General features: G+C 35.9%; 1 protein-coding gene and 1 non-coding gene across 3 annotated transcripts; one reads left to right on the forward strand and one right to left on the reverse strand.

Annotated features, from left to right (window-relative positions):
• Positions 1 to 3,169: 3,169 nt before the first annotated feature.
• On the forward strand, positions 3,170 to 60,576 carry PTAR1 (protein prenyltransferase alpha subunit repeat containing 1). 2 transcript variants are annotated; one of them, XM_036920204.2, is made up of 8 exons: positions 3,170 to 3,577; positions 11,083 to 11,252; positions 19,124 to 19,190; positions 21,800 to 21,856; positions 32,151 to 32,255; positions 34,064 to 34,277; positions 48,294 to 48,598; positions 51,206 to 60,576. In XM_036920204.2, exons 1-8 carry the CDS (start codon positions 3,492 to 3,494, stop codon positions 51,549 to 51,551), a joined length of 1,350 nt encoding a protein of 449 aa, XP_036776099.2. In that variant the 5' UTR covers positions 3,170 to 3,491; the 3' UTR covers positions 51,552 to 60,576. The 2 variants fall into 2 exon arrangements, with proteins under 2 accessions (XP_036776099.2, XP_036776100.2); XM_036920205.2 differs by lacking the exon at positions 21,800 to 21,856 and having other exon boundaries at positions 3,188 to 3,577.
• LOC118929788 (U6 spliceosomal RNA) lies at positions 50,684 to 50,788 on the reverse strand. The gene has a single exon (XR_005031739.2). It is a non-coding gene; the product is annotated as a U6 spliceosomal RNA (small nuclear RNA).
• Positions 60,577 to 66,426: the final 5,850 nt, after the last annotated feature.

Here is a 66,426-nt window from a genome sequence, read left to right on the forward strand (position 1 = left end):
CAAAAATAATAATAATTGAAAAGTTTGAGATATTGAGAATTACCAAAATGTAACAGAGATACACAAAGTGAGGAAATACTGTTAGAAAAATGGTATTAATAGACTTGCTCAATGCAGGGTTGCCAAACCTTCAATTTGTAAAAAATGCCGTATCTGCAAAGTGCAATAAAGTAATGTGCAATAAAATGAAGTATCCCTGTATAAAATTAGATGGCATTTACATTCATGATTTTATGTCTTAAAAAAAACTAGTTCTTGATTATATATGAAGTTTTGTATCTGGGAAAATAAACCCACACATCAAGGGAAAGTGTATGCCAAAACTCTTTTGAGTTTAATGTACATATCATTTTTAATTCATTTATTAATTTCTATACCTTTTCTTGAAATGGTGTTTAATAAAAGCTTTAAAGATGACATTACTCCGGTTGGTTTTTCTTAAGAATTCATAAAAAGACATTGATATTGTAGCTTCTTGACTAATATTATATTTCCTTTCTCCTATTTCATTGTCAGTAAGTTCTTGGATTTTAAATTTAGGATAGTGATAAGGTTGAGGTTTGGCATAATATAGTATACAGTTAGTCACAATGGCAATATTTTAATGGAGTGTTTAAAACTGAGCATTTAGATTTTTTTTTCAGTAAAAGAGTTTCAATATATGTGCTATAAAAGCACAACATGTTATTAAGGACAATTAACAATGTCTTATAAAAGGCTGCAACAGTATAAAGACTATCATTTTAATAAAAACCAATTCCAACCCCTAAAAAACCTTATAAAGCAAAATATATAATCATTCAAAAATTCCAACAATATGGACATTTATGAAGTGTGGAGCTGTAGGTGGCCCCCTGCACTTTGCTGTGCTTAGTCTGTTTCCAGAGCCAAATTGGGAAAGCAAGGGGTGGGGAGTGCTGGGGCCCAATAGGTGGTGGTGGCACTGCTGGTGGTTTGCAAGATCCCCCACCCTTGCTGTGGTGCCATGGAAATTCAAATCTCTATCTTCAACTTGAACAGTTTTGAGCTCTGGATTTGGTGACCTCCAGACACCAAAGACTCTACAGATCCCAAACTGACTGAACATCTGTCTTCACAGTGGCTGGTTCTCCCACGACTCTGCTCCCATGAATGGCTCCACTTGGGAGCCAAAACCCAGTGGCCATCACTCCTTTTCTTCACATTCGGCCAGTCATTGGGCTCTGTTCAAATCTACCTGCCAGCCCCCTCTCAATTTTGCTCTCTCCTCCCATCCCAACTCTGCCTCACCTAGGTTCAGGGCACTGCCTCTCATGGGCAGGACCCAAGCAGTTTTACCATACATAGCATTTAGATTTTTTAATGGAGGAAATAAGCTTGTTAGTTTTGTAACTATAGCACACACTAAGAACACATTTAGTACTATTTACACCTATCTTGAATAATGAATGTTAGTATGGGAGAATGGACTTCAAATCCAAATAAATGGAGTAAATAAACATTACCATGATATAAATAGAATAAGAAAGAGTAAAGATGGAAAGAGATTATTAGGTCATTTCCAACTCTTCACAAAAGTAGTTTTTAGGCCTGTCAATAAAACCACCTTTGTATCTTCCTTCTAGCCAGGGCCCTCAAAACATACATTGGCTTTTTCATTGTAGAAAGTTTAGAACATCCAAAAGTATATAAAAAATGTATATTTATAAGTCTTAATTATCTCCAATTCTATCATATTGAGGTAATAATTGTGTAATATCAGTTTATATCCTTGCAGTCTATATATGTGTTGACATATGTGTTTACATACACATATGATTATATTCATGTTCTGGCAGTCATTGGTACTTGTTTTTGTCATTAGATATCATCTTTTAGAATATCAATTTTACTTCAGGATTTGGAAACAAAGTTTGATTGTTTTCTTGTTAAACATCTTACAGGGGAACACAAAAACCACACTACTTTTTAAGGTACAATTTGAAAAACAAAACAAAATGTATTTGAGTGTACTGCTTCAAGCTCTGCCCCCAGAAGTCAGCATTTATTTCCCAAAATTATTAGGAAAGGATAAAAGGCTCTGATTAAGTGAAGAGGAAGAAGACATCAGTTGTAACTCAAACCATTTGAAAACTAGTTATCACATTCCTAGAGTAACTAGGATATTTGAAGTTGTCCTTAGAATCTAAACACCCACTCACTCACTTCACTGCCTCATTCAAGAATTCGTTCAAAAAGTTAAGGTTTGTTTAACTTTACAAATTCAAACCTGTCCCATATTGCTTTTGTATTTTTTGAAACTTCTCATTTCTTTTAAAACCAGGCGGCCAGTCCCCATACTTCATTTCCAGCCTGTATAAACATACCCACAGAAAGTAGCGACCACTGGATATTGTTAATTTATATTTCTCATTCAATCTTTATAGTTTTGCTGCCAAGAGATAGTTTTTACTTTCACAAACAACTCTACTTCGAATGCTACACATTATGCTCACATTAAACAGACTAAGACAAAGGCAGCCAGATTTTTCTGTCACAGAAGCATGAAGGAAAACCTGACACACGAAAATTTGAAAATTTACAGTACTTCAAAATCCAAAAGGAGTTTTCATTACAAAAATTATTTGTAGTAAGGTCAATAGCTATTAAGAGCAAACTCTGTCAGGGTTTTGGTCTTTTAAGTTCAAAACTGGCACACAAGGTTCAAAGGACACATGACATGCAAAATTAAATGCATTCAAAGTAGAAAACCGAAGACATATTTTTGTACTTCTATGCCCTACATCCAGTGGCAAATAACTTTTCCTTTACTTTCTTTTTTCTTCTCTAATGCATTAGTTAATTTTCTTATATTTATTTTTTTAATTGGCTGCTCTGAGGCCGAAATTGGCGTATAGGTACAAAAGGAGGTCACCAACTCGGTCCAATTGAGACTCGCTCCGCCACCACTGCCTCTGGACCGCCTCATCTCCCCAGCTGAGAAAATAAAGCGAACAAACTTTTAAAACGCTAATGAACTAACTGTTCAAGAGAATATGCACTCAGTTAAACTTTCTTCCAGAAGCTCCCAGGGACCTGGCTGGTTCCCGGAACAGCAGAGAATGGGTGGCGGGGGTTGGGGTAGGAGGGACTCTGCGGTCTCTGGCTCTGGAGGAGTGACTAGGATTCCTCCCTCCTCGGCCCAGAGCGGACTAGAAATTAAAATAGTGTAAAACAGAGACCTGAGGTAATTTTGCAAATGAATCTGCAGCATCTTCTGGGTCACTTAGAAACTGGGTTACGGAAGGGATTGAGGAGCCAACCAGGACGCGGCAGCTGCGCCAAGCGCCACTCCCTCGCCGCCGGCTGACTGACCCGGAAGTGCTCGGCAGCAGCGGTGCGGGGGCGCAAGGACGAGGGAGGGGGCGGGGGCGCGGCCAACCGGCGCATACGCGCGCGCTCCCCGCAGGACTGCCGCCGGCTGCTGGGCGCTCTCCCGGGGGCGCGCCGGAGCCGCTGCGGCCGCCGCCAATATGGCGGAGACAAGCGAAGAGGTGGCGGTGCTGGTGCAGCGGGTGGTGAAGGACATCACCAACGCCTTCAGGAGGAACCCGCACATGTGAGTCGCGCGGCGGAGGCGACGCCGCCTGCGCCGGCCCCGTGGGTGGTGGTGGGCGGGCCCAGCCTCAGCTGACCTCTGGCCCCGGGCGGGGTGGGGGTGCTGGTCAGCGAGCTCCTCTCTAGGGGCACAAAGCGGGGTCGGCCCTGGGTTGTGGTCGGCCGACGCCGGGCCAGTTATCCGCTACCGGAGCGCGCTCGCGGACGAGTCCCCAGAATTGACCTCGGGAAACAAAACGGAGCGACTGTTTCCCTCTCCCTTCCGCCCCATCCCCAGGAGTTCACAAAACTCGAAAGACTTCACCCGTTGTCTATATCCCGCATCCGTTAAGGTATGTGCTCGGTAAGCACAACTCTTGAGGTTCTTCCCGCTTGCTGGGTTAGAGGGTTGTGGATCATCATATTTTCAGTGAGCAAAAAAACCCCTCAGTTTACTAGCCAAAGGTAGTAGGAGGCTGCAGTTGACTTCCGCCTCATTTGTCCCGAAATTGTAGAAGCACTACGGTGAAACATTGTGTTCTGAAAGTGAACAGAACATTCTCCAGAGTGTAGCTTCTGTGGGCAAAGGATGGATCTGGTGTAAAGCACATGACAACTCGACACTCTTTTAGCATTAGCTGATTCATAGTTACATGGAGCATATTAACTCCTTTTTTTTTTTTTTTTAAATCCAAACCACTGCTGCCCTCTTTAAGTAGGACACCACAGGACTGACGCACGTATCTCCCTCACTGTTTTACTTGGAGTACTCCGGGAAGATACCAGGAGAAACTGTATTCTTTCTGACACTTCTCCTTTTATGTAACGAGTGAAAAGTAAGCTATTAAGGGAGACAGATCGCTACAACATTATACAAAAGAGTAAAGAAGAAGCAAGAGTGTAGTAACTCTTCTCCCTCCTTCCCCCAGAAGAAAGAAACATGAAACCTAGTTTTACAATATTTTCACTTTAATTGTTTATGGAGTTTGTTTTTCATATCTTATTCTTTAAACTGGGACACATGAATTGATCTTTTTAAACATTCTAACCCCGTAAGCTTTTCTGCCTAAAAGAGGTGCCAAACCTGTATCTGAATGTTCTTTTCCTTCAAGGTGATGCTTACAAAAGAAGTAAGCCTTCAGATGTCTTGCTCCCTTATCTGGCACACAGTTGGAGACCTGCAACAACGCCTCTTTAAAAAACAAAACACTGTTGGCCTCAAAACACACCTGCCACCTCTGACAAGCGTCCACTTCCTTTTCCCTTGTGACTGCTGCCTTTTTCAGAATGAAAGTGTTTGGAATGATTTCCTGGCAGTAACCATAGTGGGTAGTAGGCCTTCTAAAGAACGCTTTGATGCCTTGTCCTATATCAGTCTTTCAATCCCTTTCTTGACAATGAGCGCATTAGTAGTACAAATAAGATATTATCAAAAAAAAAAAAGTTGGACAAATGAAAGGCCTGTTACCTTATCATTGATATTTTTCTTGAAGAAATTATAGCAGAGGTTAGAAGTCTGATAAATACAGTAATCGTCTTAATTTCTCACCTTTGACATGGACTAGAAAAGCAGTATTTTATATCCTGAAGAATCTGAGATGGAGTGTTCCTTGGCTTGGCACATTGACACAATGCAATTTGGAACACATCCCAATTCTTCTGGATCATATTTATTGAAAGTCATTAAGGACTTTCATGCCCCCATCATATTTTTGTGGTGAAATCTCATGCTATCAATGCATAATTATAAACATTTGGGTCATTCAAGACTTAAAAGCTTGAAATAAGTTGGGCATTTGAAGTAATGACATAACGTAGTTCAGAAAAAATACATAGCTTAACTCATTGTTTAATATTAAATCTTTAGCTGTATTTTAGTACATATTCCCTACAGTAACAATGTCTTCAGTAGTATTACAACACATCATTACAAGTGTCTTATAATTTGGACTCACCAGAATTGTCCATACGTCTTCCCCCAATTCATCCCTTTTACATCTAAAATAAATAGGTTATGTTTATAGTTAAAAGGAGAAAAAGCATACTTTTATTTTGAAAGTTAGTGCTTAATTATACTTTTCAGTATTATAAAAAAGTTTTCATTCTTTTTTTTCTCCAAACAAGATAAGTTTTAATTTTATTAACGAACATCTGTCCCACTAAACTGACTGTAGAAATATCTAGCCAGGAGGAATGGAAGATGAAGTGGTCACAATGGGGGTTTTGTTACTGGAGGGTGTGGATAGGTTACCTTCTCTCAGCCTCAGTTTTCTCTTGATCTAGTGAGATTGATAAGAACACAGAAAAATCACCTCACATAGTGTCTGGCATTTAGTTGTAAATATTAGACTTAACCTGAATCCATGTGTTCCTTGGAAAATGTATTGGCCAACTGAATAATAAATAAGCACTTTATAAACTGAAAAATAATCACACAAATGTCTGTGTGGTTGACTCTTAGAGAATACTATTGGAAAGATAACTGAAGTTTTGATCCAGGGACTGGCATTAACTTAATGTATAGACCCTGTTTGTTTAATGTTGAGGACAACTATTTACAGTGTAATTAAGGTCAAAGGTCTCTATCCAGCAAGTTACTATTTTTTATTACTTATCTAAATATCCGTGAAATTCTCACTGTTTCTGAGGTACTGTAGGTATCATCTTCACAGTATGGAATAGAAATATAAAACACAGTATTTATAGCCCAGGCACTCAGAGAAATAAACTATGATGATGGAAATGTTCTGCATCTGTCTTGTCTGGTGTGATAGTCACTAGCCATGTAAAGCTATTGAGTGCTTAAAATGTGGTTATTGTGAATGAGGAACTGAATTTTAAATTTTATTTAATTTTCATTGATTTAAACATATGGCTACATGGGCCTAGTGACAACTGTATTGCAGAGTGCAGGTCTAGATGGAGACATAAGACCTACCTGCATGAACAGTAAATTAACCTTGCAAAGCAGTTTATAATAAAGGCTTGGACTGTGAGTCTAGTAGAAGGGAGGCTGTGTGTGTCTGGGCCAGAGCTCTTAGGGAAAGTGGGTTTTGAGCTGAACTTTGAAGGCTAGATAGGATTTACAGTCTCAAGGAACCAAAAACTTCCACAGGAAACAGTAAATTAACCCAAAGTAGCAAAATGTGATTGAAAAGTTACAGTAGGGCCAGATTTTGGAAGACCTTGACTATCTGGCTTAATTTCGTTCATTGCATGCATGCATTCAGCAAAAGGGAAACTGATTGATTAATACATCTGTAAATAATATGTGGGATTACTCTATTTGATGATGTTTCTGAAAAGTGCAGACAAGAGAAGCTATTTAAACAAGAGGAACAAAGTCAATATCAGTGTTACATGAACCTTGAACTTCTTCTTGAAGCCAGTGGCTCCCCATTGTGAAGTGAAGCACTCAAGAGAGATGTACCGTGTTGTGTATGATCTTTCAAGTAAATGTGTTGGTTCATTTCATGTTGCTCATCCTTTCGAACAGCCATTGAAGGTAACCTAAAAAGTGAGCACTATGGTATCTCTTTGAGAAGATTAGAAATTGATCACCATCCCCAAACTTTTTCTTTAAAAATCCTGTGACTTTGGTAATGCAGGTATTCACTTGAGTATCTTTGTTAAATACCAGGAATCTAAACTGCCAGAAAAAAAATATAAAAGAATGTAATTTGGTGACAATGAAAGAGTCAAATTTCTAAGACTGTTTCATAAAGAAGTAACTGGAAATACATTTGACATTCATAACGTTCATTGAAACCTGTTAAAACAATTACAAGGAAACTGTTTCGTGTGAATTGTTAAATTTTAAAAAATGGGTTATGAAAGAGTATGTCCAATATGATCCCATTTTTGTAAAATACTTAGAAAAAAAGGATGCATACCCAAACACAGTAGTGGTAGAGGGATGACAAATGACTTTTAGTTTTTTTTATGTCTGAGTTTTCTCACTTTCTTGAGTATGAAATTAGAATTTAAACAACCAGTGATCTGGAAGGAATTAATCTAAATCCTTCTTGCTGTCATTGATGTCTTTATCTTCACTTGAGCATTAAGGGGTTTTGGCTAAGCATTAGAAGGTCCAGATTTTTAACTTAGTCACTAGCAGTGTGACCTTGGGTAGTCATCTTAACCTTAGTTTCCTTGTCTGATAAAATGAGAGACTGGAGGAATGAGGTCCCTTCCAATCTTAAAATGATTCTGCAAAACTATTCAAAATTGTCTGAAAAAAGTGGACTGTGACCTAAAGGACTAGGCATAGGAAAGTCAAACATCCTGTTATTTGGAAGCTTACTGACCTACTATCTTTGTAAAGTACATGTTACATTTTTAAGAAGCACAAAGCACTGTATCTTAAGGTCAAGTAACTCAACAAAGGCTTAACTTTCTTGGCCTCAGCCTCCCATTAACTGTTCATCAAGGAATTTTTCAGGTTGACCTTGGACTCTTAGTTGAATTAACAATAATAAACTTCATGTTTGCCTGGCACTTTATAGCTTACCACATTATTTATTTACATTGTATTATTTGCTCTTCATAACAGGCAGGAAATGAATTATTATTCCTGTATTTCAGGTGAGCATGCATATCGTAGTGACTTGCCAGAATTCACATTTTTTGACTGTCAGTGGCAGAATAAAGACTAATTTGAGTACTGAACCTCAGAAGATTGAATAATTTTGCCTTTACATCCTACTACCTCTTTTTTAATGTTTTTATTTTTTTCCTGTTGTTTACATTCACTGAAATTACCGTTTTCATTCTCCTTACATGAGAATAGCTATTAGGTTTCTCAGTCAAAATATGAAAGCTCATGAGACCTAGTAGCATGCTTCCCTCTTTAGAGGTACAATGCATATACACACATACACACACACACACATACATACTTAGAGATATAATGCAATTCCACCATTTCACAGATGAGGAAAGTGAGTTTTATAGAGGCCAAGTGACATTTTATTTACTTACAAATGCACACACACACATGCGTGCGTGCGTGCGCGTCTTTCCTTGACTGAGGTAGGGCCCAAAGGAAATCGAAGTAATGTTCTTCTGGAGAATAAGAACTGATATTCTTTGAAAATTGATAATCTTTGGAAAATCTGTCCATTTGAATATTGTCACTGAAGTGCAGTGGTAATCAGCCATTCACTATCAGCTTTTGAGCACCTGTTATATCAAGGCATTCTTATTTTTTTAAGTTATTTCCTGGAAGAATGGTCCCAAATAAAGCAGTATGTTTATTTGCCCATATGGCTCTGTCCTTTTATTTAGGAACCAAATAGTAGGTGGGCCTTTTATTTTTAATATAAATAGTGAGCAGCGCAGATATTCACATTGTGAATTTACATAAAAAATTCCCCCCAAATAAACTATACTCAAAAGTTAGGATTCTTTTATTTTTGTTGCACTGACATTCATACTGATATTTGCAGTTCTTTGAAATGTGTATATTAGATCTCAGGGAACAGACTTGCTTGAAGTAATTATACTGAGTTTATTTTTTTACTGTAATTCTAGTTTATTTTTTAAGTGTTCTACTTTATATAATAAAACCTGAACACCAAAAAATATCAGAGATTGAGACATATATTAGTCAGGTATAATATAGATGCGGCTAGTTGTCCTAATAGTGAATTAGACAGATTTCAAGTTAATACCACCAACTACAAAGGCAAAATCATATTTTGAGGTACTGGATGTTGACCTCAAATGCTCACTTAGATTGCCCTATTCTTCCTATAGAACTTTCTTTATATTACTGGAATGGTGGTGTCAACATTTTGTTATAGATATTGGCACAACTCCCTAGCAAAACTATCAGCTCTGTAAGTATGGGACCACCTTGTTTTATTCATTTTTGTAATTTCAGAGCCTAACACAGTAGTCAGCATGTTGTAGTACTCAGAAAATATTTGGATAGTATGGACTTAGTGTATCAGAATACCTCTGCAACACCTGAGCCAGTTGTCAGAACAAAAAGCCTTAGGTCTTAAAATTTGCAAAGTGTACCCTTGCACACTTCATTAGTAATACACAGATACATATCAATAAACACGTGTACCATAGGGGTTACAAATCACTAGCCATTCTTCAAAGCTGATTTAATGTGCAAGTCGATTTTAGAGTTTTCCACGAGGGATTTTTAGTTCCACAGCCTCCCACCAATTTATGATGGTAGACTAACAAAAAAAGAGGGTTTTTCTTAAAACCTGTAATTGAACACAATTTCTCCTCTTTGCAACTATCAAACTACTGTCTTCTCGGCAGGGAAATCAGGGACATAATAGATAAAATCACACACTAGCTCTGAAAACCAGTTCTTTATTTTGTTTTTAAACACATTTTAAAATTTGTTTAGACATTTTAAAAATAGTGTTATTTATATCAACTGCCCTTGTTAAACGGTTTCTTGTTATTCATTAAGGGAAGGGCATACATAGTATTTGAGAAAGAATGCTTCATGTAGTCAGGAATTGTAACTTCTTTACAGTTCAAAGGCATGTGTACAGGTTTTGCCAAAAAATAGGCTTGCTGATTCATTTACTAGGGAAGTCAATAGCCCTACATGTTTTTTTTTTAATCTTGGTCTGTAATGGACATTTTCATTTTAAGTTGAGGTGGATTGAGGGATACAGATGCTGCCTTAGATGAAAATGATCAAATTTTGAAATGTATTTTGTGGTTTAACAACATTTATTTGGTTTTCTTTAATTCAGAAAAGTATAAAGGATTATAAAAAAGGAAAGAAAAAAAAATAACCCACAGTTTCATTGACAGGATAACTTTTATTGATGATTTATTCCTGATCCACATACCTTTTAGCAGGCAAGTATTAATACATTTGTTGACATTTTTAAGGAAATTTAAACTCTATAAAAATAAAATCCTTCCTCTCCTGCAAAGTTTGGTGGTATCCTTCCAAGAAATCTTTAAAGAATCTATGTATACATTAAAAATATAAGGCTGTATGCTTTGTGCTATATACTGTGTTTGGATTTTGCTTTTTTTATTATTTATCTTGGTACCCTTTCCATACCATCATTTGCAGATGTACTTCATCTTTTAACACATCTATGGTTAAAGCCACAGATAATATTACCAGTCTTACATTAATATACTTTATACTGTTTCCAGTTACTGCAGTGTTTCAGTAAACATCTTATTCATATATTTTGGCATAGGATAATCTCTGAGCAGTGGAATTGATGGGTCATAGAGGATGTGCATTTAAATTTTTTGAAAGACATTTTCAAATTTCCATCCAAAGATCAGATCAATTTTCATTCCTTTCAAAAGGGAGTAAAGCATACTAATATTCCAGTACTCTTGTCAGATTAAAAACTGGTATTTAAAAAAAATTCTACCAATCCAGTAGGTGAGCTAAATATAATTTTTAAGAAAAGAAAATATGTGGGGTTGTTTTTTTAAAAAAAAATACTCTGTACGATTTGAAGACTTTTGAAAAGGCTAGTATTCTTATCTTTCCTTCTTTTTTATGTTTTACATATTAAGAGATGAAATTGGCCTGATCCCATGTCCTGAAGCTAGGTATAACAGGAGTCCCATAGTCCTGGTTGAAAACAAACTTGGTGTGGAGAGCTGGTGTGTCAAGTTCCTCTTACCGTATGTCCACAACAAGCTCCTTTTGTACAGAATGAGAAAGCAATGGCTGAACAAAGACGGTAAGTCTGAATTCTGTCCTCCTCTGGGTTTTAGAAGTAGCCATGGAATTTAGTGGAAGGAACCCTCCTCAAGGATGTTGGCATTCCTTCTGGCTCTTTCATTCATTGCCTGTGTGTTTAACCTCTCAAGTGAGGAGTTTGGACTTAGTAGTAGTTTTCAAACCTTGTATCCACAATGGTTCTGTGGGAGGTATCTCAAGCAGGGTGCCAAGCCACCTACTGCAACCTGAGCAGTTAAACAGCAATTCTGATATTATCTTTTATGTATTGGGGTAATTATAAAATTTTGTGTAAAGAAAACTCCCAATGGCTAAAAGAAAATTCAGAAATCACTGAAGAGGGCTCTAGTCCCTACAAGCTCAGATTCTCCAATTTCTAATCCTAATTTACCATGTTATGAACTTGGAACACATTTGTAGCAATCCAGGTGACATAATGAAGGTGAGATGGAGGTGGTTATACCGTGAACCAGCTCTGGTTAACCAAATGCTGCTGTACTGTGACTCCCAGCTGAGCTGTGGCCCTCGGTGTCATTCCTAAACTGATGGGAGCCAAAGAAACTGGTCTTAGCATTCACTTCTTCCACTCCTTTGAGACAGTTCTCAGCTGCGTCAGACAATACCTATTCATCCTTCTTAGTCTCTTCTTTTTTTTCCCCTAATGTGATAGATAGTAAGCCTCCATGTGCAGAAATTCTTTTTACTTTTTAGATAATAGTGAGACATGAGATCTCATTTTTTTGAAGAGTACTAACCCAATACTGTGTTCTTAACTGTTTTTGTAAAGCTCCTGCTCACAGACAGCACTACCTTCAAAAGTGCTTAGTATGCCTGGGGCTAATTTGGAATGAGAAGTTTGTTTCTTAGAGAATTTTAATTACCAGTTCAATAGCCATTACCAATGGCCTGTTCTTACGAGAAGCTGTTCTAAGTACTGTGGAGGATAACAAGATGAATAATACATTTGACTGAAAAACAGGCTCCCTGTGAAGTGTTGCCAAAAGTATGATATTTTTTTCCTTTTAGCATTGCCTTCAGTATACCATCATAAAAGGTTGACAGCACTTTTCTGTTAAGACCCGTAGAAAGAGTCTGACTTGAAGGTTTAATGTTAAGTAGTTTCTATTTCCTGTGTGTTTTACCCACTTAGTCCTATGACATATTTCTTAATTATAAGGCTATGCCTAAGTTTATGGCATAGCTCAAGTTAGTGGCATAAACTTTAATGTGTAAGTTTAAGTATAAACTTAAAGGTAAGGGTATTTATCTATTGTTAGGCCCTCTTGTTCTCCATTCCATCTCTCTGTTGTAGGTTTCAGTAACATTAAGGTACCAGATAACACCATATAAATCCACCAAGTTATTTTTTTCCCAGACAAAGCTGCATTGGAGTGCAGAAATGTATAATTGAGCCAATACGTAACTAACTACTGGGGAGGAGGGAGACATAATTTCTTCTCTTGTAGAGAAGAAACAATATGAATTTCTAAAAATCAAAGGCTATTGTTTGAGATCTTCCCCCCACCCCCTGCCCCATTCATATATACTAGCCCAACCCTCTTTCTCTCTGTAACCTACCAAGTCCTTCTCCCCGTTTCCCTGTTTCTTGTCTTTCTGGACACTGCACTTCAGGCTTTGGTAAATCTCCAAAGATTTAGTCTTGATAAGCCCAGGAGGACCCAAGCAGAAGATCATATGGTTAAGCTCACTATATGAATAGCTAGCATCTTTGAATTCTGATGTAACCATGCATGTGTACAGAAGCAACTTGATTTTATCCTAACATATATCCTCATGGAAGCAGTTTTCAATTTTACTTTTTTGATGGGCAAGGACAGCATAGTTTATTGTGATGTCACATACTACTCAGGCTGTATAGCATGTTACTGGTAAAAATATGGAGGTAACTTTCTGATTTGAGAGAAGATACCTGAAAATTCTGACTGGCCAACATAAAAGCATTCTGCCAAACTTGTGAACCAAACCAGTTAGAATACAGGTGAATCTTGCTAAGGAAAAAACTTTAAAAATTAGGAAAAAGCAGTTATTTTTTAAAAATGCCTTTAAAACCCTTTTTGTAGAATATGTACTATATGAAGAATCAAGTAAAGAAAGCTGACAATTTAAGAACAACTTTAGAAATGTGAGTGTCTGTGTGATTGGTCATGGCAAAATCCTGGGCATCCCCTAAAAGTGTATTCTATAACTGTGAGCTTTATTTTGGGATAGGTTTTTTTCTCTTTAAACAAACTGAATTAATGCTTTTATTAATATGCTGAATTCCAAAGATGTTTAGAAAGCATCTGTATTAGGATTCTCCAGAGAAACCACCTGTAGAAAATTGTGTGTGTGTGTGTATAATATATATATAGAGAGAGATGCGTGGAGGTGTGTGTGTGTGCACGTATATATGGAGATATATTATATATATATATATACACACACACACACACACACACACACACACACACACATATAAATACACAAAGAGCAAGAGAACAGAGAGAGAGAGAGAGTGATGAAGGTTTATTAGGGCCAATTGGCTTACATAGTTAGGGAGGCTGAGAAGTCCCACAGACTGCTCTGCAAGCTGGAGACCCAGGAAAGCTGGGTCTAAAGTAGATTATGAACTGTAATTTAGTTTGAATTTGAAGGCCTGAGAACCAGGGGAGCCAGTGGTGTAAATCCCAGTCCAAATGCCAGAGAAGATAAGCTGTCCTAACTCAAAGGAAGCAAAAAAGGGGTGAATTCCTCTTCCTTCCTCCTTGTGTTCTGTGCAGCCCCTCAACAGATTGGATAGTGCTTACCATGTTGGGGAGCGCAGTCTACTTTACTGAGTCTACCAATCCCCATGCTCTTCTCATCTGGAAACACACACATACTCAGAAATAATGTTCAATAACATTTAATCTGGACACCCCATAACCAGCCAAGTTTAACCATACTTTAACTATAATTAGGAAACACAGCATTCCTGTTTAATTACTTAGAGAGAGACTGGTATTTTTTAAAACCTCTGCTGCTATAATAGCTGTATTTGATTCTGGAGACGAATGACACTGTAATTCTGATTTTTGAGAAATCCACGACAAACAAAAAGCAAGAGAGAATTCCTCAATTTAGAATCCTGACTGGGCAGAGCTCTGTCCTGCACTTGACCATCTCCAAGTGTACCCTTCTATTATCTTCCTTTGCTCCTCCCTCTTTCTTACAACCTCAGTATTATAGCTGAGCTATCTCTTTAAAAGTCATCTTCTCCTCTCCTTTTCTCATTCGGACAAATGTTACTCACCTCATAGCTAGTCTGTTCCATTTTCAGTCTCCTGTGCTTCATGTCCATCATGCCACTAGCCAGTCATTTTAAACAACAATTCCCAGCATCACTTTTTAGAAACATAGTTTGAGAGATGCTTTTCTGAAATAATGTATCTCGTCATCTTATTTCATTTTGCCTGCAAGGTCAAGGTAGTGTCGAAAATCCTTGACATGGTATTGAAGGGTATTCGCAGTCTGTTCCTAGACTTCATTACCACCCTTTTTCTCTATTTTATATTCAGCATCAGAAGTTGTAGATTCTCAGCTCCCAGGCTGAAGCCAACCAGCAGATACATATTGTTTTGGTTTGTGTAATGTTTCTAAAATTGTTTTTAAATAGTAAGTTAAACATTCAAAAATCAGGATTAACTTTTCAAATTAGGATGGAAATCTGAACTTGAAAAATCAGAAGGTATATAAGTTTCTGTACAGCAAAATTGGCTGGGCTCAATTAGCTTCTGCTTTTCTTGACTATTCCAGTTTACTAAAACCTCTTCATGTCCTTCAGACACAGGTAGAGTTTCAGTTTTGCTACTTATCATCAGGTTCACTTTGCTAGTTTCTTGACATTGATTTGAACCCTCGAAGTCTTTGAGTTTGTAGCCATTTGATACACATTCCAGCCACAACATACACTGTTCCGTTCTTGGACTTTGCTGGGTGCTGCTACCTTACCTCGACACCTCTGTGGAGGCCGGGTTCATGTGTCACGGTGTCACCATTGCTGTGGTGGCCAGCAAACACACACTCCTGTTCCTGTGGGGGCTCCTTTCTCCAAGACACAGTAGTTATCTCTCTGCAGCCCCGTGAAATTCCTTTATTCGGACTGCTTGCATGGTAGCGCTTAGCACACTTTATTGTACTTGATTATTTAAGCATTTTTCCCAGCTAGATTGTCAGTTTATTAGAGAGTAGGACTATGGTTTATCTGTCTTTATTTACTCAGCACCTTTATATGTTCAATAGACATTTGTCAAGTAGGTATCAAGAGTTATAAATGAAGTTTTAGCTTAGTGTGGCTATTGATTCAGTGACTGTATTCTGTAATAAACAGGGCCCTTTTTGGTGTTTACCACATAGTTTTACCTCAAGCCTCTCTTCTGTGGTAACCTGAATGTATTTAAAAGCAAGAGATTAACCAATCCAAGTTGACCTTGGATTTATTTCTAGATGCATGAAAGCATCCTTATCAGAGAGTTGTCAAATGCAGTGACTGTTACCAGGTGACTGCTGACTTCACGCCATTTCTAGAATACAGAGCAGGAAAGAAAGAATATTGATTTTTCTCTTACTTTCCTCTCCCATCCTTTTGTCCTCTCCTTGTCACAGATAGAATTTGGCTTCTTTCCTGTGTGCAATATATCTTGATTAATTTTCTCATTGTCATATAATGAGTTAGTCATATATTGAAGTGTGTGTAGCAGAAACATTCATTTGCTGGTATGTATGTTCTGGTCTTTGGAGAAAGACCTGTTTAATTTCAGGAGACTATAGGTATGTCAGTAGCTCACATCTGCTGGGTAAAACTGCAGAGGAAATGGCATATAGTTGATGAAATGTAGAGAGTGAAATAGTTGTCATCAGCTATTGATTAAACATGTTTATCTTTAGATTTCTGGTTCAGTCCCTACTTGAAGAGGGCAGAGTACTTGTAGATAGTGTGCTAGAGTGGAAAAAGCATCTGCTTTGCAGAAAAACAGACCTGGATTTAGATTCAGTTCGTTAACACACAAATTACTTTATCTTTTCCTATTTCCACACCAAAGGGACGGAATTCTAATAGGTCTCAAAGGGGTGTTGTGAAGATCACATAAAGTAGTATGCATAAAGCACCCAGCAAGGTGACTGGCATGTATAGGCTCTCAAGAAACACTACTTTCTTTTCTCTCATTCAGTCAGAGCCAGTGGGGAGGAAGAGCAGAAAAATATGTGTAATTTAGGACTGATTATTTAATTTTGTCCAGTATTTCTAACCTAGTTGTTGGCCCTTTCTCATTCCTGACATTGCACTTCACTCCCACCTGTAGGATCTTACTGTAATGTTTCCTGGAGGAGGTCCCGGCTGAATTTGAGTCCTAAAATCAGGAGTTAGCAGTTTGTCAGAGAGGAGGGAGAAAAGCCTGCGGCTGTGTGCGTGCTAGGCACCACTGATGTTTGGTTGAGGCTACTGATGTTTTAAATCCTGGGACTCTTAGAAGTTGAAAAATATCCTTCTGCTCAGCAGTCAGTGCTTGGGCTGTTTAGGAGATTGCTTTCTTCCTCTGGTGGCATCCAGCCCCAGTGTTGTTTGTGGAACTGGTCTAAGAGGTACAGGCTCGGTGACAGGAACAATCACTGAGGACTACTGTTGTCAGCTACTGTCCTGACACTTTGTGAGTATGAATCATGAGGTAGTACTAATAGGAGGAGGATGCTAAGGCAGAGAGATTAAGTGGCTTGCCCAGGAACTGCCCAGTAGGTGGTAGAGCTGGGCTGTGAGCCTAACTAACAGCTGCTGTTGCTACCCTCCTAGGGGGAAACTCTCCAGGAAGCATTTCTTGGATTAGATTTCCTCTCTCTACACATAGCCACAAAATGAAAAGTGGGGACTTGGGTACTTTCTGTGTTTATTTGTTTCTGCCTTGTGCTATTATATAGAAGTACCTCTCATGGAGGATAAATTTGTGTTCATTTATGGGTGGGGTGGAGAGTTGCATTAGAAATACAAACAAATAGCAACTATCATTGGTCACTTTTTTTTTAAGGGCTGGGAGACTCCAAGAAACTAAGTATCAGTTTACTAAGTGCCAGTTTACCTTTCCAGGGTATTCCAGTGAGAATTGCAGCTGCTTTGGTGGTCCCCAAAATGTGGTATATGTTTCTATTTCACAATTACTCATTTTGTCTTATATAATTATTTATTTATATGTTCTCTCTAACTAAAGGGTAACCATCTAGAGGGCAAGATCAGGTCTTATTTATAATTACATCCAATCTGTCAATCCTAAGGGCCCAGTTGAATCTTTGCATAGAGTCAGTACTTGGAATATTTGTGAAATGAAATGAATAATGATATAGAAAATTACATTTATTTTCCTTGGTATATATTAGTGCTGAGAGCTACTAAAAGTAAAAGAATGAAGAGATTAGTTTATTCCTTATAGATGTATTGTGTTTATGCATGCAGTGACTTGTAATGAGGTAGAGGTAAAAAATGTGCTAATTCTACCTTGTTGCTCATTTATTGAATTTTATAATATACTTAGAGTAATGAAATCATAAGCTCACAGTAAATGCTAATCTCTTATTAAAATGGGTGAGAATGGAATAATTAATTTTCATGTTCTATAGACTATTTTTAAATGACTATAGGTACATATTTATGTGTGTGTGTTCTAGATTTTTAAAAGTTTATCTTTTACTTAAACACTGAGAATGTCCAAGTTCGTTGTAGACATGTATTTCATTGGCAGTATAATTGTTACTAAAAAAGTCTGATACTGACCTTGCCACACACTAATTAGGTGACCATGGGCAAAAAACTGCTTAAACTATGCAAATGTCAGTTTCCCTGTAAAGTGAAATAAGATCTTGAACTCTGATCATGAGAATTCAGTTAAAAAATGTAAATAAGGTACTTAATACCATGGTTAGTAAACAATACTAAGTAATTATAATTATTTTTATTATTTTACTTACTTAGCATTTAGTATGAGCTTAGTAGAGGTTTCCTGAGTTTAGAATTATGCCCCTGGGTTGATCATTTAATCCTAAAATTCTCTATTCAGTGTTAGTAAATGAAGATAAAATGTCTAAATATCACTTATTTTGTTGTATTATATTAACCTTATGGAGCTTTATTTGAGCATACAGGAATTCTGTCAAGATCAGTGTAGCTAAATGGCTAATGAATGTGAGTAGGCTCTTCATAAGATGAAAATAGCATATAGTAAACAAAAATATAAAACGTTTATATTAATAGTTGTAAGTTAATAATGTAAATTAAAACAAAGTACAATTTTTTTTGTCTGCTGCATTTTTTTACATAGTTATATAGATCAGTGACAGGGACAGAAGTACATTCATGTTAACTCTTGGCACTCTTGCTATAGCTATGTAAAAATGTATGTAAGAAAGGATAATCTTTGCAGGGAATGTTAATGAATTGTTTTAATTATAAGTGATTTTTTTTCCCCTTTTAAAAAAATGTGCACAATTCTTGAAATATTTGTGGAATTAAATGAATAGTGGTATAGAAATTACATTTATTTTCCTTGGTAGAAATAAATTGCCAAAAACTACTATTCTTTATAGGCATATGGTGTTAGAAAATTATTTCTGTGTCAGCTTTTAAAAGAGTTATATTTATCATAAGTAGAAAGAAATATTGAAGATAATCTTCAGTCTCTTGATAGCTTAGAGCAGGATATCATTAAAGTTGCTATGACATGGTATATATATTAGTATACCGTGAGTTATTAAGATATATATATAAATAAAAAGGACCTTAAAAGAAAGAGAAGCCAACCTTTAAAGGGCAGGACTATTTGTTTTTAATATGACTTCTCTTTATTTTAGAATTGATAGATGTCACATGCACCCTGCTGCTTCTAAACCCAGACTTTACCACTGCATGGAATGTGAGGTATGTCATTCTCTCAGTGATAAAATGAAATTGTCCAAATTTCTGAAGACATATATAAACCCCATGAGTTACTAGCTTTTTGAAAAATGAAATATAAACTATATATTCATGGCATCTTACACTTACCTCTTATACCATTCTTTGTGACATCTTGTGGCATCTCTGTGACAATTCTAACATATACTTTGACCCCCCCTTTTTTTGCATGTTTTTGCCTTTTCTCTATACACGTTCATGTCTGAAATGTAAATTGTTATGGTGAATTACAGTGTCCCATTTTACAAATGCATTAATGTTCCTTCCTTTTTAGGGGATAGGCGCAATTGGCATAATTGGTTGATTTGTAAGGCATTTGTTAGTATGTTTGAGCAGCACTGCAGTGCAGTGGAAAGCATGTAGGGTGAGGATTCAAGGCCATGAACTTTTAGTCCCAGTTTAGTTTTTAACATTGAGACCTCTGTGGCAAGTCACTAGAAGTCTGCAGCACTTAGTATTTTGTTAAGAGATCACATTCCATAAATATCTTTAAGTTCTTTAATCTTGATTATTTTAGCTTTAAACACAAATTCTTTATAAAAATATTGAAGTTCAGACCAGGTTCCTTTTTTTCATTGAGGTTTTTCCAGGTAAACAATATGTATGGTTTTTAAAAATTGGTGGTCTCTTAGACTAACATAAATTCTCTTACAGCAAAGCAGGATACAAGTTATAGATAAATAAAAGTGAAGTCCCATTAGACATTGTGAATACATTTTAAATTTTCCTATAGGAAAGAGCCATAGATTATAGCCTTTGATCTTGAAAAGAGGCCTTAAATAATAATTTTCTGTGTATTTTATATAAGATTATATTCAGAATGTTTTATAATACCTACTGAAGTTTCTATGATATGTCTTTAAATTATTTTGAATAATTAATGATCAGATATTTAAAGAATAAGGAAAGTATAGAACAAGATATTTAGTATAGAAAGTATAGTACAAGGTTTTAAAAATTTACAGAATTTTAGAATTCCAATTTTATTTTATGGAAAGCACCATAGCGGTTAAGGAATAGACTGATGTCTGTGAGTGGCTGCTATATTCCAGGGACCATACCACAACTTATACATTATCTCATTTAGTCCACATAATCCTTGCCAATATTTGTTCATTCATTTATTAAATATCTGCTTATTAACTACTATGTCCTAGGTTCTAGGCACTGAGAATAGAGCCATAAATAGAGAATTAAACAAAACCCTGTGCTTGTGAAATTTTTATTCCTTAGTGGGGGAAAAAAGCAGTAATGAATGCTGCTAAGTAAAGTACACATTTATCGAGTGGTGGTGAATCTTGTGGAGAAAGAGTGAGACAAGAAAGTAGAGATAAAAGAGAATGGGAAGAATGATATTACAGTTTTAAATAGTGGACATTTGAGCAAAGACCAGCATGAAGTTGGGAATCATTTGTAGATTCTAGGTTCAGTGCATTCCAAGTAGAAAGAAAAAGTAGAAAAGCTCTTGGTGATGCCTAGCGTGTTCCTGGGAATTTGGGGACAGTGAGGAAGCCAGTGTAGCTGGAGTAGCATGAATGAAAGGGAGAGTAACAGGAGATGAGACCAGAGAGTAATGGACCTGATCTCATAGGGCTTTATAGATCTTTGTAAGCTAATGTAGAACTTTGACTTTTACTCTGCGTAAGATAGAAAGTCACTGAAGGCTTTCAAGCTCAGGAGGGACAGTATCTTACCTAGGTTTTAAAACTCTTGCTCCAGTGTGAAAAGTAGACTGTAGTAGTGCAGAGAGTGATTAGGAAGTGGCTGCAGTAACTCAGGTGAGAGATTCAGGTGCCTTCACATAGAGAGCTGAGCAGCAGAAGTGCTGAGTAGTAGTTTAAAATTCCCACTGTATTTTATAAACTATGTAAGCTTTGACTGTGTTTAACAAGCTGGTTTAAAGACACAGATGATAAATTGGGTATGAGAGAAGGAAGAGGGTCAAGCGCCACCCAGGTTTTGGGTCTGCACCTGAAAGGATGGAATTGCATTTACTGAAATGGGGATGTCTAAATGAGGAGCAGATTTAGGGTGGGGTTGCTGATTGGAAGTAAAGAGTTTAGCTTGGGACATACTCAATTTGTGTCCAGTTAGTTGTGTGTTAAAGTTCAAATGAGAATTCTGGTCCACATAGAAACTTGGAAGTCACTAGAAAATGAATGGTATTTAAAGCCATGAGATTGTTTGAAGTACCCAAAGGAGTAGGTATAGGTGGAAAGGAGAACCTATGCAAAGACTGAGCACTAGGACACTACAGGTTTCTAGGGTTGTACAGTCCAGTATAGTAGCCCTAGCTGCACTTGGTTGTTGAGTCCTTGAAATGTGACTAGTCTCAACTGAGATGTACTATAAGTGTAAACTACATATCAGATTTCAAAGACTAAGTACCCAAAAAAGTAAAATGTCTTTTAAGTAATTTTTATATTGATTACATGTTGAACTTGTAATGTTTTGGATATATTGAGTTAAATAGAATATGTTACTTGATGCTTGTTTTTAATGTAGCTGTTAGAAAATTATAAATTATATATATGGCTCAAGTTTGTGACTCACATTATATTTCTATTGGACAGAGCTGTTTCTAGAATTTGCGAGATGAGGAAGAATCAGCAAAGGAGACTTTTAGGAAGGTACTTTAAACTTACAACTGAGAGCTTTCTTAAGGGTAGGGACCATGTCTTTTTTTTTTTTTTCCTTCTCTTTCCTTAGCATCTAATACTCTAGTGCCTGGTATATAATAGATACTCAGTTTACAGACTGGGTACCGAAAATAACTAAATTAAGTGAAAAAGAAATGAGGGTAATAGAGAAGTAGAAATACTATTTTTATTCTCAATGGGGGAAATTGAAAATCTTTCAACAAAAAAGATTCTTACTAACAATTTATATACATATGTGTATGTGTGTGTACCTCATTTACTGTATATTCTACAGGGCAATTAAGTGGAGGAGAAAGAACCTAGTCTTAGTCCTGTTTCACCAATTAATTGGCACTTGACTTTGGGCAAAACTTTTAACTTTGCAAGTGTTCTAGTTTCTGTGAAATAAAAAATTTGAACAAGAATTTTTAAATGATTCTTTTGAAACTGATTTCTAATTATGTGTAGTTTGGTCTCATAAAGGGAACATTGCTTCATAAACCTAATTTCAGTGATGTTAATAGCAGTTAATCTTGAAAGTTATTCTAGTAAGATGATTAGTAAAGTTTTGTGCTAGATGAATAGAAAGGAAATCTTTATTTTTAAAAAAATCTGTTGTTGGATATGTATGCTAATAAATTTTAATTTGTATTAGTAACATTGATTGTCATATAAAGACATAGACTCATGTACATTTTGAACAAGAAACAACCAGCTTTGGAAGTAAATTGATCTAACCCTATAAGATCTCTTGCAAATCAAATGTTCAACACGATGTTTTATTGTTGGTGTATTTCTTCTGCATTAATTCTGGGGAAGTATTGAATGATTTTTTACTGTATTTTATAAATTGCTAAAAGATTTATAAATGATATTAATACATCAGCAGCTCAGTTGATAGGTGTTGCAGTCTTAGGACAAGGCAAGAATAAGTTTTTGAGCTGATTCCTGTAATTACAGTGAGTGATGTATGTAGTTTAAAATCCAGCTGGTTCTAGAAAAAATGACTGATAGTGCTTTTTTTTTTTGCTGAACTTGGTTATTACTTGATGAGAGGTTGACTTCCTAATAATGTCCTATTTTCCATCAGCCTATGAACAGAAAAAGCAAAATGTCTTTGAGCAACTAGAAGAGCTGATACCAAGCTGTAATAGTTCATGTCCTTTTAAGCATAGCCTGCTAATTTAAATTGATTGATTTATGCAGATTTGATATTTTGTTCTGACTCTAAGCTCAGAGACCTTGAGCAAGTTACTAAAGCTCTCCCAACTTCAGTTTCCTCATCTGTTAAATTGACATAATATTAGGTTGTACCATATGAAATTATTGTTGTAATAGATAAAAAATGATTAAATCCAAGCATCCAGATCCTTGTTTCTAACACCATTTTCTAATAAAAGGAACTGGGCCTTATGAAGAAATGGCCGATTTTAGACTAGGGCAGGAAATATACAAGATGAGCCTGGAATATTTTTTACAGAGTCAGAAAGTAAGGAAGTGCTCAAAAACGATATGCTAGGGCTATGTCAGAGGGTTCCTAGTGGCCAAAACTGGAACAGTTTGAGCAGTAAAATAACACGTATTGAACTGAACCTTAGAGTATAAGGTGGGTATCAATAAGTCCATACTGACGTAAATTATTGAATCAATAAGCACCAAATAAATAGACAATGGACTTATCTCCCATTTAGAATTCCAAATGATTTATCTAAATAATTCCCTCTCAAGGAGATGGAGTGTAACTCCCTACTCTTTAAGTGTGACTTCCTTTCAAAAACTACAGTGGAGAAACCTGACATACACTACATCAGCCAGTTCAGCAAGGTCCACATCAGCAGTACAAGTCATGCTTATCTGCCCCTGATATAGGGGGATGAGAAGGCACTTTACCTCTGTTGTCTCTTCCTCCTCCTCAAAACTCATAATAATCCTAGTCTAACCATGAGAAAAACATACATAACACCTGAACAGTATTCCTCAAAACTGTCAGAGCCATCAAAAACAAGGTATTTTGAGACTGAGGAGACCTAACAACCAAATGCAATATGATATCCTGGATAGGACCTTGGAATAGAAAAGGGACATTTGGTAAAACTAAGGAATTCCGAATAAGGTATGGACTTCCAATAGTAGTCTATCAATACTGGTTTATCAATTATGATAAATGTTCTATAATAATTTAAAATGTTAATCATAAGGGAAACTTGTACTGGGTATTCAGGAGTTCTTTGTACTGTTGTTAACAACTTTTCTATAAATTTAAAACAATTCTAAAATAAAAAGTTATTTTAAAAAAGAAAAAAACTAAATATTGGCAATTTCATATGGTTCAACCTAATACAGAACTGTTGTGAGAAATTATATAATATATGTAAATTATTTAACAGTGCCTGACGTAGGAGAACTATTTGAAAAATGGTAGTTTTTATGAGGATGACTTTTTTTTTATCATTATTGTTATTTCAGACAGAATCACTGACGATTGGGAGGGGGGGAAGTTGGCATTTGTTTATGTTTATTCAGTATTAATCAATATTTACTACATGGCAAGTACTGAGGTAACCACTGGAGATTTGGCCATGGACAAGATACACATGGTCCTGGTCTCTCCTACAAATCTTGAATACAGTGACAGCAGAGAGAGCCACAGACAGAAGACGGAAAAACTTAAAAAATAAACTTTGCAGAAACATCAAAGCACAGTAACTCATAGAAGAAGAAAACACTACTTAGCTCAGTCATCCCTGGAGGCTCCTGTGGGTATACTTAAGCCATTTTCATAATGAACTGGAGTCTTCAAGGAAAACTGATGAGAGTTTTCATGTATTTTGTTAAACTGGTAAGTGAAATATGTAGCAAAATTTTTTTATATTAAAATTTTCTTTATTAAGGTACTATTGATACACACTCTTATGAAGGTTTCACATGAAAAACAATCTGGTTACTACATTCACCCATATTATCAAGTCCCCCCAATATCCCATTGCAGTCATTGTCCATCAGTGTAGTAAGATGCCACAGAGTCATTACTTGTCTTCTCTGTGCTACACTCTCCTCCACATGATCCCCCCACACCATGTGTACTAATCATAATAAGTCTCAATCCCCTTCTCCCTCCCTCCCTCCCTCCCAACTTGCCCTTCCCCATCCCTCCCCTTTGGTAACCCCTAGTCCCTTCTTGGAGTTTGTGAGTCTGCTGCTTTGTTCCTTCAGTTTTGCTTTGTTGTTATACTCCAAAGATGAGTGAAATCATTTGGTACTTGTCTTTCTCTGTGTGGCTTGTTTCACTGAGCATAATACCCTCCACCTCCATCCATGTTGTTGCAAATGGTAGGATGTGATACTTTCTTATGGCTTAATAGTATTCCATTGTGTATATGTACCACCTCTTCTTTATGCATTCATCTACTGGTGGGACACTAAGATTGCTTCCATATCTTGGCTATTGTAAGTAGTGCTGCAATAAATATAGGGGTGCATATGTCTTTTTTAATCTGAGAACTTGTATCCTTTGGGTAAATTCCTAGGAGTGGAATTCCTGGGTCAAATGGTATTTCTATTTTTAGTCTTTTGAGGAACCTCCATATTGCTTTCCACAATAGTTTAACCAACTTACATTCCCACCAGCAGTGTAGAAAGGTTCCCCTTTCTCTGCATCCTTGCCAGCATTTGTTTTTCTTAGTCTCTTCAATGGTGGCCATCATTACTGGTGAGAGGTATCTCATTGTAGTTTTAATTTGCATTTCTCTGATGATTAGTGATGTGGAGCATCTTTTCATGTGTCTGTTGGCCATCTGAATTTCTTTGGAGAATTGTCTCTTCATATCCCACCAATTTTTTAATTGGGTTATTTGCTTTTTGGTTGTTGAGGTGTGTGAGTTCTTTATATATTTTGGATGTTAACCCCTTGTCGGATATGCTGTTTACAAATATATTTTCTCATACTGTAGGGTGCCTTTTTGTTCTGTTGATGGTATCCTTTGCCGTAGAGAAGCTTTTTAGTTTCCTGTAGTCCCATGTGTTCATTTTTGCTTTTGTTTCCATTGCTTGAGGAGATGCATTCAGGAAGAAGTTGATCATGTTTATATTCAGGAGATTTTTACCTAGGTTGTGTTCTAAGAGTTATGGTTTCATGACTTACATTCAGGTCTTTGATCCATTCCCAGTTTACTTTTGTGTATGGAGTTAAACAATAATTCACTTTCATTCTCTTGCATGTAGCTTTCCAGTTTTGCCAACACCAGTTGTTGAAGAAGCTGTCATTTCCCCACTGTACGTCCATAGCTCCTTTATCATATATTAATTGACCATAATATGGTTGGGTTTATATCTGGGCTCTCTAGTCTGTTCCATTTGTCTATGGGTCTGTTCTTGTCCAAATACCAAATTGTCTTCATTACTGTGGCTTTGTAGTAGAGCTTGAAGTTGGGGGGTGTAATCCCCCCCACTTTATTCTTCCTTCTCTCAGGATTGCTTTGGCTATTTGGGGTCTTCTGGTTCCATATGAATTTTTGAATGGTTTGTTCTAGTTCATTTAAGAATGCTGTTGGTATTTTGATAGGAAATGCATTGAATCTGTAGATTGCTTTAGGCAGGATTGCCATTTTGACAATATTAATTCTTCTTATCCATAAGCATGGGATGTGTTTGCATTTATTGGTATCTTTAATTTCTCTCATGAGTGTCTTGTAGTTTTCAGAGTATAAGTCTTTCACTTACTTAGGTTTATTCCTAGGTATTTTATTCTTTTTGATGCAATTGTGAATGGAATTGTTTTCCTGATTTCTCTTTCTGCTAGTTCATCGTTAGTGTATAGGAATGCAACAGATTTCTGTGTATTAACTTTGTATCCCGCAACTTTGCTGAATTCAGATATTAGTTCTAGTAGTTTTGGAGTGGATTCTTTAGGTTTTCTTATGTACAATATCATGTCATCTGCAAACAGTGACAGTTTGATTTCTTCCTTACCAATCTGGATGCCCTTTATTTCTTTGTGCTGTCTGATTGCCGTAGCAATCAGAGTGGGGAGAGTGGGCATCCTTGTCTTGTTCCCAATCTTAAAGGAAAACCTTTCAGCTTCTTGCTATTAAGTATGATGCTGGCTGTGGGTTTGTCATATATGGCCTTTGTTATGTTGAGGTACTTGCCCTCTATACCCATTTTGTTGAGACTTTTTATTATGAATGGATGCTGCCTTTTGTTGAGTGCTTTCTCAGCATCTATGGAGATGATCATGTGGTTTTTGTCCTTTTTGTTAATGTGGATGATATTGATGGATTTTTGAATATTGTACCATCCTTGCATCCCTGGGATGAATCCCCCTGGATCATGGTGTATGTTCCTCTTGATATATTTTTGAATTCGGTTAGCTAATATTTTGTTGAGTAATTTTGCATCTATGTTCATCAGAAATATTGGTCTGTACTTTTCTCTTTTTGTGGTGTCTTTCCTGGTTTTGGTATTAGAGTGATGCTGACCTCATAGAATGAGTTTGGGAGTATTCCCTCTTCTTCAACTTTTTGGAAAACTTTAAGGAGGATGGGTATTAGGTCTTCACTAAATGTTTGATAAAATTCAGTGGTGAAGCCATCTGGTCCAGGGGTTTTGCTCTTAGGTAGTTTTTTGATTACCAATTCAATTTCGTTGCTGGTAATTGGTCTCTCCCGATTTTCTGTTTCTTTCTGGGTTAGTCTTGGAAGGTTGTATTTTTTGAGAAAGTTGTCCATTTCTTCTAGGTTATCCAGTTAGTTAGCATATAATTTTTCATAGTATTATTTAATAATTCTTTGTATTTCTGTGGTGTCTGTAGTGATTTTTTTCCTTTCTCATTTCTGATTCTGTTTATGTATATAGACTCTTTTTTCTTGATAAATCTGGCTAAGGGTTTATCCATTTTGTTTATTTTCTTGAAGAACCAGCTCTTGTTTTCATTGATTCTTTCTATTGTTTTATTCTTCTCGATTTTATTTATTTATGCTCTAATCTTTATTATGTCCCTCCTACTGACTTTGGGCCTCATTTGTTCTTCTTTTTCTAGTTCATTAATTATCAATTTAGACTGTTCATATGGGATTGTTCTTCTTTCCTGATGTAGGCCTGTATTGCAGTATACTTCCCTCTTAGCATGGTCTTCGCTGCATCCCACAGGTTTTTTGGTGTTGAATTATTGTTGTCATTTGTCTCCATATATTGCTTGATCTCTGTTTTTATTTGGTCATTGATTCATTGATTGTTTAGGAGCATGTTGTTAAGCCTCTTTGTGTTTGTGGGCTTTTTTGTTTTCTTTGCGTTGTTTATTTCTAGTTTCATACCGTTGTGGTCTGAGAAGCTGGTTGGTACAATTTCAATCTTTTTTAATTTACCGAGCCTCTCTTTGTGGCCTAGTATATGATCTATTCTTGAAAATGTTCCATGTGCACTTGAGAAGAATGTGTATCCTGCTGCTTTTGGACAGAGTGTTCTGTAGGTGTGTTTAAGGTTTATCTGTTCTAATGTGTTCTTCAGTGCCTCTGTATCCTTGCTTATTTTCTGTCTGGTTGATCTGTCCTTTGGAGTGAGTGGATTATTGAAGTCTCCTCGAATGAATGTAGCTCCCATAAGCAGGGCTTCCCTCTGGGTGGCCTGACACCAGTGCATGGGCTGCCAGTTTGCAAGCCGGTGTGAGCTGGCTGGGAGGAAGGTGCATCAGGCTGTGTATTACCATGGGGGGCCTTGGAGCTGCTTAGCCAGCCGGTGGGGTGGAGCCCCGAAAGTTCCCGAAAGTTCCCAACCCGTTAGGCAGAGTGTGCCGGAACAATTTTGTCCACCTGTCCTTTCTCCTGAGCAGTTAGCTCTGTGCATTCCTTGACCCTTTAGCTGCCTTCCTGCTGTTAGGTAGTCTCTCAGACTGCCTGCCTTTCTTTTGTTCCAGAGCAGCCGGATGTGGATCCCTGTTTTCCATAAGCGACTGGAATCTCAGTCTCTCCAGGTATTCAGCCAGTCTTAGCTTTCCAACCCCACTAATCTCCAGAGCACCATGCAATGTAGGTTCATGCTCCCAGAGCGGATTCCTGGGCTGGGTGTTCAGCAGTCCCAGGCCTCCACTCCCTCCCACTCTCTGTTTCTCTTCCTCCTGATGGTGAGCTGGGGTGGGGGAAGGGCTTGGGTCCCATTGGATCACGGCTTTGGTATGTTACCCTGTTCCGTGAGGTCTTTTCTGTTCTGTATGTAGTCTGGTGCAGCCTTCTTTCCTGCTGCTCTTTCAGGATTAGTTGTATTATATTTTCATATTATATGTGGTTTTGGGAGGAGGCTTCTGTCTCACCTCTCACATTGCCATCTTTTTGTAGCAAAATTTTTAAAGGAGTAACTTTTATTTGAAAAGTCTGCTGCGTGGAAAACCTCACTCCTTTTATAATTGTACTTTTTATTGTTTCTTAAAACTTCTCCAGTCTACTCTTTTTCCACCTTTTCAAAAACGTCAGCCCTTAGATAATTTCATCCCATAACAAGCTTGCATGTGTAGTGTAGCATTGTTTACTACCATCCCTCCTTTCCACTTCCAGAATAACACAGATGTGTTTTCCTTTCCTAGTCAGGTTTCTCCACATTTCCTTGATAACTCTTGCTTCATTCTTTCTTCTTTTAGCAGTGCAGCACCTAAGGCTTTTGGAATGAAATAGAAGCCCAGCGTATTCAATATGCCTGAAAATAAAGCCACATCACATTTAAGACAGTACTGCTTTCCTCAATAAGAAAAGTCAAAAACAAATTTTTTTAAGGCTGATATCTATGTAAACTTCAAAGGATGTATATGAAATAAACAAATGTCTTCCTGTGATATTTAAATTTTCAGTTTGGTTACACACCTTTAAAATGGTGTGAAATAGTCCAATTTACAAATGCCTCGTTTTCCTACTCACATTCTATTAAACAATTTAACTCAAACTCCTCTTCTGGCTTATGACATCAGTGACTTTGTCATCACAAGAACTGATTTTTGAGTTATGTAGCACAGATTTCCAGAGCGTATGTTTAGTTACGTCTAGGCTGAGATTCAGCACTTTTTGAATCTACATGTGACTGAAAATTTTATCTCAAGTTGTAGTCATATTTGAATACAGGAAAGCAGTTGATTTTTTATTGTATCTCCAGGTTATATGATAGTCGTAACTTAAACCACTTACATTTCTTTTTTAAGTGATTTTGTAAAAACTTGTGTATGACAATATCCAACACCTGTAATGTTCAATCTTTTTCCCAGGAATGGTTTTTAAATTGATCTTAAAATTATTTCTTCCTTACAGTTCCGTCAGGTGATCTTAAACAGCCATATATACCATTCATTGAGGTTGTTTCAGGCTAAAAGGTCTTTCCAAATACTATTTTGCTGTTCAAAATAAAGAAAGAGAGCATTACTAATTTAAGAAACTTTGTAAAAAGTCATTTATAAGGTGGTTTTCTTTTTTCTGAAGAAAACTATTTCTTCTTTTATATAGAATATAGGCAGATAGTTGTAAGTAAGAAATTTTAAATTTAGTAAATGAAAGTTAGGCTTAATACAATAAATCTCTGTAGTAGTTTTTAACCTTTAGAGTGCATCACCTGGAGGGCCTGTTAGAACACATTGCTTTGCCCCACTGGAGTTTTTGATTGAGTGGGTCTGGGGTGATGCCAGAGAATCTGTATTTCTGAGAAGTTCCAGATGATGGTGGTGATGGTGTAGCAGTTGGAGACACTTCTTTGAGAAACACTCCTCTACAAAGTAGTTAAAATTACATAGAGCAGTATTTTGCCTCCTTTTACACTGTAGGTATCCAGACTTACTGTATGAACAAAATGTTACTGATTTCAGAAGAAAAAGGATCTAAGACTGCAAGTAATTGGCTGTTGCATTAAATATTCTTTTAATGACACAGATTTCCTGTACATTTAAAGAAAAATAGTCAATAAATCTACTTGTTAAAGCAGCCATAAACCTTCTTAGTATCACTTCAAATTATTTTAAAGATAAAGTTACTGACCTAAAAATGATTGTAGAATGCAAATAATTATTGTTTCTGTTTAATATTTTCATTAAAAAAATTATTTTCCTTATCAAATAAAAATTTAGAAGCAGTACACTTCTGTTAAAAGGAAAATGTGTTACAGTATTTAGGAGCTAAATCCATCTAAGGTGAGGTAAGTCCAGGTAAGCTGGGCTCTGGTTTTGTTGAAATTAAACTTCTCTAAAATAAATGAATAATCAGCTCTACTACAGAAGGACATTTTAAGATTATTAAATACCAGCTAATGACCTAATTTATTATAAAATAAATATATTGAGAATATAATCAGTAATTTCAGAGCTTATCAAAAACTTATCTGAGAAATTAAATTTATACCTAACTTATATTTACCTAAGAAATAGGTGGAGAACTCTTGCATGACATTTTTTTAAATTGCATTGAAGCTTTGAACAGCTTTGAAACAACAACAAAAGCCTTACATTGCTATTACTTCTATTTATATTTCAAAAAAGAGTGGTATATCAAGTGCCATGTGGGTATTTCACATGGTAATACATCTTTTGGAAACTTATCCTAGAAGTACAAACTAAAGATGTCATTAGCACAAAGCTCTTTGTTTCAGAATTCTTTTAGATAGCAAAAACTTAGAAGCAACGTAAATGTCTAACCGTAGAGAGGCAGGTCATTACAATACAGCATAGCCACTGAGTGAAAACAGTTTGATCATTTAAAATGTTCATTTTAAAGATCATATAGAACCATGGATAATTCTCAAAATTTAAGAGCAGAATATGAAATTATATGTTAAAATATGTATGCACATGAGGAAAGGCATAAGGGAAAATTCAAAAATAAAAATTTGTATTTTTTTAGGATAGTGATTGAATGATTTTTTTACATCTCAGTCATACTGCATTTGTTGTTATATTTGTATTTCTTAGTAATGAACTAGATCATACCAAATTTTACTTAGGAAGCAAGAGCAATTCTTGACTAGAACTGGATTTGTCCTACAGAGTCTGATGTTAGGCCTTACAAGTTTTGGAAATGAGACAAGCCAGAAAACCCCCTCGGCCCTCTCCCAGATAGTTCCACTGTTGACTTAACAGCTTCTGTTTCTGGTTATTATTTCATTTTGATACAAGAATATATTCTTGATTATTATATATTATTCTTGATTACTGTGTGACATAAGAGTTTCATGTTTTTTTAATTTTTGTAATTCACTTCATAGGTTAAATTTTATGTAATATGTTCGAAAAGAAAAATAATGGGGTTTTTTTTTCTTACCTTTACAGAAAAGAACTTATCCTCTCTGGCACTTTAAATCCAATTAAGGACTTACATCTGGGAAAACTGGCCTTAACTAAGTTTCCAAAGAGTCCAGAAACATGGATTCATAGGTATGGTTAAATTATACCATAGGATTCTTACTTAGCATTCATAATTATCTGGAGAAGAAAAACACAGGATGTGAAGCAGGGTCACATTATTTGTCCAGATGATGAAATCTAAAACCTAGTTACCTACATTTAAATCTAGATGCCATTACTTGCTACCTGTGTGATACTCAGATATCACTTAACCTGTTCAAGCCTCAGTTTTCTCATTGTAAAATGGGAATAATAACCCTACCTCAGAGTTAGTGGTTGACTTTACATTAGACAATGCATGTAAACACTACCACAGTGCCTGTCACGACTAAATACCCAGTAAGTTTTAGATGTTATCGTTAACTATCTAGAGCAGGCATGGAGATTGCATTTAGATATTCAACTATAATGAGCAACTGGGGTTTTATAATTGATTCAGGTAAAGATGGCTATAGTGATGGTTATTATAATTAACCAAATAAGGGGAATAAGGGGCTGAAGTGAATGGTGTATATGTTGAGCTAAAGATTGTGAAGACCATAAATACAAAAAATATTTTTTTTAGGTTTAAGGCCTAAGTCAGATAGCCAAAATGTACGTAGGAACTCTTCTCAAAATTTGGGCTCTTGGGAAGCATCTTCCTCTTGGACTCCAAGTAACTACTCTATTTTGACTAAAATGGGGTGGTTATGGGAATGCTAGTTGCTGTCAGTGGGGCAATTCTTGGAAGAAGTCTGTTCTCAGTGTATTAAGCCACTTAACTTTTCTTAAATCCCGAGTATTGTTAAGATCTTAAAGTCAGTTCAAGGTCTTAGCTGTAATCTTGCCTTTGGCTAGCATTGCATATCAGTTACCTCCAAATCATATATAGTCAGTTGTATGTTCTTCCTTAGTAGAAATTGGGATAGCAGACTTGAAAGAGGTTTTATGATTGTGTGAATAGATGTTTGGAAAGGGTTGGTGGCAGGGGAAGGGAATTATTAAATATGCATTGATCAATTTATTGGCTCTAATGTTTTATAAAGCAAGGTTTTTGTTAAGTAAAAAACCTGTTATTTAAAAGTGACAACATGAAGTTTTTTACTCAGTTACCTGTATCTTTGAGTTGGAAATTTTTAGTCTAAGGAATGCTCTCTTAGGAGAAAATATTTGTAAAAACCAAAGATATTAAGTGGTTAGAGGCCTTTTTTTAGTGCTTTCATTTAAATATATGCTAATGAAAACCTTAAATAGACAAGGGGGAATTCTATGGATGATAACATTTTGAAACCTCCTTGATGGTTTAACTGATTATACTGTATTTGTTTCCTTCCAGATTCTATGCTATAATATAGAAATTTTGCCTAATGAAATCTTTCATAATATTTATTTGCAAACAGAGAGAGGCATGCACATATAATTAAAGATGTGAACCATGACTCTTCTAGTATTTACCAGCCATTAACATCCCCTTCCCACCATCACCACCCCTACCACTACATGCACACATACACATCAGTTGCCTTTGTATCTCGTGGCCAGATGGAGTTTTGGAGTTGTCTTGTTGAAACTGATGGCATTCTTACTTTGCAAATGTTAGTGTTTTAGAAAGTTTTTTTTTCCTCTTTGTCCTTTCTCCTGCCCCCTCCATACTGTTCAAGTTAAATTGTCTTTAAAAACAAAAACAGCAAAACAACAATCCTTTCCCCCTCCCCCCCAAAAAAAGAAAACTGGGCTCAGACATATGATTTGCATTGTCTATGAATGAAAACTAAATTAAGAACAAAGAAAATTCTGGTTGTTTTACTCCTTGGTCAATGTTCTTTCCTTATTCTCTTTACCACATGCTACCTTAACAGGCGATGGGTGTTACAACAGCTAATTCAGGAAACCTCCTTGCCTTCCTTTATGACTAAAGGAAATTTGGGAACAATTCCTGCAGAAAGGACACAGAGACTAATACAAGAAGAGATGGAGGTCTGTGGTGAAGCGGCAGGGAGATACCCAAGCAACTATAATGCCTGGTCCCATCGTATCTGGGTTTTACAACACCTGGCCAAGCTAGACGTCAAGGTAGGGCTGTTACTCTCTCTCCCTAGGCATACTCCCCATCTGCTCTTTAAATCTTCTGGTAGTAGTTCCTCCCCAGAGGAACTTTAACAGAGAGGAACTAATGGCTTAGCAGCCCCAAGGGGATCTGACAGCTGATACCTCCAGGGAAACCCTGGCAATGAAAGAAAAGTTCAGATTCCTTACCAGTGAAGTTTTTGTCACTCTTAAGGCTAGTGCACTGGTAGAACAAAGGTGGGTTTAAGCAATAAGGAAGACTGAGAATAACTCACTGTGCCATGAGACAGGTAGGGATTATTAAGCTTTACAGAAATGAAATTGTTCTTCCTTGACAGTCTTTGATTATGTAGCTAAAGTGCTGAATCAGCTGGCTGCTTATTCACAGTTCCTCTCCTGGAGAGAGTACAGATGATCTCACCCAGGTGTTCCCAAACTAGGCTGAATCTACAGATTACCTGAGGATTCCTAAGTCCCACCCAATGCCTACTAAATTGGAATGAGGGTAGGATCTAGAGAGATTTTTTTCACAGGCTCAAGGGGTTATTTGGATACAGAGCTAGGTTGGAAACTCATGGCCTAATCCTTTCAATTTAGAAATGAGGAGATAGAAGTTTCTAGAGAATTTAATGGCTTAGACTCAGCCACAGTTGCAGCATTTATATTCATCAGAGTGGGAACCAGGTATCCTTGTAGTCCTCTTTACATACTATAACTTGTCTATTTTTTTCTTCACTTCTTGTGATCTCAGTGCCGTTAGAATCTAAGGTATTATTCCAAAAGCTTTCCAGGCTTCAGACAATTTAAAGGGGTCAAAATGCCTCAAGTAGAGCTTTTGGGATAATGGAAAACATTCTCTAGTTTTTGCTCCTTCCTACATTTTCCTTCCTAGGTCCTCTCTCTCCTCCCTGCTTACCAACCAGAGATTGCTCCAGAATAAATAATTTCATTTCAGGGGGATTTTAAGCCAGTAATTCTGGAAGAATAGCCTTTCCTTCCAGTTTATATGGCTTTGTGTTTCAGGAGGGGAGGCAACCAAATGTAGTGCTAAGAGCAAAGACAGAATCACAATGACCTGGGCTCAGGTTCTGGCCCCACTTGCTTGGTGTGCAAAGTAAGTCTTTAATGTTTTAATCTATAAAATGGGGGCTCTATTGCCTGCCTTAGTGGATTATTGTGAGAATAACTTGAGTTAATGAGTGTAAAGTACTGGGCACCTAATAGAGACTTACTAAATTTTAATTCCTTTCTCTGCTTCCCATAGATAGTTTAGGTGAAACTGACTACCAGTTTTTTAGGTCAACTCAGTGCAATTCATGAAAAAGTACTGAGTCTATCATTTCCAGACACTATCCTTTAAACTGAGTGTGGCATAAAGACAAAGAACTGGCTCTCACAAAGCAGTGACGCTTGCAGGAACTGAGAAGCTATGGGTACAATGGGATTACAGAAATGGCTCCTCAACCAGGCTGGGCTCTTGGAAACAGCACCAGAGGGAAGGATGCTACATTGTCAGGAGTCTGGAAGAATGAGTACAGGTTATCTGGTGGGTTGTGGAGTATATGGAATGCTTTAGAGCCAATCATCTCAGCTGCAGTATGTAGAGGGTAGGGAGGGACATGGGGAAGGTCTGAAGATAAAGAGGAGGGCAGAGTACAGGTGAGCAGAAAGGCCCTTGGAAACTTTCTTGCTTTGATGTGGACCTTTTAAAGTGGCATTCCCATAAAATAAGGAACATGCGGCCAAGGGGAAATTCTTGGTTACTTGCAACCACCCACTGTTAAAAAGGGCAGCCCAGTGATGTGCTGATTTCATTTGGCTATGTCTGCCCCCAGGCTCACATGTTGTCAGCCTGCCCTCCCTTGGCTGCTCTTCCTGTCACCACTGCCACTGCCGCATCTCTCACTCTCAATGAAGAGTGTTGAGCTTGCAAAATCTTCACCTTTGGGCCCAGCAAGGAGGTCACATCCTATTAAGGTTTGTCCTTTAGAGGAAGTAATCACAAAACTACCAGTAATCTAGAGCAGCCTAAAAATACAAATAAAATAAGGTGCATTTTTTTACTTAGAAAATTGAAAGTGATTTTTTTTTGAAGTGCTGGTATCCAGCATTGATAAGGCTTTAAAACAAATATTGTAGAAATTGGTAATCACAAAACTACCAGTAATCTAGAGCAGCCTAAAAATACAAATAAAATAAGGTGCATTTTTTTACTTAGAAAATTGAAAGTGATTTTTTTTTGAAGTGCTGGTATCCAGCATTGATAAGGCTTTAAAACAAATATTGTAGAAATTGGTATTGGTATTAACCTTACTGAAGGGCAACATGGTGGCATTTACCAGACTTTACCAAAAAACATGTGTATTATCTCTAATCTAGCAGTTCTACTTCTAGAAATTGATCCTAAAGAAATAATGGGAGATGCAATATGATGTAGTGATTAAAGGCTCCACTCAGCAGTCATATGTACCTAATTTGAATTCTGACTCCACCACCAGTTTGCAGTGTGGCCTTGAAGAAATTTCTTAACCACTCTAACTTTCAGTTTCCTCTTCTGTAAAGTGGGGCTAATGATCAAGTGATGTAAACTAAATGGGAGAATCCACATAAAATGGCTATTAGAAGTGCTTGTCCTAAGTCCTCAATTAAACACTGGCTATTATATTCAGTATGAAAGCTTGATATGTAAAAATACTGCTCATAATAAACTAGAAACAGTCTAACCTTCCCAAAATAAGGGATTAGTTACCATGACAGGCTATTACAAATTGGAGTATTTCATTGCTACTAAAAATTGTATTTTGGAACATTATTTAAAGAAAAATGTTCATTATAGGTTAAAAGTAGAAAACTAAATATGAGTGGGTCTAATATAATTTTTTATGTACTATTAGCATTGAATGAAATTTTTAAAGTGTTTGAAACAGTGCCTGGCATATTGTAAGTACTCAACAGTTAGCTATAATACACACACACACACATGCATTTATTTTCTAGTATTTTCTATAATCATGAGTTTTCTATTCAGAAAAAAAGGTTAGAGAATAAAGAGTGTTTAACAGTGCTATGGGGTGGAATTACGAGAGGTTTTAATTGTCTGTTTTATGTTCCTTAGGATATTTGTGTGTCTAAATGAGCATATATTTAAGTAAATTTTAAAATAGTCTTTTTTTTGAGGGTTGTATGGGAGGAAAGACTCAAACTTAAGCAGTTTATTCCTATCAGCCAATTAAAAGTTGATACAGTGTGTTACCTGAGAAAGTATATAGGGTCATTTCTCCAAAAATAATACACAGATGGCCAAAAAAGACATAAAAAATGTTCAACGTTATTGGCATTAGGGAAATGCAAATAAAACTACAGGTAAGACACCATTTTACACAAACTAGAATGGCTAAAATGAAAACAACAGACAATAACAAGTTGGCAAGGATGTGGAGAAATTAGAATCCTTATGCATTGCTGGTAGGAATGTGAAACGTACAGCCACTGTGGATAACAGTTTGGCATTTCCCCAAAAAATTAAACATAGAATTACCATCTATAACTGCAGTTTCCTGGGTATGAACCCAAAAAAATAAGAAACGTATGTTCATACCAAAACTCATATGACAATGTGCATGGTGGCATATTCACAATAGCCAAAAAAAGTAATAACCCAGTTGTGTTCAGTATCTGAGCAATGGATAAACTAAAGTGATATATCCATACAAAGGAATAGTATTTGCCATAAAAAAGAAATGAAGTCCTGATGTATGCTGTAATGTAGATGAACTTTGAAAACAATATGCTTATAAAAATAGATCCAAGGACATGTATCATGGTTTCATTTATACAACATTCAGAGTAGGCAAAGCAGATGTGTGAGTGCCAGTAGCTGGAAGGAATGGGAAATTAAGGTACTCATAATAGTAATAGGGGTTGTTGATGAAAAGGTTCTAAATTAGGTAGCAATGGCTACACAACTCTGATTATACTAAAAACCACTCACTCATTCATTTTCAGCTTCAAAACTGATTATAAGGTTCATTAGAAAGAATAAACCTTCAAGAGTAGTGAAGAAATTGTTGGGAAATAAAAATAAGTAACACTGTATACTGCCTATACTGCCATATATTTAAATGTTTATAAAGTAACTCTGGTATGGCTCAAAAATAGATATAGTAATGGAAGAGAATGTAAAGCCTAGAAACAAATTCTATTACATGACATGTACATATTTCATTGTTGATAAATATGACAATTCACATAATTGGAGAAAGGATTCTTCATTAAGTTTGTGATACTGATAAGATTGATTGACTTTTTAAGAAAGTAATTATTAGGTTTTAATCTCATACACAACACTGAACTGCAGATGAAATAAAAGCATACTGAAGAGTAAAAGGAATTAAAAATTAGTTATAGTAATATGTTAATTTTTCAACATGAAGACTTGGTATCTTTAATAGGTAAAGATCTCTTACAAACTCATAGGAAAAATTAATGACTATAGCAAATAGTAAATTAGGCAATTCATAAAGGATAAGAATTAGGTAAAAGAGGCAACTCACCAATGACAGAACAAAGGAAAATTAAGTGAATAACAGGTATTCAGTCTTAATGATAATTAAAGAAATGCAAATTAAAATGACATGAATTTCCACTTATTAAACTAGTAAAGTATTGGTGAGTAATTTAGTATATTAGTATGTTCTTCCAGTAGAACTATAAATCATACAGCCTTTCTGGAAAGACTTCTTGTATATTAAGAACTTTACAAAATCTCACTATATACTTATAGAAATTTCTCCTAAGTAAGTAATAAGTATGCACATAGGTTTATATGTGTGTGTTCATAAGAATGTTACTTACACAGGAGTAGAAACAAAATGAGGGAATGGTTAAATAGTGATAATCTTTAGGGTGAAATATGAAGAAGTTTATGTTATAAAATAATATATAATAACATGGTAATATGTTTATAATTTAAGTGGAATAAGATCAGTATAAAAGAGTATCCCAATTTGTATTAAAAGTAAACTGTGTACTTGCATGCCTAGAAAAAAACTGAAAGATTTATTTATATGCCAGAATGTTAGCAGTAGTTACCTGTGATCAAGAGAATAATGGGTGATTTTTAGCTTTTTATAGACAGTATTTTTGGAATTTTCTGTAATTCTCATTTTGTATCACTTTCATAATCAGAAAAAAAACAAATGTAATTTTTAAAGATTTATAAGACTGATGGCATATGTATATAAGAATGAGCATTTTCATTAGTCTTTCATTTTCAACCTGTTATTCTTCTGTGTCATAGTTCTGCTTCTGTAGTTTCCTTCAATTTATTTATTCACTCATTCAGTTTTTAAGTGGAGTGTTGGAAAAGAATAATGACATTTAAGATAAATCATATAAAGGTCACTGATTGTGTCCAGGACTTTACATTCAAGTCACATCTTTATTTTCTTTAAGATCATTTAAAATTAATTGCTATCTTTTTAAAAAATCAGTACCTATATCAATACACATTTTTATTCTAATAAGAAAATGTCCCGAGATTCTTATTAAAGTTACTTCTTTAGTATGCTTCTTATGTCTTGGAGAAAAGACTATAGTGGAATTTTCTCTTTAAAATTTTGAGAGGAAGGATTAAAGATGGCAGCATGAGATATGAGACAGAGACCGCCTCCTAAAACCACATATAATATGAAAATATAATTAATACAACTAATCCTGAAAGAACAACAGGAAATAAGGCTGCACCAGACTGCATAAACCTGGAGGCAAGAACAGACCTCACGGAACAGGGTAATGTGCCAAAGCTGTGACCCAGCAGGAACCAAGCCCCTCTTCCACACCAATTCACTGGCAGGAGGAAGAGAAATAGAGTGGGGAGTGAGTGGAGACCTGGGACTGCTGAACACCTAGCCCTGGAGATCTTCTCTAGGAGGGAGCACGAACCTACACTGCATGGTGCTCTGGTAATTAGTGGGGTTGGAAAGCTAAGACTGGCAGAATACCTGGAGAGACTGAGATTGCAGCTGCTTGTGGAAAACATGGATTCATATCCAGCTGATCTGGGTGGGCAGTCTGAGAAACTTCCTAAAAGTGAGAGGGCTGCAAGGACTGCACAAGAGCTTACTGCTCAAGAGAAAGGACAGGTAGACAAAATTGTCTGGGTGCACTCTGCCCAGCAGGTTGGGAACTTCCACAATCTTCAGGCACTCCAGCTCCTGGCTGGCTATGCAGCTCCAAGGTCACCCACGATGATACACATGCTGCGCCTTCCTCCTGGCCAGCCCGCACCTGGCTTCCAAACCAGTAAACCCTGCCCTGGCGTCAGGCCAGCTAGCAGAAAGCCCTGCCTACAGCAGCTACAAACACAAAGCATAGAAGCTTACACCTGTGTGTTCAGCCAACTGGTTCTGGCAGTGGAGATAGGCATAGCAGCCAGGAAGCAGAAAACCGCTCTTTCCTCGCCCCAGGCACCAGCACCACTCCACTACAACCCCCACCATCACTCCAGCGACAGAACACCTCCAGAGAGTAGAGCTTCTGGGCACTAGAAGGCACCACATGCAAATATGAAATGTCTAAGGAACCTAGTTTAAAGCAAAATCACAACACCAGATAAGGATAGAGTAAGACAACTAATAAATATTCCTGAAAGAGATTTCAAAATAAAAATCATAAACATGCTCCAGGAGGTACAGAAAAATATTCAAGAACTCAGGAACGAATTTAGGTTGTAGATCCAATTGTTGAGGAACACAATGGAAGGTATCAAAAGCAGATTAGATACGGAGGAGGAGACAATAAATGAAATAGAAATTAGAGAAGAGGAATACAAAGAAGCTGAAGCACAGAGTGAAAAAAGGATCTCTAGGAATGAAAAAATACGAGAGAACTGTGTGACCAATACAAACAGAAAAATATCCATATTATAGGGGTACCAGAAGAGCAAGAGAGAGAAAAAGGGATAGAAAGAGTCATTGAGGAGGTAATTGCTGAAAACTTTCCCAGTCTGGGGAAGGTGATAGTCTCTCAAGCCATGGAGGTGCACACATCTCCCGACACAAGGCACCCAAAGAGGACAACACCAAGACATATAATAATTAAAATGGCAAAGATCAAGGATAAGGACAGACTATTAAAAGCAGCCAGAGAGAGAAATAAGATCACATACAAAGGAAAACCCATCAGACTGTCATCAGATTTCTCAGCAGAATCCTTACAGGCCAGAAGGGGGTGGCATGATGTATTCAATGCAGTGAAGCAGAAGGACCTCAAACCAAGAATACTCTATCCAGTAAGATTATCATTTAAATTTGAAAGAGGGATTAAACAATTTTGAGATAAGCAACAGCTGAGAGAATTTGGCTCCCACAAACTATCTATACAGTATATTTTGGAAGGATTGCTATGGATGGAAGTGTTCCTAAGGTTAAATAGCTGTCACCAGAGGTAATCAAAAGGGATAGACAAAGAGTACAGAATATGATAACCTAATATATAAAGAATGGAGGACAAAGAAAAAGAGGGGAATAAAAAAAGAACCTTTATATTGTATTTTAATAGCATACAAAGTGAGCTAAGTTAGACTCTTAGATAGTAAGGAGGTTACCCTTGAACCTTTGATAATCACAAATCTAAAGCCTGCAGTGGCAATAAGTACATACCTATCGATAATCACCCTAAATGTAAATGGTCTGAATGCAGCAGTCAAAAGACATAGAATTGCTGAAGGGATAAAAAACAATACCCAAATATATGCTGCCTACAAGAGACTCACTTCATACCCAAAGACACACACAGACTAAAAGTGAAGAGATGGAAAAGACACTTCATGCAACTAATAGTGAGAAAAAAGCAGTTGTTACAGTACTTGTATCAGACAAAATAGACTTCAAAACAAAGAAAGTCATGAGACAAGGACGTTACATAATGATAAAGGGGTCAATCTAGCAAAAGGATATAACCATTATAAACATCTATGCACCCAACAGAGGAGTGCCTATATTTGTGAAACAAATACTAACAGAATTAAAAGGGGAAATAGAATGCAATGCATTCATTCCAGGAGACTTCAACAGTCCACTCACTCCAAAGGACAGATCAACCAGACAAAATAAGTAAAGAGACAGACGCATTGAACAACACATTAGAAGATGGACCTAACAGACATCTATAGAACTCTCCACCCAAAAGCAGCAGGATACACATTCTTCTCAAGTGCACATGGAACATTTTCAAGAATAGATCATATACTAGGCCACAAAAAGAGCCTCGGTAAATTCAGAAAAATTGAAATTGTACCAACCAGCTTCTCAGACCACAAAGGTATGAAACTAGAAATAAATAATGCAAAGAAAATGAAAAAGCCCACAAACACAAGGAGGCTTAACAACATGCTCCTAAACAATCAATGGACCAATGACCAAATAGAAATACAGATCAAGCAATATATGGAGACAAATGACAACAATAATTCAACACCACAAAATATGTGGCACGCAGCGAAGACCATGCTAAGAGGGAAATATATTGCAATACAGGCCTACCTCAGGAAAGAAGAGCAATCCCATATGAACAGTCTAAACTCACAATTAACGAAACTAGAAAAAGAACAAATGAGGCCCAAAGTCAGTAGGAGGAGGGACATAATAAAGATTCGAGCAGAAATAAATAAAATCAAGAAGAATAAAACAGTAGAATCAATGAAACCAGGAGCTGGTACTTCGAGAAAATAAACAAAATGCATAAACCCCTAGCCAGACTTATCAAGAAAAAAGAGAGTCTATACACATAAACAGAATCAAAAGTGTAAAGGAAAAATCACTAAACGCACCACAGAAACACAAAGAATAGAGAGCACTATGAAAAATTATATGCTAACAAACTGGATAACCTAGAAGAAGTAGACAACTTTCTAGAAAAATACAACCCTTCCAAGACTGACCCAGAAAAACAGAAAATCTGAACAGACCAATTACAAGCAATGAAATTGAATTGGCAATCAAAAAACTACTTATGAACAAAACCCATGGACCAGATGGCTTCACAGCAGAATTTTATCAAACATTTAGTGAAGACCTAATACCCATTCTTCTTAAAGTTTTCCAAAAAGTAAAAGACGATGAAATACTTCAAACTCATTCTATGAGGTCAGCATCACTCTACTACCAAAACCAGTTAAAGACACCAGAAAAAAAGAAAATGACCAATATCCCTGATGAACATAGATGCAAAAATACTCAACAAAATATTAGCAAACTGAATTCAAAAATACCATCCATCATGATCAAGTGGGATTCATCCCAGCAATGCAAGGATGGTACAGCATTAGAAAATCCATCAATATCATCCACCACATTGACAAAAAGGAGGACAAAAATCACATGATCATCTCCATAGATGCTGAAAAAGCATTTGACAAAATTCAAAATCCATTTATGATAAAAACTCTCAACAAAATGGGTATAAAGGGCAAGTACCTCAACATAAGAAAGGCCATATATGACAAACCCACAGCCAACATCATACTTAACAGCGAGAAGCTGGAAGTTTTCCTTTAAGATCGGGAACAAGACGAGGATGCCCACTCTCCCCACTTTTATTCAACATAGTTCTGGAGGTCCTTGCCACAGCAATCAGAAAGCACAAAGAAATAAAAAGCTTCCAGATTGGTAAAGAAGAAATAAAACTGTCACTGTTTGCAGATGACATGATATTGTACATAAAAAACCCTAAAGAAACCACTCCAAAACTACTAGATCTAATATCTGAATTCAGCAAAGTTGCAAGATACAAAATTAGTACACAGAAATTTGTTGCATTCCTATACACTGATGATGAACTAGCAGAAAGAGAAATCAGGAAAACAATTCCAATCACAGTTGCATCAAAAAGCATAAAATACCTAGGAATAAACCTAACCAAGGACGTGAAAGACCTATATCCTGAAAACTACAAGACACTCATGAGCGAAATTAAAGAAGATACCAATAAATGGAAACACATCACGTGCTTGTGGATAGGAAGAATTAATATTGTCGAAATGGCCATCCTGCCTAAAGCAATCTACAGATTCAATGCAATCCCTATCAAAATACTAATAGCATTCTTCAATTAATTAGAGAAAATAGTGCTAAAATTAAGTGGAACCACAAAAGGCCCAAATAGCCAAAGCAATCCTGAGAAGGAAGAATAAAGCAGGAGGGATCTCAATTCCCAACTTCAAGCTCTACTACAAAGCCACAGTAATCAAGACAATTTGGTACTGGTACAAGAACAGATCCATAGGCCAATGGAAGAGACTAGAGTGCCCACATATAAACCCAAGCATATATGGTCAATTAATATACGATAAATGAGCCATGGACATACAATGGGGAAATGACAGCCTCTTCAACAACTGTTATTGGCAAAACTGGACAGTACATCCAAGAGATTGAAAGTGGATTACTATCTAACCCCATACACAAAAGTAAACTGGAAATAGATCAAAGACCTGAATGTAAGTCATGAAACCATAAAACTCTTAGAACATAACATAGGCAAAAATCTCCTGAATATAAACGTGATCAACTTCTTCCTGAACGCATCTCCTCAAGCAAGGGAAACAAAAGCAAAAATGAACACATGGGACTACATCAAACTAAAAAGCTTCTGTACAAAGGGGGAGCCTAGTAAACATAATGTCCTTCATGTAATTGTAGATTAATGATACCAAAATAAAATTAATAAGAAAAAAAAAGCTTCTGTACAGCAAAGGATACCATCAGCAGAACAAAAAGGCATCCTACAGTATGGGATGATATATTTGTAAACGACATCCAACAAGGGGTTAACATCTGAAATATATAAAGAACTCACATACCTCAACACCCAAGAAGCAAATAACCCGATTAAAAAATGGGCGGAGGATAAGAAGAGGCAATTCTCCAAAGAAGAAATTCAGGTTGCCACCAGGCACATGAAAAGATGCTCCACATCACTAATTATCAGAAAAACTTAAATAAAAACCACGATGAGATATCACCTCATACCAGTTAGGATGGCCAGTATCGAAAATACTAAGAACAGCAAATGCTGGCTAGGATGTGGAGAAAGGGGACCCCTCCTACATTACTGGTGGGAATGTAAGTTAGTTCAACCATTGTGGAAAGCAATATGGCGGTTCCTCAAGAAACTAAAAATAGAAACACCATTTGACCCAGGAATTCCACTCCTAGGAATTTACCCAAAGAATATAATTTCTCTGATTGCAAAAGACATATGCACCCCTATGTTTATCACAGCACTATTTACAATAACCAAGATATGGAAGCAACCTAAGTGTCCATTAGTAGATGAATGGATAAAGAAGACATATACACAATGGAATACTATTCAGCCATAAGAAAGAAATACATCCTACCATTTGCAACAGTATGAATGGAGCTGGAGGATACTATGCTCAGTGAAATAAGCCAGGCAGAGAAAGACAAGTACCAAATGATTTCTTTCATTTGTGGAGTATAAGAATGAAGCAAAACTGAAGGAACAAAACAGCAGCGGACTCACAGACTCCAAGAAGAGACTAGTGGTTTTCAAAGGAGAGGGCTGGGGGAGGACTGGTGGGAAGGGAGGGAGAAGGGGATTGAGGGGTATTACGATTGGCACACATGGTGTGGGGGAGATCATGGGGAAGACAGTGTAGCACAGAGATGACAAATAGTGATTCTGTGGCACCTTACTATACTGTTGGGCAGTGACTACAATGGGGGATGGGGGTGCACGATAATGGGTGAATGTAGTAACCACATTGTTTTTTCATGTGAAACCTTCATAAGAGTGTGTATCAATACCTTAATAAAAATAAATAAAAGTTTGAGAAAATATTTTAAAGGAATCAAATTGATTTTGTTGAAGACTTTTCATATATGTGCTATTTTTTGCCTCTATTACAATGAATTCCAATTTTTATATGTAGCTATATGCAGTAAGAAATAATCTAGTGTTTTTTCATGTTATTAAAATTCCGTTTAAACATTTTTCATACTCTCTTCAATCTGTATTAATAAGCTGAACATAAATTTAAAAACTGCTGTATTATACCTAAGTGTCCTGCAGGTTAATTCTTCAAAAATACAATTATCTTGAAATTAGGTTTTCTGTTGTTTTCAGGTAAAAGCTTATCAGGTGCTATTTTCAGAAAAACAATCTTGTTTTCCATTTCTCAGACTCACCAGCTATAGCTTCTAGGGTAAATTTATGTGGCTATGAATAAACTCAGAATTTAAAGAGGCGTTTAAAACATTTCACTGACATATCTTGACCATTGTATCTGGGAGTAATCTCTCTAGCAGTTCAGGCAGACTTCGGAGATACTGTGGTTTGATTTCAGACCACCGCAGTAAAGCGAATATCGCAGTGAAACATGAGTCAAACGAATTTTTTGCCTTCCCAGTGCATATAAAAGTTACTATTACACTACATTTTTGTCTGTTAAGTGTGCAATAGCATTATGTCTAAAAAGAATATACATACATTAATTTAAAAATACTTTATTGCTAAAAAATGCTAACCATCATCTGAGGTTTCAGTGAGTCATAATCATTGATTACAGATTAAATTTCAAATATAATAATAATGAGAAGTTCGAAATACTGTGAGAATTGCCGCCTGTGACACAGAAACACAATGAGCAAATGCTGTTGGAAAAATGGCACCAATAGGCTTGCTTGACACAGGGTTGCCACAAACCTTCAATCTGTAAAAACCCAGTATCTGTGAGGCACAATAAAGTGAAGTGCAATAAAACAAGGTATGCCTGTACTATTCACTTCATTCATTAAATTGTTCATTCATTCATAAAATACTTACCTGTCCACTGTGATGCCAGTGGGTACAGGGTGATGGAAACTAGGAATGAATAAGTATCTTAAAGAAGTTGTAGAGCTTAATGGGAATAAAAAGATACAGAGAAAATTTTGTAGTGTACATGATAGAACACATGAGAACCATGAAGTTCAGAAGAGGGAAAATTTCTTCTAGGGAAGGAAAGGGACTGAGAAGTGGAGAGCAGGTCATGTTATAGAAGAAGGCATTTGGTTGGGAGCCTTGAAAAGCAGATAAAGGAGCCTCTGGCATTGTGCTGCCAATTTTGTTCACTATTGACAAGTATATCTTTTTTCCTTAGCTGGTCTGAAAAATCCTCTGATGGAACATGGCCTTCGATACACCTTTCACTGATTAATTTGTGTTTGCTACCTGTCCAAGACACTGCAAAATAATTAATTTCTTCATAAATATTGATATTTCTTTTCATTTTATCATTCCATTTGAAATTCTTTAGTTGCAGGGTTAAGACAAAGATTTAAACAACTAATGCTGAATTTTGTCTCATCTATTTTAAAAATCCATTTATCATTGATGTTGAGTTAGAGAATTAATAGTGAAAGTCATTAGTTCTTGAAAATTCCTGTTATTCATGCATCATGTTTTTGTACTAAAACTTAGAATTAAATAGTGAATAAAAGAGACATTGTCTCTGGCCTCAGGGCACCAGAGTGAAAACAATTCCATTGAGTCTATTGTTGAACAGTTAGATAAGTTAGACATGATACATATTCCTTGAATATAAAAGGAAATTTACATCATAGTAACCTCTGAATTTATATTTTTATTTTCCCTTCAACATCAGCATTATTTGTAAATGAACATCCTAATGTTCATCATTATTTTAGAATACGGCTCTTCTATGTGTATGCCAATCATAATGTGGTTGATTATAGTCCAGGGAAAGAATGATAAATAAGTCCTTAAATTCTGTAGTATTAAAAAAAAAACCTCCTCTTTATAAGGGAAAGGGGAAATTAGCAATTACTAAGCTTTTACTAAGTGACAGCAGTGTGTTGGATTACACAAAATATTGGCAGAAATGGTGTCAAAAAAAACAAACAAGGGACACAAATCAAAGAGACATCCAAGGCATTAATGGAGAAAGAAAAGCCTTTGGCAATACCTTTTCTGACTTCCCTTTTTCCTTCCTACAAGGTTCTTCTTGATGAACTATCATCTATGAAACACTGGGCATCCATGCATGTTTCAGACCACAGTGGATTTCACTACCGCCAATTTTTGTTAAAGTCTTTGATTAGCCAAACTGTGATAGACGGTTCTGTATTGGAGCAAAACTCTTTGCGAAGTGAGCCAGCCCTTGTTCTTTCAAAAGATGAAGCAGCGGCAGCCTCAACAGAGGAACCAAGGATAAATCTTCCGCGTCTTCTAGAAGAAGAAGTTGAATTCAGTACCGATCTTATTGATTCCTACCCAGGACATGAAACCCTCTGGTGTCACAGGTAAGAAAAGGGAAAATTCATCTTCTGCATGAAATTTCATATCCTTACGAGAGCTACAGGTCTTACATCTGACTTCTGTCTGCTTGGGTAAATTCAGCAATCTGACTGTGTAGCTTTGCCTGAGTGAGTTCAGAGGAATTTGTGTTACTATTTCCTCCTTCTCCTCATGATCATTAGCATGAGATTCCTCATGCAGGTCTTTGCCTAATGCTTAGGATGTTGGTATTGAACCTTGACTGAGCAACAGAGTAACCTGTGTTACTTTCAAACTAAAAACAAAAGTTTCTGGACTCCCTTCTTAGGGGTACTGATATTTAACATGTCTGGGATGGGACACTGCCATCTGTTTTTTAAAAAAACAGAAAAAACCCTAACAGGTAAATTTGATGCACAGTCAGTGTTAAGACCATTGATTAGACCCGGAAAGTAGTTAAGTTTATTGTTCTTCCAACCAGGATGGTCTGTAGCAAATTAACTCACCTTTAAATCTCTTGACACTTAATTTTTTCAAAGTAAGGTGTACTTGCCTGTGCCAGGCAGGAAGTAGGCATTTTAAATATTTGTATATTTTTAAAGTTACTGAGATTTTTCCCCTTTTGTCAGCCTATTCTTGTAGGCTGTTGAAATTTGTTCAAAACTGCTATTCCACACTAAGTACATTTAGAAGATGGAAAACAGTCTCCCTTTTTTGGCACCTTCCAAATACAGATTTATCTTTTTCTCTCAAAAACAATAAGCTCTCATTCCACATTTTCAAGAGAGAAGATAGGTCTTATCTTGCATGTTTTGGTGTTACAGATTTTTGTTGCTATTTTATTTTTAGGCACATTAATACCAAGTCTGAGAATTCAAAAATTATATTTGTATTGAGAGATAGCTAGATTAATGGAGCAGAAAATTTCTTTGTATAAAGAGTAATTGGAGTTTGAGGTGGGGAGTAGGGAGCAGACAATTGGAATGACCTGTATATTATACAGGCCAGTGTGCTTATTGATTGCACTTAGGCAGCTTATCTGTCCTTTAAGTTTCATCCTCTATTAAATGAATATGTTACATGTTCCCTGTCTCCTCCATAATATGCTGGGAAAATGAATAGAATTGTATTTTAAGGGCTTAGAATTGCTAATATGAATAAGATAAAACAACCTAGACCCTGTGTAGTTTACCATATAGTGGGCAGTAGGTGCACATCCCACTGAGTCAGAACTTTTGGAGATTGGACACATAGATCTTTATTTTTAACAAATAATCCCAGATGATTCTAAGGACAGGAGAACTCCTTAGAGGAAGAACAGGAATTGTGTCTTGAAACATGCTTTGCTCAGAGCCCAGTACATCCCTACTACATGTGAGTATTTAATAAAACCATAGTGATGAACTTAGGGAAAAGTTCAGTTGGTTTCTAGATAAGAGAAACTGCAGCAGATCTACTCTGATTAAAGATAGTATTGGATGGAGGCCATGGACCAAGCATTAAGAAGAGCTATTTAATCCCCTTCTTTCTTTTCTTTTTTTAAATTGAACTATAGTTGATACACAGTCTTATATTGTTTTCAAGTATACAACACAGTGGTTTAACACTTACCCACATTATTAAATCCTCACCCCAACTAGTACAGTTACTATCTGTTGACATAGAAAGATGTTATAGAATCATTGCCTCTATTCTGCATGCCCTGCTACTATCCCCATGACCAACTTATATTATGATTGAGAATTTTTGTGCCTCTTTATCCACCTCACCCTCCCCACCTACTCATCCCAACTCCTCCCATGGTAACCACCAGTCCCTTCTGAGTTTCTATGAGTCTATGCTATTTTGTTCATTTCATTTTGTTTTTATATTCCACAAATAAGTAAAGTCATGTTACTTGTCTTTCTCTGCCTGGCTTATTCATGTAACATAATATCCTCTATTGTTGTTGCAAATGGCAGATTCCTTTCCTTTTTGTGGCTGAATAATATTCCACTGTGTGTATGTCCTACATCTTTATCCATTCATCTGTTGATGGACACTCTGGTTGATTCCGTACATTGGCTATTGTACATAATGCAGCAGTAAACATAGGTGTGCATTATCTTTTCAAAAATATGGAACACTTCATGAATTTACATGTCATCCTTGTGTAGGGGCCATGTTAATCTTCTCTATCGTTCCAGTTTTAGTGTATGTGCTGCTGAAGTGAGCACAGTCCCCTTGTTTCTGAATCACTTGTCTTTTAGGATATCAGTGAGGTTAATTTTTGTTTTTATATTTTAATTTATGGCACAGATAGGGCTGACCTATTTCTATTTCATATTATAATTATAAAGAGTAACATTTTCAAGTGATTATCATCATCTCACTCTATGTTATTAAAAAACCTGTGGGGTAGCATTGTTTCTCAGAAACAAACCAGTAATCTGGGCTCATAGGATCTCTCCAAACACCCAGAGACTTCATCATAACTGTTCTTCCCCTTCTCCAGGTAACTCTGGGTTGGGAAGGAGGCCATGAACTAAGTACTGTATGATTTTAAATTATCAACTTATTTTTTGTTTCTCTGGAAAGTCTGATTTTGTGATGTGTTTTTCTTCTCTGTATTCTCTTCTCCCCCTCTTTCACAGGCGGCATGTTTTTTACCTTCAGCATCACTTAAATGATCCATTTCCTCACAGCATGACCCAGGTGTCACCTGCAGACAGCCCTGGGGGGACTTTGAGTGACTTGCACCTCATCCCAGCAGGCCCCCACACATCTCAGGCAATGGAGATAGAGGGACTCAGTGACTCTGGCAAGCAAGGCTATTATTCCCAGGAAACCAAACGCCTGAAGCGGACCCCAGCTGCAGACTCCCTAGGCCTGGAGATGGAGCACAAGTTCATCGATCAAGTATTGTCCACCTGCCGGAACGTAGAGCAAGCCCGGTTTGCCAATGCATACAGGAAATGGCTGGTTACATTGAGTCAGTGAAAGGTGGATCAGTCCTGCAAGCTTGCCCTTTAGTGCAATATTGCTTTCCTTTCTTTTTTACATAGTTGCATGAACTGTTTGGTATTTGCCAACTACATGTTCTTCACTTTTAGGTTAAAAGTCCATAGTAAATCATTTTATTTATTTGGTTAAGAACTGGCATTCCTTTGGGGATAAGATAATTGTGTAGTTCCTTCCTGATAGTGAGTCTTAATTTTTTCTTTTGAACTTCTCATCCTTTATATTTCTGAACATGAGACTTATTCTCATAGTTTTCCTAACTGTTCACATACCTCCACCCACCTCAGTGCAATTGCTGCATAGGCTAATTTTTTTTTTAATTAAACATTTATGTTGTAGTTCAGCTTAATAATACAATACAAAGTTACTCAACCTAATTGTTGTTTTGAGAATCAAATGGCCAGATGGATATGTGAAAATATGGAAAAATGAAAATGAATTTCTCATTCTCTAGCATGTTTTTACTCAAGGTACAGACCAACATAACCAAAGTCAGAAGAATTACAATTTGTATGAAAAACATGCTTCCAACGTGTCAGCCATTTTCAAAATGGTTATTTGGGAAAAAAATTAATTTTAAGTGTTCATGTAATTGCAGTACTGGAACATTATTTTTATCACTAGTTTTGATAGATTGTTTTTACCTCAAATTTGGTATATGCCAAAACCATTCAAGTCAGCCCTTACAAAAATCATTTTTTAAAAAAAGAACCTGGAATGCCATTTTTAGTTATTACTACTTACGTTCCTTCCAAATTCACCATGAAAAATGGGAGAAATATGCATAGAAATGTATCCATTAAAAGCTTGAATTTTAAAAATTTAAGTTTTGAGGATACACTCGATAATCTACAAGATTTTTATGAAGTGATTATTAGAAATTTAATGGCAAAAGCTAGGAGGAAAGAATAGTTTTGAAGGTTATTTCTCCAATCTTTATTTTAAAAAACAAAACAATTTTAAAACTTTGATACTAAACTTATCAGGGATGAGGTACCAAAGTATCCACCTCGTAGCTGTATCTTTTCAATAACAAGGGCTGGGTTTTTCAGCTTGACGAAGTAGGGGTGGGGAAAGCATCAGGTAATATTTACCTTTTTATATATTTCCCTCTTCATAAATGGTCTGTGTCTCTTCTTCCCATGTATCTTTCTCTGTTTTCCCAATCTGTTCCATATTTGCCGCTTTCACTTTTGTATATTTTTCCTTAACTGTCTTATTTCAGGGATGTGTACTGAAAGTATTCTCCTCCTTATTTCCAGTGAATTTCATACCCCATTAAACACACACACATACACAATGGGAATTTGCATATGAGCTGCCCCTTTGAAAGTTCCTAGTTGTTGTCCTATGTGTGCAGAATGTGAGTAGCAGTGGCAGAAACAAGTATGACCACCATACTTTTCATGTTCTCCTTTTCACTTGCTAGGCCACCTGTAGGGTGAGGAGACAGATAGATGTAGGGAAAGGCAGACATCTGCATCTCACTGTTAAGGAAACCCTGGACTTGACTAAGGTGCACTGCTTTAGCAGAAAAGATCAGGGCCTTTTCTTGTGCATCATGATTTTGTTGAGTGGCAAATTGTCCAGTGATACTTAAGAACACCAGAAAAATTGTCCAGCCTGGCTCCTGTAGACAGAAGCTACTCTTCTCTGAGAGCAAGTTTGTTTTATAGTTTTTATGGTATTTAGGTGAGAAAAAAATTGCCATTATGAACAAATTCCATGGCCCTTTGTGTGCATATTTTGAATCAAATGCCTCAAGGTTTACCTAGACCTCTATGGATAAAACCATTAGTTTGTGATTTTCAGCACCTGTAGTGGTTGGGGTAGGGGGAGTGGAAAACTACACAGAGATGACGGGGGAGATTTAGCCCATTCCATTAATACATGTTGCCAAATTCTGGCCCCACTAAGTATTACCTTTTTTCAAGCATCATTTAAGTATCCCAGATAATAAGGCTTGTGCTTGGATGTGAGAGTGTCAGGACATCAGTGTACATGATGCCCTGTGAAACTGCTAAATTTTTTAATCCTCCAGCCTTTTTATACCTTCCACAGAGTTTATCTTGCCCATCTTGGATGTTAACTTTTTATGTGTTTTAAGGTCTACCCTTAACCCCACCCCCTTGCTGAAGCCATATAATCCTTTAATATATCTTGGCCTCCTGTCTTCCTAATAAAGTTTTAAGGGGGAAGTGAAAATGCAAATATCCAAAGGTTACTCTTGGTATGTGACTTTTGTGTGGTACATTATTTCTAAAATTTGCATTTTTCAAGTGTTCATTTACAGAAACATCTAGTATTGCCCTATATGGTTGTGTTTTCTTCCTAAATGGTTGGCATCTAAACTCAACTAGCTGTAGCATGATAATCTCTCTGAATGAGCTCATGCAGTGGAAAGGATGAGTCTTTTTTCAGGTACTTGTTAGTCTTCGTGTATTTACAAAAAAAGAGTAAGATTTCATCAAGCCTTCACTGGAAGAATAGTAGGTCATCATACAATCCTGTGGATCAAGAATGCTACTGACAAACAAAAAAGCAATAATATCTGTATATATCTCCCCCCCACTTTCTTTTTAGTGTACCTATTCTGGTAATATGGTATTCCCAGATTCTACTGTGTGCCTTACTTATAGAGAGGACTCATTAAATATTTAATGAATGTTAACTGTTTGAAGAAGGGAAAGATTGATCATGAATGATGGATAGAATGAGTTATGATTGAGAAATTGATAGATTAGAGCAATGGATTGTGATTAAATGATGTATTCTAGCTTGATACTCTAGGGGAACTAATTGCATATAGAATAACTTAGATTTTTTTCCTTCATTTAACTACCTTGTTTAGGCTTGTTAAATCCCAGCCAAGGAATGCAGATTTATAATTACCTATTAACTGTACTTTAATATATATTAAAAATTCATAAAAACTAATGAAATGAAGCCTATTTGCATTAAGAAAACTTCCTGTTCATTTATGATGTTGGAGTACAGATCTTGCCAACAGAGCCAGAGCCACCTTGGGACATTTGAAGAAACTGAGATTTCAAAGACTTGTTGTTCTGTATCTGTACATGGTCATTCTTTGTTCCTCCTTTCCTCCTCCCTAACTTCAATTGTGGACCTTTTAGATATTCCTTAAAACCTATGTGCATCATTTTTTTGAACTTAAGAATTTGATACATATTAATGTCCCCTTTTTATTTTCTTGGTTTTAGCATTTTATTACCTCTTTGGAAACTCTGGGTCCAGACTTGGTCAGATTTCTTACTCTTCTGGTATGGTCCTCATTTAAATTAAAGGCTTCATTATTAATAAGATTAAATGTATACAGATTGTCACTAAAAGCCACTTAAATCTTCAGGTAAGGGCTTATGTGACACAAGATGTAGAAACAAGTTCTTGGATTTTTTAATGTGGCAGTTTATAGGAAAGCATTTATGGTGGTAAACTGTGACTTAGATACATTCAGGTCATGTCAGTCATGCTTAGTGAGGCACACGTGTGTATAAAGGCAACTTTTAATATTGTTGAGAACAAATTGTCAGTCTAGTGATTTTCTCTTACATGACACAAGATGATACCTGACACAGGGGCTACATAAATACAATTTAGGTGTACAACTACCACTTGACGTACAACATGCTAATCTCTGCCTTAGGCTCTCTGAGTTACAGAATATACTAAAGATTTCATTATAAAAGGATTTTGTTTTTTTTCAGAAAGTTTTATAAGGTTATAGTTATGTTGTTAACCAGGAAATTATATTTTAGAACTTAAAAATATTTAAAGTATGCTAGCAAATTTAAGCAGCATTGTAATAACTGAACCTTTGTCTTCTGAGTACATTTTTTAGTAGAACTTGCAGACCCAAGCACTTTACATGCTGACCTCCCCATGCCTGGATACACTCTGTCATGTGCTCCTGCTTAGTGGAGATGGACATGCAGACACAGGAAGTTTAGGCACATTCAGTGTCATGAAGGCAATGAGCAGGAAGAAATCAACCCTGAGAATTCTGCTTACCATCACACAGTGGCTTTAAAAAATAATTACATGCTGTGTTAATTCGAGTGCCTTTCTTACTCTTTTGGGGAGCAAGATTAATGTTTAGGTAGAAAACAGGATGAGAGTTTTATCAGTTGATTGTGACTCATTATTTTGTTCCAATTGCTAGGCAGTCTCATGGAGTATTTACCCTTTTATGAGATACTGATAGAAGCACATAGGACACTGATTTGCATTTTATTAGTTATCATTTTTAAGCACCCCACCAAGAAGATTTAGTTCTTTCTCTGTGACAACTTTTTGGGGTTGGAGGCATCATCTTTGGAGGGTAGCATGTGCATAATTAAAGATGAACCTGGAACCTCTGCGCGTATTCAAAGGGCAAGACTTGCAGTCTGCCTAACAGAAAGACCACGTGGTTGTCCTAAATGAATCCTTTGTCTCACTTTAAGGACCTTAAGAATTGCCTCCCAAGTTCAGAATTGGAGGAAAAGAAGTAAACAGTGAAATGAAATTGTGAATGTGGCATTTTATGTATTTGGGTGTAGAAAGGCGAAGGACAGACATTACATATTTGAAAATGGCAAATAATTTTTTTACTGTAATTTCATAAAAATACATAAAGATTCCAAAATGCTTTTCAGAGGACTGTCAAATAATATATTCCTAAACAGCAGCAATATGTCTTATTCATAGTGAAGACAGAAAACCATTGTGTCACTTGTGGATCTGGGGTATGGGTAGGGAGAACCTCTGACTCCCAGCTTTTGACTGTTGTTCTTTTAACATTGTAAAACCAAATTGCTTTAAAAAAAAGAGAGAGATTAGTAGCTTAGTCTGCTAATGAAACATGTGCTTCCAAATATTAGCTTTATACATTTGGTGCTTTCTGGACAATAATACAGTCCACAAAGCTAATCCTGGTATTTCTTTTATTAATCTGTTGTTATTCCTCAGGGTGTAGAAGATTTAGTAAATTTAGGACAAAATTTTATAGTCAGTGGCAAAAAAATATATTACTAGCTCTTAAAATTTTAGTATAGATAATATTTTTTATAAACCACTACCAGTGCAGTAGCTTGTAGGTGCTCTGTGTCTGCCTCTTTGTTCACTCTGCTGCTTCAATCCCCATATGGCTCTATTAGGAATGTTCTCTTACATACATCTTCTCTGGAAATTATTTCTACAGTGTATTATTTCCGTGTTTGGCAGAGGAGGGGGTGTTTTAGTTGACATCATTCTGTTTTTGGAAATCCTATTGAAAAAATGATAACTGTTGGTTTTCAAACTAACTATTTTGGCTTCTTAAAATTTCAGTTTCCCTGAGGGTTTTATGTGCCTGTCCTGTACATATTCAGTGCATTGCGTAATGCCTTGTACCTTGACCAAGAGGTCAGAGTTCTTAGTCTAGAAAGTGAAAACTAGCTTATCACTGTCTTTCTTACCACCATTGTCCACATGCTTAGCTTCAAATGAAATGCAGTATTGTGCATAAGGTACATAATCAGATTCAAACATACAAGGCAAAGATATATAACTGTACAACACTAGGTGAAATTTAGATACTTTTAAGGCATATATATGTGTATATTCACATGTATGCATGTATATACATTTCAATTAGATTTGGGACTTGGATTTATATAGTGTTTTTAAAAGGAATTTTATCCAGAGAATTTTTATTTTCATATTTGCTTCAATTGCTCCTATTTAAAGGCAGTTTTCTTTGTTAAAGCAACCCCCTCAAGCAAAGTTGGAAACCTAACACAAGTGCCCACTTTCCTGAATTAACCAGATACTTGTGTAAACTGTTAAGTTTCTGGTTGCTTATGAACCATAACATTCTGGCTTTTCTTCCATACCTGAGAGAATCAGCCTTAATTTTATGTGTGGTAATTACTTTCCTCAAAGTACTATGCAGCATACTTCAGATGTTTATCTTTATAAAATGATCAGTAATAAATTTGAGATTTCTTTTAACATCGTGGGGATGAACAATTTCACATGTCCAGATATTAACTCATGCATCAGCATTCTATGCTAATGCTCATCGATTATCCTCTCTCTCACAAATGTCATCTTCCATTTGGAGCAGGTGTTTTTTCTTATTGGTTAAAGAATGAGTGTAGACTGAGTGCAGTCATGGTAGGTGCTCAATAAATACTTAATTGATTTTTGATATACCATCAAACTAACAGCTATCAGAAAGGAGACTGTTCTCATCTTTTCACTGAGGAGTATCTTTTTTGAGTAATATATGTTTGAAACTGAGAAATTGTAACACTTGAATTATTAACTTTATTAGGCTGGAGTTTGTAACAAAATATTCTTTATGTAGAACATGGTATGAAGATAGGAGATGTGAGAAGTTTAGCATTTTTTTGTGCAAAGCATATTATAAATGTCTTAATAGGCTGCTAAACTCTAGAGAGAACTGCTGTAATTTTCTGCAATCAGTTTCTATGTTGCTATATCTCATTTTATCCTGCTTATGTTCTGTTTATTTCTCCAAAAACCTTGGTTGTTTTCTAGTGTCTTAAAGGTGGTAATAACATAATATGAAGTTAATTAAATAACTTCCATTTACTTGTTTTCTCAGAACATCTTTAATATGAGGTAAAAATTCTGTGTATGATATGGTAGGTTCAGAATCTGTTAATTTGTGGCTTTGAGTATTTTTGACAGTTTACCTAATGTAAAAAGATTTAAACAGTTTAAAAACATTCCAACCTGAGCTGTGAGGAGCAGAGTGTGTAGTACACGTGTAATTAGGCATGGTCTCCTGGCGAGGTGCTTGATGCATGACTATGATGCTGGCTGCTGACTGAGGCGCCCACCGTCAGCACTGTATTTTAGTGTGTTGTTCCCACGAGAACAGCAGTGTACTAGATTACCTTGGTTTTGAGTTGGACAAAATAAAAGATGAGGTATTATAAGTATGCCAGATATTTACTACCAAAACAGAGAAGAGGAGGGGAAGATCATTAAAAGTCAATAATTTTTTTAATAGCTTCTAAAAAATTTGTTTAAAAATCTTAGTCTCTTAGACACTAGGAAGTTGCATACTTTTAACACTGAGAGACTAGTTTAAGGGATAGTTCTCAGATACTATATTCTACTATTAGAATTTATCATGTGTGTTAATTTTACATGGCTTGAAGATTTCCCCCAAAATGGAGTATTTAAGTCAGTTGCAGTCAGTGTAGTTTTAAGATTTTCTTGTAGGTTATGGTTAAATGGAAAAGTTACATACATGAACTGTGATGCAAGGGTCAGATCCTAGACTTAAAGACAAGTTTGGCTAACTTATTTTACTGAAGATACTAATTGTCTTCACTCTGATTACACTGCTGTTTTTCTTAAACTACCTTCCCCAGTATAACAGTCTGCATTGAAGTTCCTTTCATTCTTACTATTTACTAATTGACATTTTTTTAAGGATTAAATACATTGTGAATTCTTCTTACACTTAAAATGTATACATTGCAGAGGGATAAAAATAAATTTTGCAGTAAGTAATGTGCAGAGTGGGCTGTGGTGTTCTAGGAGTTAGTACTCCAAGAATGCTTAAAGTATGATGCTCAATTCTAAGGCTAATATAATGACTATAGACTTTCTATATCAGCACTGTCTAGTAATAATAAATGTGAGCTACAGATGTAATTTAATTCTCTAGTAGTCACATTTTATAAAAAAACAGTGAAGTTAACTTTAGTAATAAATTTTAGTTAACTGTATATATTAAAAATACCATTTCTAATATACAGAATTATAGCTATATTTTACTTTTTTTCCCATAGTAGGATTTCAAAATTCAGTGTGTATTTTGCACTTACAGTGCATCTCAATCAATTCTGACTAGCAGCATTCCAAGTGCTCAAATAACCATGTGACTGATGGCTGCTATACAGACATACTAAGGAGATATTGCAGGTTCAGTCCCAGGGCGCTGCAATTAAGTAAATATCACAACAAAGACAGTCAAGTGAGTTTTTTGCTTTCCCAGTGCATGTAAAAGTATGTTTGTTTACCGAATAGCATGTGTATTAAGTGTGTGATAGCACTATATCTATACCTACCTTAATTAAAAAATACTTTGCTAAAAAGTGCTAACCATCATTTGAGCTTTCAGTGAGTCATAATCACTGATCACAGATCACCATAACAAATATAATTTTTAAAAACTTTGAAATATTGTAAGAATCAGCAAAATCTGACACAGAGACACAAAATGAGCAAATGCTATTGGAAACTGCCCCAATATACTTGCTTGATGCAGAGATGCCAGAAACCTTCAATTTGCTAAAAATGCAGTATCTGCAAAGTGCAATGAAGTGAAGTGTAATAAAATGAGGTATGCCTGTATTGGACTGCAAATTCATAGGGTACAAAGTGTGACTTTATTTTAAACTGGGAAATGAGGTAGGCATGAAATTATTGTACGTTATTATTTAGTATACTTAGAAAAATAATTAATAGAATTATCCACTCATTTTCCTTTGTTTTCATTTTAAATTTGTTCTAGAAGTAGGCTCAACCTGTTCTAATTTGCCAAGCATTATTAGAGGAGGAAGAAATTCCATGGCATAAGATACCATGATAAACTGGTTATACCAACACATTACCAACAACACATTGTTCAATGTGTTCACTAAATTCTTACCCATTTTTTCAAAATAATAAATTGCATGTTATTTGCCTATCTGTACCTATTTTGTTTTTTACATTATGATAATAATAACATGTATTAACAATCCTAGGATTCTAATCTTCCTATGCAGCTGTTTTCCAGAACTTACTGGTGCACTTACCAAGATGTAATAAGTGGCAGAAAGTATAATGGACCATTCTTTTTTCCATTAGATTTGTTTTTATCATGTGACCATGGACCAAGCTAGCTATAAATTACTGTATTACTGTATAATATGGAAAATAATGTTTATGTCTTTGCTAAATGTTTGCAGTTTCTAAGTAAACTTTTCATCTCCTACAATGACGATTAAGGAAGTGTGAATTTATTTTTGCTGTGGTGATTTTAAACTCAGCCAGCTCCAATCTGCCAAGCTGTTCTGTTTAATTGCTGTGATGGTGGTAGTGGGGTGGAGGTGAGAGTTATTGTCTAAGTGAAACCAATGATTTGATTACCTAGATTTGTAGGAAAAAAAAAGTCAACAAATTAGAGAAACTCACGGTTGTCGTTAGAGTGCATTAGCAATGACTGTCTGACATATGAAAATCATTTTGACTAGATAAAAGCTTTTCCCATATATTTCAAATAAATTCCCCAAGCAGGGAATTCCTTGGTTATTTCAGTGTTTTATCGCTTGTTTTCTTAAGCTTGAGTCTCACTTCTGTATATTATCAGCCAGGTAGAGCAGAGTTACTAAATGGTATAATACATAAGTAGACTCTGACTTTGATAAAGTGGACACTTTTTTACTCAAATTTAAGTATTTCAAAAGAATGTTTGATGGGAAAGTCCTTTATTACTTTGTCCCATGACTATTTAGGATTATATTTTAAATAATGCAGTACTGTTATCTATGTCTATTTTTGGTAGGAAACAAGACACAAAATTTATTTTGCACTATCCTGAAGTACCACAAACAGTATTTCAAACCAGTATTTTACTTTGATAATCTAGGGAAGGGAACTAGCTTACTAAAAGACAGTCTTGATTAGAATTACTAAACAGATTATATAAGAAGTCTGACAACAATTAATATTAGCAAAGTGCTTTCCTGGAAAATTCTTTGCTTAAAAGTTTGCTTCTTGAAATGAAAGATTTACAGTAACAGACAGAGGCAGGGTGGTATAGTAGCTAATTAAAATTTTTAAATGTAATAAACCTTTTATCATTTGTATTTATCAGTAGCACTTTCTTCATGTTGGAAGCTAAAAAGTTTGTGTGTATGTGATTTTTTTTTTCTTAAGAAGAAGCAGTATTTAAAAACAAAACAAAGCAAAACTTAAATGGCATGTTCCAGTCTTCTTACTCCACTCGAGATTGGCTAGATTGGACATCAACATTACTTCAAGTAAATTTAAAAAGTATGCCCTTTTGAGAAGTACAATATCATATGTCCTATATTATAGTAGAACTTTTCTTTTGAGAAGTACTGTATCATTATGTGCCCTGTATTACAGTAGAAGTTGAAAATCGAACAGTAACTTCTATAGTATCTTTTCTTTCACAGGAAGATTCTTAGAATAATCCTGGCTGCCAGGAAGAATTCCCTTACCATTCCTTAATTGTATGAACAAAAGATGGATAATACTTTTGAATTGACACTTCTAGTATTGGAAGCCTCTGAAGATCTACAAATCTCTTGTATTAGATTCCTCATGTACTGCTTACAGTAACTGCAGCATGGTTAATGAAAGATCTGTTGTCTGTGAAGAGGAGCTAACAGTAGCCCTCCGTGATATTTTTTTTTTTGTCACATATTTATGAAATTGCAAGTGATCTCCCTAGACACATTGTTGAGAGAATACTGGAAGATGGGTGAGTGAGTGAGACTGGTTCAGCATCAGTCACCCCATTTGTTTTATTTTCAAGGACATTTTATACAGTCTTACCATGTACTAAAGTCCCTGGAAACAAAAATAATCACCAATTATCACTTGTCTGTAACTAAGTGGGGACACATCTATCTAGTTTGTGACAATGATATATAAGTGTTAATGTTAATTATTTGATGTGAAGAAATTTAAAAAAAGTTTTAAACCACCTATAGCATTTATTGTAAAAAATAAAATAACTTGAATGTACAATAGGAGAATCAGTAAATTGATATTTTCCTACAGTGGTATAAGATGCAACCATAAAACAGAATATATAATTATATGGAAAACAATGCATAAAATTTTAGAAGTTATGAAGAAGTATATAAAATTAGATTCTAATTTTATTTTTAAAAGTAAAGTTAATTCCCATTTCCAATAGCAGTGGGACCAGTACTGCTACTGAACACATCTGAAAATGAAAAAGATACTAAAGATTTTCTTCAAGGCTGGATAAATAAAATCCACATCACACTGAAACTGCAGAACACCTATAGAAAAAGAAAATCTTGAAAGTAAATGAAGATAAAAGTTGTTAAACTGATAGCTGACTTCCTGTCATCAACATTTAAAATCAGAAGACACTGAGAATGATAAATTCAATGTGCTGAAATTATGTAACTGCCATTATAAAATTCTGCACAGTGAAAAAATTCAGGAATGAGGGTAAAATAAACATATATACACATATATAATAAATCATATGCGTGTATGATTCCATTCATGTTAAGTTTTAAAATAAGATGGTAAAATCTATAAAGAAAGCAAGAAAATTATTGCTATAAAGGTCAAGACAGTGTTTGTGTCTCTGGGGAACAACAGAACCATGACTAAGGATGGGATCAAAAGGGGAAATTTTGGGGATGTTGGGCAGGGTTTTTTTTTTTAACTCAGCCATGGGCACATATTTTATGTACTTTTCTCATTGTTATATTAATAATAAAAATAGTATTAAATACAGTACAAAGTTATTTTTAAGATGCCATATTTATGGACTAGAGAGCATATAAACAATTCCACCCAAACTGATCTGTAAATTCAACATAACCAAAATTCCAGTGGGTTTTTTTCGGTGAAATTGATAAGCTACTTTAAAATGTTTATGAAAATGAGAAGTCTTTAAAATAACCAACAGTCTTGAAAAGATAGTGTAAAGCTATAGTAATCAAGACTGGTTTTTTGCATAAAAACAGACAAGTCAATGGAATAGAATTGAGCCCAGAAACAGACCTATACACATACAGTCAAGTGACTTTTGACCAAGGTACCAAAGTCATTTCAATTGGGGAAGACTAATAAACAGTGCCAGAACAAAATATCTATATGGAAAAAGTTGAGCCTCAACCATGGCCTCTCTTACAAAAATTATAAGGAGGTCATAGAACAGAACATAACAAGAAACCAAAAAATCACTAGAAAGCAATATTTTGTAAACGTGAGGTAGACATTTTACTGGATGGGACACAAAAAGCCATCATCATAATGAGGTGATCAGTAAGAAACTCAAATCTAGAAAGCCATGCAATGTGTAGGGGTGTGTGCATGCTCAAAAGAGAGCTGAGAAGGCTGTGAGCTATCATTTCTCACTGCACGAGGAAGAAGTGAAGGCTAGGACAGTTACAAACTGCCTGGAGGAGTGTGGAGGGTATGCCCTATCATGCACACACAGTCCCTGTTGCTGTATAAGCATTTTGGGAGCTTGAGGTGTAATCTGAAACTGGCCCCTATATGTAGAGAGCAGGGAGAAACCAAAGCAAAAGACTACTTCAGATGGGTAGCTGGCCGTTTCAATAAGCAAGGGAACTTGCATACTAGGCTTGTTTTGGGTGGCCACAAGACAAGTAAGTCTCTGCACCCACCCACCAAATCTTAAAGTTCATACAGAGGCCTTAACTGCGTTCACTCACAAATACCATCCAGATGATCTCAGTACCACATCACTATCTCAAGACTATGTCCTTGGGGCAGCTGGGAGTGAGGAAGGGAAGTGGAATGTACATGACAAGGACAGAGGAGGTGGTGAGGAGCCTCTGATGGTTGAGGTCCAGTTCACAGGTCAACTGGTGGTCACATCCTCTTGATGACCACCCCTACCAGTCTCTCAGCAATAACTGGGAGATTTGATTCAAGGAAATCTATGTCTAATCATTAACTGACCACTAGGCCACCGAGTAAACACTTCAGTGGCTACAAACCATAAAGAATACAGACTGTACAAAATTAGCAAAGTCACTAAATAACAGCAGGCAATGACTAAAAGCTGGTGATGAGGAAGAGTCTTATTCCCGGAGTTGTCACATTATAGTATTCAAAATGTCTAAATTTCAACAAAAATATATATAACACATGGAAAGAAAGCATACCAAGAGAAAACAAGCAAGCAATAGGAACTGCCCATGAACAGAAGTTAAGACTTACTGGACAAAGACTTTAAGCTATTTAAAATGTGTTCAAAAAATTAAAAGGACAGTGTTTAAAAAACTAAAGGAGAATGATAAGTATGTCTCCCCAAACATAAACTCAAGAAAAATACTTAAAGGCATGAAATCAGAATTCTGGAAATATATATTGAATAATTGTACAGGTACTCTGCTATAATAGGTCTCACCAGCAGATTTGAGTAAGAAAAGGATCAATAAACTTGAAGACAGTTTAATTGATAATATCCAGTCTGAGGATCAGAAAGAAAAATATAGCAAAAGTATATAGGGCATAAGGGATCTATGGGACACCTTCAAGTTGAGGAACATATGTATTGGTATTCCAGAAAGAAGAAAGAGGCAGAGTATTTGAAGAAAAAAAATTTTTTTAATTTAATGAAAGACATGAATATACAAATCCAAAAAATTCAATAAACTGTAGGTAGGATATACTCAAAGAGACCCATGTGAAGACAATATAATCAAATTGTCAAAAACTAAGAACAAATAGAGAATCTTGAAAGCAGCAAGAGAGAACTGGTCGTGTAAGGAGGTCCTCAGTAATATAACATGATTTCTCATCAGAAACCGTGGAAACCAGAAGGCATTGGAAGATATGTTCATAGAGCTGAAAGGAAAAAAAAATTGTTATCCAAGAATTTTATATCTGTTAAACTATCCTTCAAAAGCAAAAGAGAAATTGACCCTTCCAGATAAACAAAAACTGAGAATCTGTCACTAGCAGACCTGCCCTAGAAATATTTAGTATTACTATATACCATAAAAGACAGTGTAAATGTATTCTTCGTAACTTTTTTTTCCCTCTATCTGATTTAAAAGATAACTAGAAGTTGCAGTAATTACAAGTTTGTTAATGTACTCAAAATATATAATGATTAAGCTATGATAAATAGCATAAAAAGTTTGGAGAATAGAGCTATATAGTGTACAAATATAGTATACAAGTTTTTGTATATTATTGGAACTAAGTCCAAACTAGAGTGATATAAATTAAGATGTTACTGGTATTCCCCATGGCAACCACTAAGAAAAACAGGAATAAAAAATTAAAATGGTACACTAGAAAATAGATAAAAATACAAGGCAACAATGGAATAACTAAGGACCAAAAAAAAAAAAGACAAAAGTGACAGACATAAATTCTATCTAACCAATAATTACATTATGTAAATGGATTAAACCCTAAAAAAGACAGAGAGATTGGAAGAATGGATTTTTTAAAAAGACATTGTCTTAAGAGAATGAGAAGACAAATCACAGACTGGCAGATAATATTTATAAAAGACATAGCTGATAAATGACTGTTATCCAAAATATACAAAGAACTTATAAAAGTCTACAATAAAAAATGGACTTGATTAGACTTGACCAAAAATCTTAATAGATACCTTACCAAAGAAGATATGCAAATGGAAAATAAGCGTATTAAAAGATGTTCCACATCATGTGACTTTAGAGAAATGCAAATTAATAAAACAACATGACACTACACACCTATTAAAAAGGCCAAAATCCAGAACACTGACAATACCAAATGATAGCAAAAATGTGGAGTAACTAATTCTCATTCATTGTTTGTAGGAATGCAAAATGGTACAACCACTTTGGAATAGTTTAGCAATATCTTACAAAACTAAACACACTTTTACCTTACAATCCATCAATTAAGCCACTGGTATATGCCTAAAGGAATAAAAAACTTACATGCACACACACAAAAATATCTGCATACAGATTTTTATAGTAGTCCTATTCATACTGCCAAAACTTATATGGAACCAAAATGTCCTTCAGTAGGTGAAAGGATAAATAAACTGTGGTATAGCCAGACATCTGAA

Source organism: Manis pentadactyla, chromosome 3 (genome assembly GCF_030020395.1).
Source record: "Manis pentadactyla isolate mManPen7 chromosome 3, mManPen7.hap1, whole genome shotgun sequence".
In the NCBI taxonomy this organism is placed as follows: domain Eukaryota; kingdom Metazoa; phylum Chordata; class Mammalia; order Pholidota; family Manidae; genus Manis; species Manis pentadactyla.

What these genes read in the sequence shown, in the direction of transcription:
- PTAR1 (XM_036920204.2), top strand. Translation starts at nt 3,492, where the DNA reads ATGGCGGAGACAAGCGAAGAGGTGGCGGTGCTGGTGCAGCGGGTGGTG. An exon ending in ACCACTGCATGGAATGTGAG is followed by an intron (nt 19,191 to 21,799) that starts GTATGTCATTCT and finishes TCTATTGGACAG; the next exon opens with AGCTGTTTCTAGAATTTGCG. An exon ending in TGGCCAAGCTAGACGTCAAG is followed by an intron (nt 34,278 to 48,293) that starts GTAGGGCTGTTA and finishes CCTTCCTACAAG; the next exon opens with GTTCTTCTTGATGAACTATC.